Here is a 72,089-nt window from a genome sequence, read left to right as displayed (position 1 = left end):
AGTGCTCTACTCGCTGTGCCACTTGACCAGCTATGTATAGCTTGGTATGGAATGACTGGTTGGATGGTCATTTATAGCTTAGTTTAGAATGGCTGGCTGGGTACTCATTTATAGCTTGGTATGGAATGGCTGGCTGGGTGATCATTTATAGCTTAGTATAGAATGGCTGGCTGGGTAGTCATTTATAGCTTGGTATGGAATGGCTGGCTGGGTAGACATGTATAGCTTGGTATGGAATGGCTGGCTGGGTGGACATGTATAGCTTGGTATGGAATGGCTGGCTGGGTAGACATGTATAGCTTGGTATGGAATGGCTGGCTGGGTGGTCATTTATAGCTTAGTATAAAATGGCTGGCTGGGTAGTCATGTATAGCATGGTACAGAATGGCTGGCTGGGTAGTCATTCATAGTTTGGAATAGAATGGCTGGTTGGGTAGTCATGTATAGCTTGGTATGGAATAGCTGGTTATTATTTTGGCTGGGTGGTTATTTATAGCTTGGTATGGAATGGCTGGCTGGGTAGTCATTTATAGCTTGGTATGGAATGGCTGGCTGGGTAGACATGTATAGCTTGGTATGGAATGGCTGGCTGGGTGGTCATTTATAGCTTAGTATAAAATGGCTGGCTGGGTAGTCATGTATAGCATGGTACAGAATGGCTGGCTGGGTAGTCATTCATAGTCTGGAATAGAATGGCTGGTTGGGTAGTCATGTATAGCTTGGTATGGAATGGCTGGTTATTATTTTGGCTGGGTGGTTATTTATAGCTTGGTATGGAATGGCTGGCTGGGTAGTCATTTAAAGCTTGTTATGGAATGGCTGGCTGGATGGTCATTTATAGTTTGGTGTAGAATGGCTGACTGGATAGTCATGTATGGCTTGGTATGGAATGGCTGGCTGGGTAGTCATTTTTAGCTTGATATGGAATGGCTGGCTGGGTGGTCATTTATAGCTTGGTATAGAATGGCTGTTTGGGTAGTCATTTATAGCTTGGCATGGAATGGCTGGCTGGGTAGTCATTTAAAGTTTGTTATGGAATCGCTGGCTGGGTGGTCATTTATAGTTTGGTATAGAATGGCTGGCTAGGTGGTCATATATAGCTTGGTATAGAATGGCTGTTTGGGTAGTCATTTATAGCTTGGTATGGAACGGATGGCTGGGTAGTCATTTATTGCTTGGTACAAAATCGTTGGCTGGAAAGTCATTTATAGCTTAGTGTAGAATGGCTGGCTGGAGATTCATTTATAGCTTGGTATAGAATGGCTGGCAGGGTAGTCATTTATAGCTTGGTATAGAATGGGTGGCTGGATAGTCATTTATAGCTTGGCATAGAATGGCTGGCTGGGTAGTTATTTATAGCTCAGTATAGAATGGCTGTGTGGGTAGTCATTTATAGCTTGGTATGGAATGGTTGGCTGGGTAGTCATTTATAGCTTGGTATAGAATGGCTGGCTGGGTAGTCAGGTATAGCTTGGTATGGAATGGCTGGCTGGTAGTCATTTATAGCTTTGTATGAATGGCTTGCTGGGTAGTAATTTATAGCTTGGCATGGAATGGCTGTTTGGCTAGTCATGTATAGCATGGTATGGAATGGATGGCTGGGTGGTCATTTATAGCTTGGTATGGAATGGCTGGATGTGTGGTCATTTACAGCTTGGTATAGAATGGATGGCCTGGTGGTCATTTATAGCTTGTTATGGAATGGCTGGCTGGGTGGTCATTTATAGCTTGGTATAGAATGGCTGGCTGGGTAGTCCTTTATAGCTTAGTATGGAATGGCTGGGTAGTAATTTATAACTTGGTATAGAATGGCTGGCTGGGTAGTAATTTATAGCTTGGTATAGGATGACTGGCTGGGTAGTCAATCATAGATTGGTATGGAATGGGTGGATGGGTGGTCATTTATAGCTTGGTATAGAATGGCTGGCTGGATAGTCATTTATAGCTTGGTATGGAATGGCTGGTCATATATTTGGTTGGGTGGTTATTTATAGCTTGGTATGGAATGGCTGGCTTGGTAGTCATTTGTAGCTTAGTATGGAATGGCTGGCTGGGCGGTCATATATAGCTTGGTATAGAATGGCTGGTTGGGTAGTCTTCATAGCTTGGTATGAAATGGCTGACTGGATAGTCATTTATAGCTTGGTATGGAATGGCTGGCTGGGTGGTTATGTATTTTGCGGTGTGGTTATTTAGAGCTTGGTATGGAATGGCTAGCTGGGTAGTCATTCATAGCTTGGTATAGAATGGCTGGCAGGGTAGTCATTTATAGCTTGTTATAGAATGGCTAGCTAGGTGATCATTTATGGCTCAGCATAGAATGATGGCTGGATTGTCATTTATAGCTTGGCATAGAATGGCTGGCTGGGTAGTCATATATAGTTTGGTATAGAATGGCTGTGTGGGTAGTCACTGATAGGTTGGTATGGAATGGCTGGCTGGGTAGTCATTTATAGGTTGGTATATAATGGCTGGCTGGGTAGTCATGTATAGCTTGGTATGGAATGGCTGGCTGGGTAGTCATGTATAGCTTGGTATGGAATGGCTGGCTGGGTAGTCATGTATAGCTTGGTATGGAATGGCTGGCTGGGTAGTCATGTATAGCTTGGTATGGAATGGCTGGCTGGGTAGTCATGTATAGCTTGGTATGGAATGGCTGGCTGGGTAGTCATGTATAGCTTGGTATGGAATGGCTGTTTGGCTAGTCATGTATAGCTTGGTATGGAATGGCTGGCTGGGTGGTTATTTTTTTACCTGGGTGGTTATTTACCGCTTGGTATGGAATGACTGGCTCATCAGAATGTCAGCATCGGGACATTCTTCTGACACAGAAAAGGGTCTTCGTTCTTTACCCTGTTGCACACATGTGGGTGAATTCAATACTGGAGAAAGATGCCTGGAGCCATTCGTCGCAATACAATTGGACTGTAAAAGGCATCAATAGCAGACCTGCAGCGGTTGTTGCCAAATCTTAACCCGGATTTGAAAAGAAACTAAAGAAGAAAGACCGCACATGAAATCAGAGGTTTTCCCGGGTGCATAAGAAATATTTGGAAGGAGCAAATCGCTTCAAAGATACCTTGTTTAAACGTCTCCAGCCACACTCGGCCCATGAGAAAAGGCCCAATTACGAGAAAGCCTAACAGAAAAAAGTAATCTGCAAAACATGCCAGACTAATCAAAAACACAATGCAATTAAAACAGGAACATTTTGCAGAACACAAATCTCTCAAGATCAATGTTATTATACCATGTTAATAGAACTGGTGCGGGAACAATTCTGGCAAGCCTTAATTGTTACTGGACTAGTCATTAAAGCAAACCAGCTGGTGGTCAAAGATGGAAAACCGTGAAATGACAAAAAAGTTGAAATAAATGATAACAATTACTTAGACCTGCATATTCCGAGCAAAGGGCAGTTTCTGACTTCTAGTTCTTGTAACCACATTCTCATTCCACTACGTACTGAGCCCCCTTAGGAGTGGCTCTGGGGGAAAGTGGCGGTAAAGTGGTTTTAGAGGAATTACCACTTTAACCCGCACCACTGCATTCAGTGTTTGGTGGTTTAGTTGAGGAGGAACCCTCAGTATACTGTTGGAGGTCTTTCTCCTCTTTACTAGCAAAGACTTGGAGGAATTATCAATGACCGGATGTGATAATTCCCCAAATGCCACCTGTACTCCAATAATGGGGATCAACACTGCTATTACCCCCATTCATAAACTGGCGATCTGTACTCCAAGAATGGGGATCAACACTGCTATTACCCCCATTCATAAACTGGCGATTTGTACTCCAAGAATGGGGATCAACACTGCTATTACCCCCATTCATAAACTGGCGATCTGTACTCCAAGAATGGGGATCAACACTGCTATTACCCCCATTCATAAACTGGCGATCTGTACTCCAAGAATGGAGATCAACACGCTATTACCCCCATTCATAAACTGGCGATTTGTACTCCAAGAATGGGAATCAACACTGCTATTACCCCCATTCATAAACTGGCGATCTGTACTCCAAGAATGGGGATCAACACTGCTATTACCCCCATTCGATCAACACTGCTATTACCCCCATTCATAAACTGGCGCTAAATCCACAAGACCGAGTGGAAGGAACAGTGACCTAGTTTGGCAGTATTTCGCCTGGAAATACCGCCAAAATCAAAATGACGCCCAATATTTTAAATTTTTAACCTTACTTGGCTTTTCGTTTTTGAGGAGGGTGCTGCAGCAAGACTGTACATTTTTTCACAGACGCCCCAATTGGAGAAGACAGGGACAGGTTGTCCAAGGAACGGTGACCAATACTCATAGAAGGAAGTGACAGGAAACAGAAAGTGTGGGTTTTTCGGGTGAAGTTAGAGGTGGAGGTGGCAGATGATCAAGAGACCAGCAGGGGGAGGGAGGGCGCAGCTTATTGTGGAGTAGGTTCATGGAGCAGGTGAGGTATTGGCTTTGGAGTGGAGGTGCTTCGGCAGTGTAAGTGTGCGTGCTCGTGTGTGTCGAGTGAGCAAAGAGGTGAGTGTAATGAGAGAGGGTGAATTGAATGGTACTAGGCATAAAGAGGGTTTTTGAGTAGTAGTGCGAGGGTGAGAATGCTAGTGAGAGGAGAGTGATAGAGGAGTGTCGTAGTGTAGAGGGGAAGAGATTACACTGTAGAGTGGGGGCAAGATCAGTGGGGGAAATATGTTGAAGGGACATCAGAAAGGAGTTAGGAGTGAGCAGCAAGGAGTTAGAGTAGAAAGGGAGCGGTGATAGTGGACCTGCGAGGACAGCCTGAACCCAACCAGAGTACACACACATGTCCTTTAGAACACTGACAGTTAGACAGCTGGCTGCATCACGAGTATGGCAGTAACCCTTAAATGCGGCGGTAACGCTATTTAAGGATCTGCCAAATCACAGGTTTGGTAGCATTTACCCCCAGCTCTGAACTGCTGGTAAATGTGCCGGGAATGTGCTGATTTTCGGTGCAATTACCATGCGGTAATACCCTATTGGATCCAATGGGGAATGGGCAATTCCCCTATGGGCCCAATGGGCAAGGTGAATTACTGCTCCGCCAAACCCATGATCCGGCGCTAATAGCGCTGGGGGATTTGGCAGTAACGCTATTAGCCCTGGCAGTATCCTGGCCGTAATCCCGCCGGGATACCGCCCAACTCGTGATGAGGCCCAGCGCCTCAAAATAACATCTGTAGCACAGGACAGTTTTTGATGGTAGTGGTCAACATTCGCTAGCACTAACTAGGGGTTACGGAGGCCTGAGTTAAGGAGGAGGGTCAAATATAGAGGAGAGAGAGCGGGGATCGGCTTTAGGCACAAAAAGAAGACATGAAAACCCTTGCACAGTCTAGACTTAGAGGGATTGTTTGTGCCATCCTTGACAAAGGTTTGCAGTCTCACGTCCTACAACAAAGCTGTTAGTATTTAAGAAACAAGCTACCTATCCTAGCTTTTCCTATCATCAACTAACTCTGAAACTCTGTCAACCAGCCAGGCTAACAATCTGAATTTCGAATCAGAAAATAGACTCCGATATAAACATTTGTATATATTTTGTGAGTGGCCTTTATAAGAAACAGAGAATGCATGCACAGTTCTCACGATTGCTGCATTGGACTTCCCCCAACTCATGAGGACAGTTTCCATTTTTACTGGTTTTATTGTGGGTACTTTCGCTACCAGGCATCGAAAAATTGTTTAGGAGGGTGCAGTGGCAACTTGTACACAACAGCGTCCTATATGTGAATACACAAGACCGGGATGGAGGGAAGCTAATGTGATAGAGCAAAAAACATGATGGAGGGCGATGCGGTGGAGTTGGACCCGTCTGTAGTATTGGCATGCTCACAGCAGTATTTTCCAATAATCATTGCAGATGTCAAACTGAGGAATATATTAAATGCTCATTTTGTTAAGCCCCGGTGTCATTCCAAAGTTAGAGTATGCAAAAGAGAAGCTCTCCAAAAGCAGATCTCCAAATGAACCAAGAAACCTTCCATAAAACTGCCTTTAAAAAGCAGGGCATCTGTAGGGCCTTTTGACAAGGTCATAACCGCTCATACCACCTGCTCCAGAAGAAACCGTAAAACAGCCAATCATCTACAAAGGTTATGTTATGTTAAAGGTACTTATATAGCCACCTTCAACAACGGAATTGGTCCCCAGGCGCTCTGGTGGATCTGTAAACAAGAAGGAGGGCAGGGAAGGGTTAGTCTGGTGCAGGGGGAGTAGGAGAGTGGGAGAAGTGATGTGCTGTTGGCGGCTTCAGTTCAGTATACACTGTCAGGGTAATTCATAGAATTTCGCAGAAAAGTGTCGCAAGCGGCTGGCGCAGAGTGTCCGCGTGCGATTGTCTGCGCCAGGTACGTGCGCTAAAACCGATTTCCGCGCACAGCGTATTCATGGATTTTATGCTCCCAAACCAGCCGTGGCGCAGAGAATCGCAACAACCCTGCAGCAGCGCCAGTAACGCCCCGAAGAACGCCCTCGCGCAAGGAAAAGCCATCAAAATCGCTAAATCATCGCAAAGGGCGGCGCTAACACTGGACCAGTTCACCGGGCTGGCAAACAGCAAACGCCAAGCGGGGAACGTGTATTTCAGGGGTGCGCGGGAAGTTCCACACGCGATTGGCCCAGTGCGAGCAAGGTATGTGAATTTCAGGGGTGCGCGGGAAGTTCCACACGCGATTTCAGCAGGGTACGTGTATTTCAGGGGTTCGCGTGAAGTTTCTCACGCGATCGGGCCTGGGGGAGCGTGCTACGTGTATTACAGGGGTTCGCGTGAAGTTTTACACGCGATCGGGCCTGGTGGAGCGGGCTACGTGTATTACAGGGGTTCGCGTGAACTTTCTCACGTGATCGGGCCTGGGGGAGCGGGCTACGTGTATTACAGGGGTTCGCGTGAACTTTCTCACGCGATCGGGCCTGGGGGAGCGGGCTACGTGTATTTCAGGGGTTCGCGTGAACTTTCTCACGCGATCGGGCCTGGGGGAGCGGGCTTCGTGCATTACAGGGGTTCGTGTGAACTTTCTCACGCGATCGGGCCTGGGTGAGCGGGCTACGTGTATTTCAGGGGTTCGCGTGAACTTTCTCACGCGATCGGGCCTGGGGGGAGCGGGCTACGTGTATTTCAGGGGTTTGCGTGAAGTTTCTCACGCAATCGGGCCTGGGGGAGCGTGCTACGTGTATTACAGGGGTTCGCGTGAAGTTGCACACACGATTGTCCCAGTGCGAGCAGGGTACGTGTATTTCAGGGGTTCGCGTGAACTTTCTCACGCGATAGTCCCAGTGCGAGCAGGGTACGTGTATTTCAGGGGTGCGCGGGAAGTTCCACACGCGATACCAGCAGGGAATGTGTATTTCAGGGGTTCTGGGGAGTACTACACAAGAATTGGCCGTGTGGGTCCTCCCAGGTGTACGCTCCACAACCTCCACGGCCCCTGCCCATGTCCCGCAGGCAGCCCATTCACCATGGGCATACCCCCCAGCCAACCCACATGTCACCTTGCACTACTGATCAACAATGCATGTCTCCCACCACCCCCACCCCCCAGCAGTGCAGGGTCACCCTCCACCAGGCCCCCACTCATGTCTCCCACCACCTCCACCCCCCGGCAGTGCAGGGTCACCCTCCACCAGGCCCCCACTCATGTCTCCCACCACCCCCAACCCCCGGCATTGCAGGGGCAGCCTCCACCAGGCCCCCACTCATGTCCCCCTGCACCCCCACCCCCCAGCATCCAGGGTCACCCTCCACCAGGCCCCCACTCGTGTCTCCCACCACCCCCACCCCCCTGCCACCATGGGCAGCCCCCACCAGGCCCCCACTCATGTCTCCCACCACCCCCACCCCCCGGCAGTGCAGGGTCACCCTCCACCAGGCCCCCACTCATGTCTCCCACCACTCCCACCCCCAGCCACCATGGGCAGCCTCCACCAGGCCCCCACTCATGTCTCCCACCACCCCCACCCCCCGGCAGTGCAGGGGCAGCCTCCACCAGGCCCCCACTCATGTCCCGCTGCACCCCCACCCCCCAGCATCCAGGGTCACCCTCCACCAGGCCCCCACTCATGTCTCCCACCACCCCCACCCCCCTGCCACCATGGGCAGCCCCCACCAGGCCCCCACTCATGTCTCCCACCACCCCCACCCCCCGGCAGTGCAGGGTCACCCTCCACCAGGCCCCCACTCATGTCTCCCACCACCCCCACCCCCCGGCAGTGCAGGGGCAGCCTCCACCAGGCCCCCACTCATGTCTCCCACCACCCCCACCCCCCGGCAGTGCAGGGGCAGCCTCCACCAGGCCCCCACTCATGTCTCCCACCACCCCCACCCCCCGGCAGTGCAGGGGCAGCCTCCACCAGGCCCCCACTCATGTCCCCCTGCACCCCCGCCCCCCAGCATCCAGGGTCACCCTCCACCAGGCCCCCACTCATGTCTCCCACCACCCCCACCCCCCTGCCACCATGGGCAGCCCCCACCAGGCCCCCACTCATGTCTCCCACCACCCCCACCCCCCGGCAGTGCAGGGTCACCCTCCACCAGGCCCCCACTCATGTCTCCCACCACCCCCACCCCCCGGCAGTGCAGGGGCAGCCTCCACCAGGCCCCCACTCATGTCCCCCTGCACCCCCATCCCCCAGCATCCAGGGTCACCCTCCACCAGGCCCCCACTCATGTCTCCCACCACCCCCACCCCCCTGCCACCATGGGCAGCCCCCACCAGGCCCCCACTCATGTCTACCACCACACCCACCCCCCGGCAGTGCAGGGTCACCCTCCACCAGGCCCCCACTCATGTCTCCCACCACCCCCACCCCCCTGCCACCATGGGCAGCCCCCACCAGGCCCCCACTCATGTCTCCCACCACCCCCACCCCCCGGCAGTGCAGGGTCACCCTCCACCAGGCCCCCACTCATGTCTCCCACCACCCCCACCCCCCAGCCACCATGGGCAGCCTCCACCAGGCCCCCACTCATGTCTCCCACCACCCCCACCCCCCGGCAGTGCAGGGTCACCCTCCACCAGGCCCCCACTCATGTCTCCCACCCCCCCACCCCCCGGCAGTGCAGGGGCAGCCTCCACCAGGCCCCCACTCATGTCCCCCTGCACCCCCACCCCCCAGCATCCAGGGTCACCCTCCACCAGGCCCCCACTCATGTCTCCCACCACCCCCCTGCCACCATGGGCAGCCCCCACCAGGCCCCCACTCATGTCTCCCACCACCCCCACCCCCCGGCAATGCAGGGTCACCCTCCACCAGGCCCCCACTCATGTCTCCCACCACCCCCACCCCCCAGCCACCATGGGCAAACCCCACCAGGCCCCCACTCATGTCTCCCACCACCCCCACCCCCCGGCAGTGCAGGGTCACCCTTCACCAGGCCCCCACTCATGTCCCCCTGCACCCCCACCCCCCAGCATCCAGGGTCACCCTCCACCAGGCCCCCACTCATGTCTCCCACCACCCCCACCCCCCGGCAGTGCAGGGTCACCCTCCACCAGGCCCCCACTCATGTCTCCCACCACCCCCACCCCCCGGCAGTGCAGGGGCAGCCTCCACCAGGCCCCCACTCATGTCTCCCACCACCCCCACCCCCCAGCCACCATGGGCAGCCCCCACCAGACCCCCACTCATGTCTCCCACCACCCCCACCTCCCGGCAGTGCATGGTCACCCTCCACCAGGCCCCCACTCATGTCTCCCACCACCCCCACCCCCCGGCAGTGCAGGGTCACCCTCCACCAGGCCCCCACTCATGTCTCCCACCAACCCCACCCCCTGGCAGTGCAGGGTCACCCTCCACCAGGCCCCCACTCATGTCTCCCACCAGCCCCACCCCCCAGCCACCATGGGCAGCCCCCACCAGGCCCCCACTCATGTCTCCCACCACCCCCACTCCCCTGCCACCATGGACAGCCCCCACCAGGTCCTCACAATCCCCAATCATGTGCGTAATGGTCAGCCTCCACAGCCAAAAAGCCCTACCAAGTAACCCATTCACCCACATGGAAATGGAAATCACATGTTACACCCCCAATGTTCATGAAGCTAATGAACCCATGTCCGTCACACACAATTTTTGCAATTGAATGGGAAAACACACAACATGACATGCATGAAACCAATGAGATGATACCACACAGTGAACTATGCAAACAAAATTGTATTGAAAAAAATAAAGAATGGTAAAGAAAGAAAACAAACTACAATGTGAATGTGAAAAAATAAGCTGCATGTCCGTATTAAAACACAAAACTGGAAATCCAAATCCTAAAAAATTTTGACAAAGTCAAATGTAAAAAAATCTCCATGCAATAAAGAACTATGTACAAAAATACCAAGGGTCCATGAGCCCAACTGAACAAAGGAAACCTACTAAAAACCTACCTAAATATCAACTATATACAAAAAGTGGAGCAGTGTCCGTCGACTCCAAATCATAATAAGAACGAAAGGAAACCTAAAACTAAAGAACTATATACAAAGGCTGCGGGCAAGTCCAGCGGCTCACTCTGTGGTGTCCCGGGCCAGGGCATCATCGAACTCCTGTTCGATGTCCCGGAGGCGGTCCAGTTCCATGGCCCCAAGGGTCCGCAGGGACGACGCTGTGTCCTCCTCCAACCCCCTGCGGATTGCCTCGAGGCACTCGACCCGCCTCAGGGCCCTCCGCATGGAGTTCTCCGCCCTGACCATTGTGAGCCGCGCCTCTTCCGCCCGCCGCCGCTCCGCACCTATGGCATGGCCCAACCGCTGCCACACGGAAGACACTCTCTGTCCTGGGTCCCCCTGCCCTCCGGCCGATGCCTGCCCCTCCGATGTCGAAAGCCCCGAGCCTTCATGTCTCCCACCATGTTGCTGCTGCTGCTGCTCTGCCCGTGCACTGCCTCCTGCTGCCTGCACATCCTCCGCCGGCTGGGGTGCACTTGTTGATGTGGCCACCCCTGCTGGACCTCCGACTCCCGACTGTGGCAGGGATGCCTCCTCCACCAGCCTGGCCGCACCGTCAGAGGCAGCTCCACAGGGCACCCAGGTGACTGATGGGTGGGAAGATGGCACAGAGGACGACTGGCGCATAGGGGGTCCAGTTGAGGAGGGGGTCGGAGCAAGCCCCATCAGACAGCGGAATCCGGCCTGGGTGACCTGTCCCAGCAGGCTGACGTGGTCAACGAGCCATTCGAGATGACGTGCAGTCTCTCCATGAAAAGACTGCAGGTCACCTCGCATGGCCCGTTGACGCAACGCCACACCAGCCAGGACAGGCTCAATCCGGACCTGGATGGCCACGTCCGCAGGCAGAGGAAGGCCAGTTGACGTCAGCTCATCCCCTGCCTGAAAACGGGTCTGGACGTAGGCATCCCTGCTGGTGCAAGATGATGCAGGGACAGGATCGGGGACAGGATTGCACACAGGCACCTCCGTGGCCGCCTGTGCTGCCTCCTGTCCCTGGTCCTGCACTGCACCACTAGCACCAGTGGGATCCCCACCTCCAGACCCTGTCTCTGGTGCTTGCGCGGCCCCCTCCTCCACCAAACCCCCCACCAACCTGGATGACTCCGTGCCATCTTCCCCTGTTGGGCCCTGTGGGGTCCCAGCTGCCCCTTCTGCTGCCGAGGAGTCCAACTGCAACCTCCGCCTCTTGGACCTCCCCCCGGCAGCTGCGGCCTGGGACGCGGCACCGGACTCCTCACTCCCCGACGAGATGACAACACGGGAGGGGAGCCGGGCCTTGCGTCTCCGGCTGGCGGTCGGATCCCCGCCGCTGTGCTCCACAGCACCTTCTCCGCCCTCTTCATCAGTTGACGCTGCAGACAGGGAGAAACAAAACACAGGCATCGGGGCACTGTACAATGGACACATACACGCATGACAGTTGCACATGAGTGGCATTGGCAAACCTCAGACATGTCATCACAATCCCCAACACACATGTCATTGTAACTGGCACACATGAGCCATACCACAGCCATATCGCAACTGCCACCACCATCCCTACACATACAACAGCATCAGCAGCCAAAGGGGAGCCAGACATCACATGCAACACAGGAAGTGCACCACACATGTACACACACCACCACACTTGCATGCATGTCTACACCTCTGCCAAGTGTCGCACTGTTCAGACGGGCATCCATGTCACATCTGCCAATCAGGCTTCCACATACCGCTGTCACATGCATCCATGTTGCATCACTGTTGCACCCTTGTCAAATACACACACATGCACATGTACACAGTGCTCATACATGCAGCCGAAAACAACATACATGCCTGACATCACGGACATGTCTACTTACATACACATTCATCCAAACATGTGTGCACGCACAACTGCATTTGCCATGCAAGCCCACACACACAAGCACCATCCATGTCTCACACATTACAGCCCTCGCATGTATCAGCCCCACGGCCCTGTACACCCCCACCCATACTCGACCCCGTACAAACAGATGTGCAACCGGCACAATGGCGAATGATCACCACACGCACTGCTCACAACCAGGATGCATGTACACTTACCGCTCGACTCCAGACGGGTCTGCTTCTCTAGGACCTGGACGTGGAGCGCTGGGGATATGCGTTCCAGGACCCCCATCTGTTCTTCCGACAAGTGGCCCCGACGCCCCTTGGCATCCGCTGCCTTCAAGAGGCGCCGGGCCTTGTTCAGGGTCCTGACCTGAAGTCCTCCCAGCGCTTCCTGACATGTTGTAAGTCCCGGACTGCCACCCCCTCCGCGTTGATGGCAGTCACGATGTCAGTCCAGATCCGAGTCCGTCCTTGCTTGTCGGTGCGGGAACTTCCAAAGAGGGCATCATACTGCCCCAGGACTTGCTCCACCAGGACACCAACTTCGGTGGCACTGAAGCTGGTGCCCCTCTGCCTCTCTGGCCGGGGGTTGTCAGTGGTCACAGATGGTGTTTGCCCCGACATGACAACCCCAGAGGCAGGAGTGGGTGGGCAACTGGGTCCTGGGGCTGGGCTGTGGAGCGATGGAATTCCAGTCGGGAGTCTTCGGTTCCAGCAGGGGTGGTCACAGCAACAGCACCCCTGGCTGATGTGCAGGCAGCAAATGGCAGTGCACGTGGGCAGCAGGCAGTCAGGCAGCAGCAGATGGCAGGTGGGAGCGTGCTCAGGGCTCTGGGGGGCAGTAGTTCGGCCTTCTGGGCAGGAGCGTGGTCTTCCGTGTGCTTACGCGTGGCCAGCTTGGTACGGAGTGATTTGGCATGTGAAAATCCTGCACGTCAGCGTGAAAACCGAGCAAAGGCCCTTAGCGCGTAAGCGCGTCAGCACGCATACGCGATTCTATTGGACCAAAGGCCCTCAGCGCGTAAGCGCGTCTGTGACGTGACCCGCACGGGTGTTTCCCACACAGCACGTGATGACAGAGCACACGTGGAAAGACTGCACGTCAGAGTCTCATCGCGTGTGATTGGTGGAAATGGCCGTACACGCATAAGTCACAAAGCGTGTAATTGGTGGAAATGGCCCTAGCGCGTACACGCCGCGTAAGTGACGTTGGACGTGTGGGCCTGTATAAAAGGTACGCGTAGAACACCATTTCCTTGTACGTGCTTTTCGTGGAGAGCGAGTGGGTGAATTCTGTACTTCTTGTCGGTTCACACGCGATTTACTTCACGGCGTTTCAAGTTCGTATTCCCTGTTACCTCTGACAGATTTTTCTCTTTTTTCTCTTTTACTGGTTTACCTGGGCCTGTTCCCTCAAACAGTGTTCCCTTCTACTGTTGTCCTGTCTCCTCAGACAGCGTACAAATCTTCTTTTGGCGGGGGTGTTGCCAACCAAACGTGCTCCTTTTTCACGCTCTTTTACCTGGCAGACGGTGAGTCACGCACGTATCTAACATCTGTGCTTGCCCCGTGTGTAGCCTACCCCTTCAGAGGTCATTCTAGGCTCCGTGTGACACGCATACGTTCATTCTTGTGTTACTGGGTGCCACAGCGTAGTGCAGGTTTTTCTTTCTGCACACGTGGTCTAGGAGGGGTTGCGTGCACGTCATCTCCCTTTTTTGGGGCTCCTGTGCGTAGCGTGACCCCTCATCTTTCCCCAGGGGTTACAATCAGCCTTGCAAGAGCACTAGGGTACAATTACCATCTGGTACCCAACCCCTTTGACCCCCAATTGCCCACTCCCATACGTACATTAACATCAGTGCCATGGCTGGGAGGCGAGGATTCCGTAAGGGTGGCAAAGGTGGAAGAGCCACAAGTGGTGGCCGTGGTGGATCCGGTAGGGGACGTGGTCGTTACTTGCAGGGTGAGCCTGTTGGAGGACCAGTCAAGGGCACCCATAATCCCCCCCCCTCCCGTTGAGGCTGATGTGGCTGACACCATCCATGCTCAGCCCTTGTTGGACCAGCCCATTGTGGCACCAGACCTGGCTGACTCCATGGCTGACTTCCAGGTCAGCAGGCCTATGACACGTGCGCTGGTGCACGTTGATGTCACCATGCCACGTGCATCTGGGGCAGCAAGGTCATCTGCTGCACCAAGTAGGCAGGGCGGAGAGGCTGCAGGGGCAGCTGCGGCTCCATCCACCCCAGCCCTCACACACCCAGCCCGGACAGTGTCGGTCCTAGTCCATGCTGCTGATATTCCCCCTGACACCATCACACTAGAGCCAATGCCTGCACCAACTCCCATGCTGAGTGTGCAATCCCACACTCCTGATACAGAGTCCACCAGGGCTCCTGCCCCTAGTGTCCAGAGTGGCGCAGGACACTCAGGATCACCACCACCTTCCAAGCGGAAGAGGAAGAGTGCTCGTCCGGGACAGGCTGATGCCCCAGACACGGCTACACAGTCCGGCCCGTCCAGGAAGCCCAGCTTCACGGATGACGAACTGAATGCACTTGTCGAGTATGTGTCCACACATGACAACGAGATGGTCATTGTTGCAGGATCCAAGACCACACCTGCACAACGCCAGGCACACTGGCAGACCGTTGCGGACATCGTAAGTGCCCTTGGAATCGTGAGGCGCACAGCCAATGATTGCTATAAGCGCTGGAATGACCTAAAGCGCAGGGCAAAGAGTAAGCTGGCCTCAAGTCATGCCGCAACTCTAGTGACTGGAGGTGGGTCTCCAGTAGTAGACATGGAACTCACTCCACATGAGTCAGTCGCTGGGACCTACGTCACGGAGGAACAGATCCAAGGCGTGGGAGATCTGCCTGATTACGAGGCATTGTCCGGTGAGTGCACATGCATGTGTGTGTCATCCATGTGCATGGTGTGTGTGAGGGCTTCTGTTTGTGTGCCAGGTGAGAGTGTGTGCGCCTGAGTCGTATGGGTCAGCCATGTGCTTCATGCAATACATCCTGCGCAGCTGCATTTGGCCATAGCTGTATCCCTTCTCCCAACAGTAGACATGTAGCCCAACTGCACGCCAGTTGCCCTTGAAGTATCACCTTGCCACAACATTGTTGCAAAATTTAGCACTGTTCATTTAATCAGATATTTTCCATTCCACCACTTTTACTAGGCATGTCGCAGTCCTCTAGTCACATGTCTGACATGGCTATGGTAAAGTGGAGTGACTTTGTTACCTGGATATCATTTGTTCAAACATGTCCCTGTGCAATTGCACCATTTCGGACTGGCAGCTCCAGGTGAAGAATCTGACCTGTTTGAATTAGAAAAGCTATTACATGCGGGAACTGGACAGTATGAATAGGTGCTGCCCTCCTCTCCATCTTCACTCAATAGCAATGGTACATGCCATCTGTGTGATGGCATGTGTGTTTCACCTGCCAATCACAGGCCAATGTGTGATGCCACTGCCAGGCAGCATGCAGAAAATGTGTTCATCTTCAATCTTGGTGTCATCAGTGTGTGCCATTTGCCTGCCCTTCATACGCAGTGAGGGTGCATGCATGGGAGGGTTTTAGTCATGTGGGACATGTGTCAAACAAGTACTGGTTCTCTTGCTTCTCAGCCCTCATTGTGTGCCATGGTGCTAATGCCTGTTTCCATTTCTTTGTTTTTATGTCTTTGCAGGGGAAGACGCACCTGATACTGCTGGGGTTGTGGAGATGGTGCAGACCCAGGTGGGGCCCGAGGGCCGACCAACCACCAGTGAGGGACGTGGTGTGGTGGTGGGTGAGAACCCACAAGTTGCGCAGGTCCTGCTCTCAAGGGATGTCTCTGGCTGCACCTCCCGCGAGCTGTACTCAGGTGTTGATTCGGATGAGACCTACGTGCCGTCGCAGGTGAGTGTTCCAGGGAGGGATTCTGTTCTGTCTCACCCACCTGCACCAGGGTCAGAACCCTCAATGGGGATGTCAGTGTTGGCAGCTACGCCTTTGGTGGTTACGGATGCAGGGTCACACTCCGTGACATCTGATCCTGTTCCTGGGCCAGCAGATCAGAGGGGGAATGCAGTCCTGCAGCCTCAGGCAGTGCCGGCACAGCAAGGCGCAGTTCGCCTTGCCCCAGACAGGTGTGGTGCCCGCCGACGTGGTGGCCGTACGCCACCTGGCAATACTGCATGGGAGCAATCCATTTACGGTATGGCAACCCAACAGGCAGCATCATCCGAGATGATGGCTCAGGCCATGGATAGGGTGGCCACTTCCATTATCCCCCCTGAAAGGCTGATGGAGCGACTAGAGCAGGCAACCGACACCATCTGCCAGTCACACAGGGAGGACATGTTGGGGTCCAACAGGGACAGGCGGGCGGCACTGGCGACTCTGCAGGAGGCCATCTCCATTGAGTCCCAGGGCCACAGGGAAGCCCTGAGGCAGGAGCTCCTTCACCTCAGGACGACTCTTGTTGAGCTTGAGGCTTCTACACACCAAAGTACAGAACAGCAGCTGGAGCGTCTCACCCGTACGCTCTCAGCTGAGATGCAGGCAACGAGGGCGGAGGTCCGGGCATCCCGTGAGTTGTTGCATGGGGACCTCTGCACACTCATCCTCCAGAACCAGACCTACCACACATGCATGCTTGCAGCCATGGAGGAGCAGACTAGGGCCTTGCGTGGGCTGCCTCCCATAGTGCAACCACCTCCGGATGCAGCTGCACAGGGTGATAATAGCGACAGCAGTGATACTCCCACAATAGGGTAGCCGTGTGGGCCATGAGCCCATGGAGGTGTTTTTTTTCCCCAGGATCCACGCAGGTGGGTTCTGGTGTGCATCCTGTCCTCGGACCTCTTGGGTGGCCTCACCAACCCCCCTGGGCCTTTCAATGGCCATTTTTGATTTTTTTTTTTATTTTTTAATTTTTTTTTTATTTTTATTTCTTTTATTCCCAATTTTTTTGGGACGATTTGTTGGCTTCCGTGGTTCCTGTCGGCATACGCTGCATTGTGGCTGGGCACATGCAGGCTTGTAATGTATTTGGTTCCGATGCTTGGGTTTGAGTCAAAAGCCCCTCCTGCTTCCCGTTTCCATGGGCTTGCAAAGGGTGTGCCCAAGTGACAGTGAATTACACAGTGACGTTGGACTCCCATGAGCTGTGTGGGCAGTCTGTAGTCAATACTGTGTATACATTCCTAGTGCATATTGCTGTTGTGTTGTACACTGCATGTTGCATTGATGTGTAACTCATCTTCTGTGTCTACCTCCCAATTTGCAGGTCCCTTCCTCATGTCTACACAAGGACCTCTAGTCTGGAGATGTGGTCTATGTTGGCAGCAGTGCAGCTACAACTCTACAGGCGCCAACACTGCACAGTTGGTAGTGGTGGGAGTGCAGGCATTTCCAGGTGGTGAGACTACTAATATTATACATTAGTGATGTCATGTTAATGGTAGTACGTGCTCAAGTTTGTTGTTGGTCCGGCATTACTGTGAGCATTTCAGGTGTTGCAAGTTTCTAATAGGGACACTGTACATTGTGACACTAGTGTCATGTTGTGGGGATTACTTTGTTTACCTGCAAATAGCATGACATGGCACGGTGTGTCGTGTGGCGGTGCTGGGGTTGGGTTGGCTGACATGGCACTGTCCTCTTGTTGCATTTTGCAAGTGGGTATTCATTTCAGCTGCTTGAATGTGTAACTTCACAAAACTGCATTGGTGGTGTCAGTGTGGGTAGGGATGCACACATTGTGACACTTCCAGGTGAACAATCTCAGGCTGATATGGTTTTCACGGTTCTTTCTCCAGACATTCAGGATCAGTGTCAGGTTGAGTCATCATTGATTGTCAGATGGAATGTGCTAGGGCAGTGTGCACTCCACAGGGGTGTGATTTCTATGTGAAGTAATTAGCCACTAGCTGTGTACGGGCTGCCTCCCCCGTGCCCTTTCACCTCCCATGCGCAGCGGCTGTGCATGTGGTTGGGGATGGGGGGGCACCACCATGTCCACGGCCAGGCCCCGGCGTGTTGCAACGTTGTGCAGGACACATGCTGCCACTATGATCCTGCACACTACTGGGGGAGCGTACAACAGCTGCCCGCCAGAACGGTCAAGGGAGCGAAAGCGTGACTTCAGCACTCCGAATGTGCGCTCCACTATGCCCCGGGTTGTAATGTGGGCTGCGTTACATCTTACCTGGGGTGGCGTGGTGGGGTTCCGAATTGGCGTCATCATGTGGGGGCTGAGAGGGTAGGCACTGTCCCCTGTGGAGGTGGTGATTGGTATCATTGGTGGGGTTGTGACCTTGCTCAGTATCTGACATGCATGCATGTGCAGTGGCATTCATACTCACCAAGCAGCCATGTATCGCCATGCCGGCCAGCTTCTAGGTCCCGGCTTAGGGTGGACATTCGGTAAATGAAGCTGTCGTGGGTTGACCCAGAATAGTTGGCATATACTGAGGTGATGATTCCCTTGGCATTACATACTACCTGCACGTTGATGGAATGCCAGTGCTTGCGGTTCCTATAGATGTGCTCAGATGCCCTGGGGGGACGTAGAGCCACATGGGTGCAGTCAATGGCACCTAGCACTTTGGGGAATCGTGCCACAGCGTAGAAATCCAGGGCGGCAGCATGCCTTTCTGCAGGGGTGCTGGGCAGGTATATGTGCCTGCGGACTGATGGGCGTGCAGTGATGATGTTCAAGACCTGGGTTAGGCAGCGTGACTGGGTGGCCTGTGATACACCACCCACAATGGCACTTGTCCACTGAAATGATCCAGTGGCTACGAAGTGCAGTACATTGAGGACCTTCTCCAGGGGGCTGAGTGCTTGGGAGCACAGGGTGGGTGATGTGAGGTCGTCCTCCCACTCACTCACCAGGTCCAGTATGATGTGTGGTGGAAACCTGTACCTCCCATGCACCTGGTCATCAGGCATCCCGAAAAAGCTGGTTCTGGGTGTGAATATTCTGGCCCTGACTATCCTCCTCCTCCTCTTTTGGTAGGCCACGCCCACTGCTGCTAGGAACGGTATGTTCATCCTGGGTCTGAGCTAGTTATTTTGTTAGCGCGCAAATTAATGCGTTGCGCGTGTTGTAGGTGAGCGTGTGACCCGCGCACCCCTGAAATCCAGTGCCCAGTCCAATAGCGTGTGGAAATTGCCGCGCACACCGGGATACAGGTGCGCTGACGTACTTGCGTGTGTAAGTGTCCGCGCACACCCGATATACACGTACATAGGCCAATCGCGTGTACGCGCACTTCTGTCCAATTACACGCGATGAGACTCTGACGTGCTGTCCAATTACACGCGATGAGACTCTGACGTGCAGTCTTTCCACGTGTGCTCTGTCATCACGTGCTGTGTGGGAAACACCCGTGCGGGTCACGTCACAGACGCGCTTACGCACTGAGGGCCTTTGGTCCAATGGATTCGCGTATGCGTGCTGACGCGCTTACGCGCTAAGGGCCTTTCCTCGGTTTTCTCGCTGACGTGCAGGATTTTCACGTGCCAAATCACTCCGTACCAAGCTGGCCACGCGTAAGCACACGGAAGACCACGCTCCTGCCCAGAAGGCCGAACTACTGCCCCCCAGAGCCCCGAGCACGCTCCCACCTGCCATCTGCTGCTGCCTGACTGCCTGCTGCCCATGTGCACTGTCATTTGCTGCCTGCACATCAGCCAGGGGTGCTGTTGCTGTGACCACCCCTGCTGGAACCGAAGTCTCCCGACTGGAATTCCATCGCTCCACAGCCCAGCCACAGGACCCAGTTGCCCACCCACTCCTGCCTCTGGGGTTGTCATGTCGGGCATACACCATCTGTGACCACTGACAACCCCCAGCCAGAGAGGCAGAGGGGCACCAGCTTCAGTGCCACCGAAGTTGGTGTCCTGGTGGAGCAAGTCCTGGGGCAGTATGATGCCCTCTTTGGAAGTTCCCGCGCCGACAAGGAAGGACGGACTCGGATCTGGACTGACATTGTGACTGCCATCAACGCGGAGGGGGTGGCAGTCCGGGACTTACAACATGTCAGGAAGCGCTGGGAGGACTCCAGGTCCAGGACCCTGAACAAGGCCCGGCGCCTCTTGAAGGCAGCGGATGCCAAGGGGCGCCGGGGCCACTTGTCGGAAGAACAGATGGGGGTCCTGGAACGCATATCCCCAGCGCTCCACGTCCAGGTCCTAGAGAAGCAGACCCGTCTGGAGTCGAGCGGTGAGTGTACATGCATCCTGGTTGTGAGCAGTGCGTGTGGTGATCATTCGCCATTGTGCCGGTTGCACATCTGTTTGTATGGGGTGGAGTATGGGTGGGGGTGTACAGGGCCGTGGGGCTGACACATGCGAGGGCTGTAATGTGTGAGGCATGGATGGTGCTTGTGTGTGTGGGATTGCATGGCAAATGCAGTTGTGCGTGCACACATGTTTGGATGAATGTGTATGTAAGTAGACATGTCCGTGATGTCAGGCATGTATGTTGTTTTCGGCTGCATGTATGAGCACTGTGTACATGTGCATGTGTGTGTATTTGTCAAGGGTGATGCAACATGGATGCATGTGACAGCGGTATGTGGAAGCCTGATTGGCAGATGTGACATGGATGCCCGTCTGAACAGTGCCACACTTGGCAGAGGTGTAGACATGCATGCAAGTGTGGTGGTGTGTGTACATGTGTGGTGCACTTCCTGTGTTGCATGTGATGTCTGGCTCCCCTTTGGCTGCTGATGCTGTTGTATGTGTAGGGATGGTGGTGGCAGTTGCGAAATGGCTGTGGTATGGCTCATGTGTGCCAGTTGCAATGACATGTGTGTTGGGGATTGTGATGACATGTCTGAGGTTTGCCAATGCCACTCATGTGCAACTGTCATGCGTGTATGTGTCCATTGTACAGTGCCCTGATGCCTGTGTTTTGTTACTCCCTGTCTGCAGCGTCAACTGATGAAGTGGGCAGAGAAGGTGCTGTGGAGCACAGCGGCGGGGATCCGACCGCCAGCCGGAGACGCAAGGCCCGGCTCCCCTCCCGTGTTGTCATCTCGTCGGGGAGTGAGGAGTCCGGTGCCGCGTCCCAGGCCGCAGCTGCCGGGGGGAGGCCCAAGAGGCAGAGGTTGCAGTTGGACTCCTCGGCAGCAGAAGGGGCAGCTGGGACCCCACAGAGCCCAACAGGGGAAGATGGCACGGAGTCATCCAGGTTGGTGGGGGGTTTGGTGGAGGAGGGGGCCGCGCAAGCACCAGAGACGGGGTCTGGAGGTGGGGATCCCACTGGTGCTAGTGGTGCAGTGCAGGACCAGGGACAGGAGGCAGCACAGGCGGCCGCGGAGGTGCCTGTGTGCAATCCTGTCCCCGATCCTGTCCCTGCATCATCTTGCACCAGCAGGGATGCCTACGTCCAGACCCGTTTTCAGGCAGGGGATGAGCTGACGTCAACTGGCCTTCCTCTGCCTGCGGACGTGGCCATCCAGGTCCGGGTTGAGCCTGTCCTGGCTGGTGTGGCGTTGCGTCAACGGGCAATGCGAGGTGACCTGCAGTCTTTTCATGGAGAGACTGCACGTCATCTCGAATGTCTCGTTGACCACGTCAGCCTGCTGGGACAGGTCACCCAGGCCGGATTCCTCCGTCTGATGGGGCTTGCTCCGACCCCCTCCTCAACTGGACCCCCTACGCGCCAGTCGTCCTCTGTGCCATCTTCCCACCCATCAGTCACCTGGGTGCCCTGTGGAGCTGCCTCTGACGGTGCGGCCAGGCTGGTGGAGGAGGCATCCCTGCCACAGTCGGGAGTCGGAGGTCCAGCAGGGGTGGCCACATCAACAAGTGCACCCCAGCCGGCGGAGGATGTGCAGGCAGCAGGAGGCAGTGCACGGGCAGAGGCAGAGCAGCAGCAACATGGTGGGAGACATGAAGGCTCGGGGCTTTCGACATCGGAGGGGCAGGCATCGCCCGGAGGGCAGGGGGACCCTGGACAGAGAGTGTCTTCCGTGTGGCAGCGGTTGGGCCACGCCATAGGTGCGGAGCGGCGGCGGGCGGAAGAGGCGCGGCTCACAATGGTCAGGGCGGAGAACTCCAGGCGGAGGGCCCTGAGGCGGGCCGAGTGCCTCGAGGCAATCCGCAGGGGGTTGGAGGAGGACACAGCGTCGTCCCTGCGGACCCTCGGGGCCATGGAACTGGACCGCCTCCGGGACATCGAACAGGAGTTCGATGATGCCCTGGCCCGGGACACCACGGAGTGAGCCGCTGGATTTGCCCGCCGCCTTTGTATATAGTTCTTTAGTTTTAGGTTTCCTTTCTTTCTAATTATGATTTGGAGTCGACGGACACTGCTCCACTTTTTGTATATAGTTGATTTTTAGGTAGGTTTTTTAGTAGGTTTCCTTTGTTCAGTTGGGCTCATGGACCCTTTGTAGTTTTTTATACGGCCATGCATGTTTTTTTTTCTCATTCACATTGTAGTTAGTTTTCTTTCTTTAGCATTCTTAATTTTTTTAAATACAATTTTGTTAGCATACTTCACTGTGTGGTATCATCTCATTGGTTTCATGCATGTCATGTTGTGTGTTTTCCCATTCTATTGCAACCATTGTGTGTGACGGACATGGGTTCATTAGCTTCATGAACATTGGGGGTGTAACATGTGATTTCCATTTCCATGTGGGTGAATGGGTTACTTGGTAGGGCTTTTTGGATGTGGAGGCTGTCCATTACGCACATGATTGGGGATTGTGAGCACCTGGTGGAGGCTGCCCCTGCACTGCTGGGGGGTGGGGGTGGTGGGAGACATGAGTGGGGGCCTGCTGGAGGCTGCCCCTGGTGGCTGGGGGGTGGGGTGGTGGTAGACATGAGTGGGGGCCTGGTGGAGGCTGCCCATGGTGGCAGGGGGGTGGGGGTGGTGGTAGACATGAGTGGGGGCCTGGTGGAGGCTGCCCCTGCACTGCTGAGGGGTGGGGGTGGTGGGAGACATGAGTGGGTGCCTGGTGGAGGCTGCCCCTGCACTGCTGGGGGGTGTGGGTGGTGGTAGACATGAGTGGGGGCCTGGTGGAGGCTGCCCATGGTGGCAGGGGGGTGGGGGTGGTGGGAGACATGAGTGGGGGCCTGGTGGAGGTTCCCCATGGTGGCAGGGGGGTGGGGGTGGTGGTAGACATAAGTGGGGGCCTGGTGGAGGCTGCCCCTGCACTGCTGGGGGGTGGGGGTGGTGGGAGACATGAGTGGGGGCCTGGTGGAGGCTGCCCATGGTGGCAGGGGGGTGGGGTGGTGGTAGACATGAGTGGGGGCCTGGTGGAGGCTGCCCCTGCACTGCTGGGGGGTGGGGGTGGTGGGAGACATGAGTGGGTGCCTGGTGGAGGCTGCCCCTGCACTGCTGGGGGGTGGGGGTGGTGGGAGACATGAGTGGGGGCCTGCTGGAGGCTGCCCCTGCACTGCTGGGGGGTGGGGGTGGTGGGAGACATGAGTGGGGGCCTGCTGGAGGCTGCCCATGGTGGCAGGGGGGTGGGGGTGGTGGTAGACATGAGTGGGGGCCTGGTGGAGGGTGACCCTGGATGCTGGGGGGTGGGGGTGCAGGGGGACATGAGTGGTGGCCTGGTGGAGGATGCCCATGGTGGCAGGGGGGTGGGGGTGGTGGGAGACATGGGTGGGGGCCTGGTGGAGGCTGCCCCTGGTGGCTGGGGGGTGGGGGTGGTGGGAGACATGAGTGGGGGCCTGCTGGAAGCTGCCCCTGGTGGCTGGGGGGTGGGGGTGGTGGGACACATGAGTGGGGGCCTGGTGGAGGCTGCCCATGGTGGCAGGGGTGTGGGGGTGGTGGGAGACATGACTGGGGGCCTGGTGGAGGCTGCCCCTGCACTGCTGGGGGTTGGGGGTGGTGGGAGACATGAGTGGGTGCCTGGTGGAGGCTGCCCCTGCACTGCTGGGGGGTGGGGGTGGTGGTAGACATGAGTGAGGGCCTGGTGGAGGCTGCCCATGGTGGCAGGGGGGTGGGGGTGGTGGGAGACATGAGTGGGGGCCTGGTGGAGGCTGCCCATGGTGGCAGGGGGGTGGGGGTGGTGGTAGACATGAGTGGGGGCCTGGTGGAGGCTGCCCCTGCACTGCTGGGGGGTGGGGGTGGTGGGAGACATGAGTGGGTGCCTGGTGGAGGCTGCCCCTGCACTGCTGGGGGGTGAGGGTGGTGGTAGACATGAGTGGGAGCCTGGTGGACGCTGCCCATGGTGGCAGGGGGGTGGGGGTGGTGGTAGACATGAGTGGGGGCCTGGTGGAGGCTGCCCCTGCACTGCTGGGGGGTGGGGGTGGTGGGAGACATGAGTGGGGGCCTGGTGGAGGCTGCCCATGGTGGCAGGGGGGTGGGGGTGGTGGGAGACATGAGTGGGGGCCTGGTGGAGGGTGCCCCTGCACTGCTGGGGGGTGGGGGTGGTGGGAGACATGCATTGTTGATCAGTAGTGCAAGGTGACATGTGGGTTGGCTGGGGGCATGCCCATGGTGGATGGGCTGCCTGCGGGACATGAGCAGGTGTGCAGGGTAGTCCCCCGTGGTGTGGGCTGCCTGCAGGGGCCGTGGAGGTTGTGGAGCGTACACCTGGGAGGACCCACAAGGCCAATTCACGTGTAGTACTCCCCAGAACCCCTGAAATACACATTCCCTGCTGGTATCGCGTGTGCAACTTACCACGCACCCCTGAAATACACGTACCCTGCTTGCACTGGGCCAATCGCGTGTGGCACTTCCCGCGCACCCCTGAAATACACGTACCCTGATGGGATCGCGTGTGGAACTTCCCGCGCACCCATGTAATACACGTACCCTGCTCGCACTGGCCCATTCGCGTGTGGAACTTCCCGCGCACCCCTGAAATGCACGTACCCTGCAGAATTTGCGTGTGGAACTTCCCGCGCACCCCTGAAATACACGTACCCTGCTGAAATCGCGTGTGGAGTTTCCTGCGCACCCCTGAAATACACATACCTTGCTGAAATCACGTGTGGAACTTCCCGCGCACCCCTGAAATACACGTACCCTTTTTGCACTGGGCCAATAGCGTGTGGAACTTCCCGCGCACCCCTGAAATACACGTACCCTGCTCGCACTGGGCCAATCGCGTGTGGAACTTCCCGCGCACCCCTGAAATACACGTACCCTGCTCGCACTGGGACTATCGCGTGTGTAACTTCCCGCGCACCCCTGAAATACACGTACCCTGCTGAAATTGCGTGTGGAACTTCCCGCGCACCCCGGTATACACGCACACATATTTTTTGTCAGCGGGTCCGTGTTTGTGGGTACCCCTTTGCACGTCATTTGTCCTGGAGGGCCACAGTATAGGACATTCATCATGGCAGTATATAGGTGCTATTTGTTGGCGCACCTTTTGGCGCACATTTCTTACAGCCGCAGAGACGCTACCGCCTGCTTTCTTGTGGCGGTCGTGTTTGTGCCTGTGCGCTGGTTTGAGCTTGCGCTTTTTTGCCCTATTCTATTCCATGAATACGTGTTGTAGGCGAGCGTGTGGGCGTTCCGCGCACTTGTGCCCTGTACTTCCCCCGTGACGCCCACGTTTTGGCAAGTTGTTCCCCATTCCGAGTGTTACGCCCGTGTTCCGCCTACTTTTGTTGCGTGCGCCGCGCTATGTGCGATTTTCGCTCTGGCCTGTGCGATTTTCGCTGTGACCTGGCGCACGCTGTTAGATGGCCTGTGCGCCAACGTGCGCCGCGCACTTTTTTATCGCACATCCGCTGGTTTTCTCGCGCACGGACTTCCATGAATCGATGTGCGCTGCTTTTCGTGCGATTTTCGCACTTGCACTGCGATTTTCGCTATTCCACTGCGATTCGCACGTTTTTGCCCACTTGCGCCGCGCTAATTATTCCATGAATCGGCCTGAGTGTGTTGAACTTTGGTGCAAGTATCGGATCGGACGAGACCTCGTGTGCTGTAGGTGCTGTTTATGTGTTGTTGATGCTGTGTGGTAAAGTGTGTGCTGATGGCAGGGTGAGAGATGGTTGTGTGCTAGCCCACACTACCTGTAAAATGAGGGCGCGTCTCTTGAGAAAGAAGTCCTAATCGGCAGAAACCTGTTGCCACTCACAGGTTGATAGTGGCTACACGTTCTAAGTAAAGAATATTCGGGAGCATTAAGAGAGCCCTTCCTATTTTTGTCTGCATTTCGACTGCTTAAAATGCTTTACAGAGTTTACAAAAGCTGATAAGCATTTGATCTGATAGATGGTAAGGGCATGAACTATGATCTTTGGGAATAGGCAGAAATGAGTGAAATGGAACCTATTTCTAGAGTCTGATGAATCGCTCTTCCGCTTTATAAAGGCCGCACATCAAAAAGACACATTTATTTCAGACATTTTGTATGCAACCCTTAAAAGTGAAAATGGCAAATTAGGGGGGGGGGGCCTCGCCCCGCCCCAATCCAACTCAGGAAGCTGCCCCTCCCCAGACACACTGACCCATATACACAAACATGCATACACACTCACGTTTAACCACTCTCCCTTCCCCGCTATAGACCACAAACATAACCCCTTTCCCTCTGCAGACACTCACGCTCTTACACAACAAAAACACTTGCCCTGGGGAACCGGCATCTCTCCTCTTTTAGCCAGGCCGCGCCTGTCAGTCCCTGCACGCACTCGTGTGCATCGCTGGGCCTGACAGTACGATTCGGAAAGACCACTCAGAGTGGTCTTCGAGCAGTCTTTCTAAATCGATTTGTTTTCCTTCGTTTTAAAAAAAACGAAAAATGCACTCCATTCGTAGAAATACGGCTTCATGGTCACTATAGTGGACATTACAGTCATATGGGATTTTCAAGCAGTCAGTGGTGCTTAGAAGACTCGAGCTCAAGCTGTAAAGGAGACTCAAACGAGGAACCTTTCAGTGTGTGGTGCTTGATGTACAGATCCCAGAGTACTTGGAGCCCAGCTTCACGTGGACGCATGGACACAGAGAACTCGTACTCTTGGTATAATGGATCTCCAACCTCGCAGTATTGCACCTGGGCATAGACCGAAAATGAAGAGGTTTGACAATGTGACACTGAAGCCTTCTAGCGTAAAATACACGGGCACACTAGGAGGGCTGAGAGGTCTCTGAGGAAGTATCTGGCAGCCGTATTAGCCTGGCACAGAGTAATAAAGTGATATTCTCAGCTCTACCCATTCACACAGATTTCAAAGCTGCCCACAATTTGCAATGCCCAGTGTCTAAGCAATCACAAGAAGCATGAACTGGAGATGACGGTTCAGTGCACAATTCACCCATGCTAAGTTTCAAGGTCAGCAGAAAAAGCTCAGCCAGTCTAGAATGGGCAACTGAAAATGGAGCCAAACTCTTTTCAACAACCTCTATAGACTGTGGGCACTCCAGGAATCTAATTGCCACTTTGCAAGAGTTGCTTCGCTGATGTAGAACTGGCTGTATCCTCACCACAAAACTAGTGCGCTGCAATAGATCCTTACTACCCCACAATGAAATTAGAAACAAAATCCAACCTCTTCAGAGATTGCAGAACCCAACTCCTTATGTAGGAAACTCACTAAATGTAGAACATATAACCAGTGCACAGTCTTGCTGAGGCTAACATTAATAGTCCTTAATAGCTTTGGCACCCAAAATGTGCCTTGGAAACCCTCATTCCAACACCTCTTCATCTAATCACCACATCAGCTAAAGGGATGGCGTGAATACGAAGGACGGGTCGGGGGCCCACCCCAACACATTTGTCTCCAAAGAGATTTTCATAGTCTCAGTACCTGGCAGCCTAGAGAACCAGGTCGACATGATTGGAGGGGAAACGGGTGTGAGCGTGGGACCCACACCCACAATACTGATCAAGCCCTCCAAGAAGACCTTCATAGTCACAGTACCAGGCAGACTAATATACCAGGTGGACAGAACTGGCAAAGGAATAAGTGTGAGTTTGGGACCCGCATCCATAATACCAATCAAGTCATTCAAGAAGACCTTTATAGTCACAGTACCTGGCAGGCTAATATACCAGGTGGACAGAACTGAGAAAGGAATAAGTGTGAGTTTGGGACCCACAATCCTAATCCAAGCCTCCAAGAAGATCTTCATAGTAACAGAATCTGACAGGCTAGTAAAACAGCTGAACAGAATCCTAAGAGCAACAAGTGTGTGTCTGGGACCAGCACCCACAGAGATAATCAAGGCCTCCAAGGAGATCCTCATAGTCGCATTGCCTGGCAGGATAGTATACCAGGTTAGCTGTGACTCACGAAAGCCTAAAGAAGATGAGAAAACAACGTTAAAGAATACTGAAAAGGACAAGTCAGTAAACCGCAGTCACATGAAGATGAAAAGCCAAACAATCTTCATAGTCAGAGCACCTGGCATGATAATTAGGTTAGCTGTGAGAATAAGGAGAAAGACAAGGTAAGGAAAACAGTACCCTGTGAGGACATTGTGCTAACACTAGCTATCCTAGTCGACACACCTGGGAGAAGAGTAAACCTGGTTGACTGGGGAAGAGACTGGAAAGAAACTAGGAGAAGGTAAACTCTGTGGACCTTTTAGAGAGCCAAGAGCAAGGAAACCCCTCTTGGCAGTGTGGGAATCAGACAACCTTCTGGGACAAGGTTGTACATCGTTTTGGAAGTTGGTTTGCACCATTTTGGAACTTAACTTTATGAACAATAGAAGAACTTTTGAACCCCATGAGCACTCCCTTGCACGTTAGTTTGAGTTGTTAGTGTGAAGATCGGAAATAGGGTTTTGACACAACGGTGGACTTGTTTTACTTTGACATCCTGACAAACCCATTAGAGTAGCTTTTTGAGGCAGGGAACTCCCTCCCCTTAGTTTTAGGAACAGGAACAGGAAGTCATTTCCCCAACCCTCATTTCATTAATAAAAGTCTATAACCACCAACATGTTTCCACTGTGTCGATCTTTTACTTCCCCTTCATGTGGCAAAATCTTCCAAGATCATTGCACCAACACCAGTGACGCAGGAATTGCAATTATCTTTAAAGACAACCTCAGAGTAGGGGGAGGGGAGGGTAATGAATCCACAGCAATAGGTAACTCTGAATCTCCGCTGTTGAATTGCATACTATCCCCATCCTTTTTTTCTGCGTCATTCTGTTATATAAAAACCACATTACAAACCCCAAATTTCCATCAAGCCGTCTTGGACTTTTGAACCTACATGTTCCTCTCCTTTCTCACCAAATAATTGATGAAGTTTTAATTTATGCGTTAGAAATAATGACCTATTAGAGACTAAATCCTTCCTAACTTGCCTCTCTGAACTTGGATTACCCCAGCCGTTTCGAGAGTTTACCGATCCTGCTGGACATACGCTGGATTGAATATTCAGCCACTACTCTTCCGTCACTGTCTCCCCCCCAATTCCTGTGATAAGGTCGGACCACTATGAAATACCACTCCACCTCTTATTAACAGAGAAACTTACCTTCCACAATCATACCACATACTCAATCACTTGAAAGAAAGGGTTCCAAGTCCAACTAATTCCATAACCCCTCATTATACCCAAAACAATAACCATTCAACGTCTCTTTAAAGCCCTATATCAGTTCTTCACAACGTCTAAAACCGCTTAAGCATAACCTTGAACACAATCGCTACACACAAGACCATAGAAGTTAGCGAAACTAAGTAACCATGACAAATTGTATACTACCGATCTGATGGAAGTTAAGAAAAACATGAGAAAACGCGACAGAAAATAGCACTGTCCTCAAGCCAAAGGCACATTACCTGCATTATGCATTACATTATGTACACAAACCTGTTCCAATAAACAAACCACCTAAGTCAACAAAGACTATTATGCTAAACGCCTATATCAGCATCAAACAACTTCAAATGACTTATCAATGCGCTGAAATTAACTCTGGTGAACAAATTCAACTCCTAATCACACTGAATCATCGTTACAGCTATGCAACAACCTGGTATATTTTCTCCACAAAAACCAACAACTCATGAAAATATAACATCACAATCGCCCCAGAGTGAGTCGGATGCTATCATCCCCGCCACAGAAATCTCCCCTCATGCCTAGGGACAGACAGCCTTCACCCATTGTACACCAAGATTCCTTCACTAACCTACGTAAACACTGCAACCAAACATTTCCTCACCTAGAACAACACAATTCGGCAGGCTCCTCTTCCAGAATGATCTCTACACAGTATTCAACACAGCTTCCTGACTTGGAGGAGAAAGTTATTGCCTTCTGCGCCAGGCTTCTTGAATTTGGAGATGGTACTGCAGTTATCATCCAAGACAGAGACACTTCTCCCTTTTTCCCAAACTTTCACAATACAAAAAAGTGAAAATCTCTTGGATGTTAAAAATGTGCTCCATGAAGTGGTAGTGCTATAAGAGCTAAATGGATTTTCAGTAGGAAATACATCGCCAGCATTCTGACATCGTTTCCACTTAGAAATTCTCTCATCCTTAGTAACCCTAACTCAAGCCATGTTTTAGCCAATTCTTCAGCCAGGCAACTTGTGGATGTAGGGACTGTGACAATTATTCATAACACCCCAAGGTTTTAATGTGTGCTAGCTGCCTTCTATGACATCAATACCACACATCGACAGCAATTCAAAGCCTACACTGGCTCCTCATCCTATAAAGAACTAATTTCAAAGCACTATACACCATCCACACATACCAAACAGATTCTGGGATCTGGGATCCACAAAAGATTACTAGCTCCTCCTAAATTGTGCTTCACAAGGAAAGTAGATTGTGTCTTCTCAGTCCGGGTCAGTCATTTTTGTATCTCTCTTCGTGCACCTATACGTGAATTGGAACGCTCGCCTTTCCTTTAGGAAGGAACTTAAAACCTGGCTGTTCCCTTCTACTGATTAACTTCTGATCCACCATTTTCTAGTCTCGTATTGCCAAGATACCTTGAGAAAAACGATACTCTTTAGAGAACTAAATAAAAAATACATAAATATTCGAGCACTCCCTGAATGCAGCAGAGCCGAGTATTACTACCTTGAGACTTTGCTCCAATGCTGAAAAAGCATTATGTGGAAACGATGAGTTTAAGGATCAGGTGGCAGAACAGGAAGGTTTTCTTATGACTGTGTGACTGGTGTATTTAGATTAAACCTGGAGGAGTGCCCACTGGTGGGTTCTGGGCCTTACCGCTGAGGACACTGTAGACACACTTTGCACCTAAGCAGGGGCACCACCGTTGGATATGCTGGGACCACAGGGTGATTTAGAAGGCCATGCAATACAGGGAGTGTGAAGGCTTTCAACCAATAGTGCAAATTCTAATGCAAAAGCAGGAGACACTGATGACGAAACAGCGAAATAAGAAATGTAACTACACAACTCCTATCCTAAGAGAGCTGCACTGTGTGAGGGGTCGGAAATGTGAGGCAGACCACTTTGTGAAGGTTTTTCATAAGATGCCATTTTATTAACTCAAAAGGTTTGGTTTGATAAATGACACACTATCCCTACCCTGACGAGAATTTCCCTGCCAAAAATAAACTAAAGGAAAAACTCAACAAGGTGATATATGGCAATTCAGACATCACAGAATTAACAGTTATGTTCAAAACCTGGTAACTGTTTCTCCTTGTAGCATTTCGGTAAACAGTGCAAAAGAATAAGGAAACCTGTCTTTTAACAAAGTTCCAATAAAGTTCCTCTAGCTCTAGTAAGTCTCTCACTTGGACTTCACCAACAGTTCAAAATATTCAGCAAGTCTTATCTCTCCACTTGTAGCCAAGCGTTCCAGACAATTGCTGCTCAAAACATAAGTATATGTCCACAGCTCATCAGTGTCAACAAAAATGCTACTATCAAGATGATTCTGCAACATTTCACAAAACAATTGCATCAGCAATATTGATTTGTCAGGATAATCCAACAACAACTCACAATGTACTTTTGGTGACCTTGTCACTTCTTCAACGTTTTAGCCACACCACAGTACTTTAATACTTTTCACCTGGCCCGCTCACCTGTCAGGTCTACAACTACAATGTCTCTTGCCCTGGTGTACTCGCCTGCCAGGACTAATGAGACTACTAACACTACTACAAGTACTTCTGTGGCACAGTTCTACTTCACACAACTTATAATGTCTCTTGACATTCGACAACATCAAGTTTGACTACTTCTTCTGGGAAAACATGAGACACATTGGTGTGGTCTATTCAACACTTGTGATTGCCACATGCAATGCAGGTTATGCTCCTCTCCTCCTGAATATCTTCTGTCAGAAGGGCAGCTTTCCTGCCACTCTTGTTTCCCCACTCCTGCATTAACCAAGTGCTGATAATGGATTTCTCCCACTCTTGCTCTTCTTTGGCTTATGCAATGCTTGTTTAGGTCAGTTCCCCTATTGCTTCTTTCTCCCTCTGACAATAGGGTCTACAAACAATGAGCTTCTTAATTGCCCTCTCCTGGTTTTGGCAATGTCGGTTCTTTTTAACTTGCTTTGCTATTGCCCTCTTTGGTTGTTGGCAATTATTCGGACCTCCAAAAACACAATGTCACTTTTGCTGGCCTGTTTGCCAACTTTTAATGTTGATACTTTCTCCACCCCGTATCAGCTTGGCATTTAAAATGCATTTTATTGTGCTTTACATCAGTTTCATATTGAAAATACTTTTGGTTCTGCAACTTTACTCTTTTTACATCAGTTTGGTAATCAAAGTACCAGCGAGTGATCATGGACTGTTCCGGGGTAACAATATGCTAGTGAACTCACCGGGTTTGGCCTGCGCATTTGCTTGCTTCGCTGGCTTCTTCTGCTTCTTTTGCTTCTGGCAAACTGTTTCTTTCTGTTTTTTACGTGTCCCGCACCATTCAGAAAAAGAGCGTTCCTCTCTCCGAAGTCTCTCTTGTGCTCGCCTGCCACCAAAGCCCACCTTAGTGTGTAAAAGGCGTCTGAACTTTACACTTCCCGCTGTTTGACCTCTGCAGTTACAGTCTTCAGTGGGAAAGCTTTTAAAAATAACATTTCCTGCTGCGATATCTTTGCAATCAAGGTCTCTGATGGTAGAAACTCTCTCAGAACTGGCAACCTTTCGACAAACTACAGCAGCTCGGCGTCTCTTCTCTCCTTCAGCTGCGACTGCAATGTGGAGCTACTGCAATCACTCCACCTCCCACTACTGCTCTCTATGGCCTGCACCTGAGGGGGCCTTTTATGCCTCCCAGTCTCCCTCAGGTGTGGGTTGTTAACACCATTAGGCTGCAACTTGCAGTCTCGTGCCTCTGCTTCCCTCTTCTTCGTCCCAGTACTTTGGGCATCGTGGGACTTGAAGTCCCCAGTGTTCCTGTTTCTTCTTTTAAAGGGAATATTATTATCAACTTCTTTTCTATCCTATATCTTTTAAAAGAGTATCATAAGGATTAAATGATTGGTTTATCTTTACTAGGGAGTTAAGGTTTTCAGAATCCGAGATGTTAATATTTGAAGACTCACATTTAAGCTTCCATTGTCGATCACGGGAGCTTTCACCTCCATAAATGTAACTGGTTTTACGAGGGGGATTCTTACTCCCGATAAGTGATTATGACAGTTTCTGCCACCATCAGGATAGTTAGCTTTGGGAAGGAACAGCTCCCCTTGACAGCAAGCCATTACAGATTTTGATATCACTGATATTTCCTCTTCTGAGGCAGGCCAATACCGCGTCCCTCCCAATGGAGTCCTCCCGTTCCCTTGGGGACTTCTCTTTCCAGGTGATCCTCCCCGCTAACACCACCCGCAGGGTAGGGATCAGGTAGTGGCTGCCTTCCCCTGCCCACCTGGGAGGAGACTGTAGGTAGGGTTTTTGTGAGGACTCTGCAGGATGATTCATCAGAAATGTCTGTATTAACTGTAAGGCAGCCACTGCGCACACCTCCCTACATTGCTGCAAAATGCTGAAGCTCAGATGAGTCGCGCTAGGCTCAGGAGGAAACTGGCGCACAAAAGAAAAAACTAGGAAATAGGCCTCATTTAATTATGACCCTGGTTACTGGACAACCATCCCAATGGCAATCCATACCATGACAAGAACATACTGTCCAGTCAATAACTAAGTGCCTAGAAGGCTCCTTCTGTTTCTACATCAGATAACATGCCCGTGGCCGAAACATCCCATACCAAAAATTGTAAACCCCACATACCTCATATTTTTTCTTCAACAACATGTACAGTGTCCCGTTGCTTCCGAACTAGGTTTGTGCTTATTAAACCCCAAATGCAATGTGCGGCAATCTCCTGAAATGAGAGATGGGGTGATGTAGGGGGTGTTCAAACAGACAACTGTGCTATTCAGAGATATTTGCATCTCTGTATTTCCTGAAATGTCCCAGAAACGATACACAGTGAGAGGATCTATTAGAAGTCAAAAAAGAGTCAGTGGCATTGGGGTTGCAGGCTTCCCTTGAAGTTAATCAGCAAGACAAGATGCAGCTATGCAGGCCTTCCGGGTGAGTGGTCGAGATGAGGGGTGTGTGCTTTACTGTAGTTGTCTTACAGCTCTATGAACCAGGAAGCAGGCCTTCTCTTGCTATGCACTCACCTACTGGAACACCATCCCAGTGGCAATCCAGGCCATGCCAAGGCTCTTGCAGTTCATGAAGGAACTGGAGACCTTAGACTTCAGTCAATACCTGGGTGCCAACTAGGCTCTTCACCTTCCCACATATCACACCCCTCCCCCAAGACAGGAACATCCTGTGCCACATATTGTAGCCCCCACCCTCGCCTTACCTTATATGACACCCACGACGACATGCTGAGGGTTCTGTTGCTTCCTAGCTATGTTTGCACTATAAAAACCCCAAATACAGATACAATTTGCTCTGGGCTATTCAAATAAGGGAGGACAGGGGTATAGTTCTACACTGCTGTAGCTAGGGGATCTCCTGGGAGTGGGTTTGGTTTTGAGGGAGCACAATATGTATATGACTCAATCATTTGTTTCCCTGCATGCAAAGGCTCCTCTCACCTCTCTTCATTCCTAAGCCCCCAGCCCAGAGGCGTTGTGAACGAATAGAGGCTCTAACATAGTGAGAGAATCTTTTTTTTATTGGCGATACTTTTTTGGTTGGGATATGCACAACATGTACTTGATAAAGACATCACTATGTTTCCTTTTGGTGGAGAATGACCCGAAGGAATCTTTGCTCTCGTTCCAATAAACAGATCTAGATTATGAAACAATTATAGGAAGAGGAGAGAAGAGCAAAGGGGGCACGCACACATAAGTACAGTGTGCAGTGGTCAAAAGCGCAGGACCCTGGTGTTTAATCACTGTGATGCCAAAATCACCATTCCAGTGGCACTATAGGGAAGAAAATAAATGCCTGTATTGAAAAGGTTTGCCAAGATGCCCCTTTACCGCCATGATAGGTCAGCTGTGAAATGTTCTCGAATGCTTCTCTTGGTACATTCTCAGGAAAAGGAAGAGTCGTTCAGGTTTTCTAGGACCTATTGCAGAAGCAGCAGCAGGGAAAGAGACAGACAAAGAGTATGCGAGAACGGGAGGGTGACAGGGAAAGGAAGCAAGCCAAAAAGTGGAAAAAAGAGAGAGGAACGGAATCAAGGAGAATTTGTGAGAGTTGAGAGAGGGGTTTGAAAATGAGGGCAATAAGGTATGTATGGCAAAGAGGAAGAAAGGGAGAGACTGGTGAGGGTAGATACTGAATATATATAGATGTGAGAGGTGGGTTAGACTGTGTTGGTTTGAGGGTCTATGGTAGAAAAGGTAGAGGGCGTGGATGAGAGAGCAGGAGAGGTGGGTTCAGTTCAGCCCTACGGCTAAGAGGTGTGCATGAGTCACATTGACTCACGGAAAATAGGCAAATATGCCTAAAAAATGCAAATAGGGAGTAAAAACACGCCCAGCAAAAAAAAGAAGGAAATGGGCACAAAGGCATGACCCCTGCTTTCACCCACACAGATATATGGATATATGTGGACCAGCAGCACATATTGTGCCACAGGAAGAAACCACAATTACTTCTGCCTGGTCTGAATAGGTAAAAAGTTGTCTTTTATTGTACATGAACAAGTAGGTGCAAAGATATATTTATTGCAAAAACATTTCTGTTTTACAGTTAAAACATATGTATACTCTCTCATAAACTACTCTCATTACTCCCTATCTGTTGATACTTTTAATGGCTTATAGCAGGGCTGCATCCTCGCTCTGCTACTTTTAAACTTTTATATAGCAGATATTAACAACATATTGGACATGTATAGTTCATTTCAAGTAAAACTGGGCAAATTGGATCTGCATTGACACACGTTTGCTATTGATAACATTTACGTTAAGGGACGTAAGTCTAAGATAATTATTTTTTCTAACAAGAGCTTTCCTGAAACGATCCACTGGATAATCGGAGACAAAGTTAGAAAGAGGCTCTTCCCTTAAAAATCTGGGGTTTTCAATCCAGCAATGTTCTGCAATTCGATCAATTATGGGGCGTATTAGAGCGAGGATGCTTCCCTTGTTAGCCAAACTTGAAACTTTACTCAACACATTGTAAAGTCTCTATTTTATCTGCTTTGACATTTTATTCATCTAAAATTGTCCCAGCGTTAACTTAAGGTCTCAAATTGGTTCTCATGGATGTGGGTTCCCGTTTAAATTCTTTGGAAGGAATTATGTGGAAATAAGTTCTTGGTTTGGCTCTTTCTATTCCCCATTACGTATTGCGGCACGAGCTGCGGCTCATATCTCTTGAATATCTGGTAACCTGGGAGAAGCTGTGTCTTTGTGCTAAGATGTGGGATCCACCTCCAAACAGCTTATTTGAAGATTTAAAAAGAAAATCTGAAATAAGAACTCAGTCCTATCTATATCCAAATTCAGTTATCCTCTTGTTCATTAGTTGTCTGAGATGGATGCAGAAGTGACTGAATTGATCAACAATCCTCTAAAAGTGAACAAGAGTCTGTATGAAAGAGATTGACGCCTAACACATGAAATATTGAGGTATTATTCTCAATACTGTGAATATCCAAAATGTATGAGGAAAAGGACACCTGTATCGAAATACATTTTTTTAATTGATTGTGCATTTCAGTTTACATTTAAAAATGTTCACAGTATTAAATCAATAAAATCTTCAAGCACTATAACAATAAGATATGAAACAAAATTCAGTAAGAAAATCACTCATATATTTCATATATGGTTGGTTATTTTCTTTGATTTATAACAAACTATTCAGATAGAACAGCCAGATTGGCTGACAAACTCAGGAATGCCGAACCCCACAAGATACTTTGGAATGATGAGGATGATGCATGTTACAACAACCTAAAACAAACCTTGTGTCAGACACCATCCTAAAAGTAGTAGACTTTTTAAAATAATTTGTGTTACAAACTGATGCCTCTCTCAAAGGGTTAGGAGCAATTTTATCATAAATATCTGATGGATTAGAACACCCCATCCTGTTAACTAGTTGTAACCTCTTCCCACGTGAGAAGAACTACTCTGTGTTGGAATTAGAGGCCCTTGCCATCAAATGGTCAATTGTCCATCTAAGATACTACCTTCTAGGGAGAAAGTTCACACTTGTTACCGACCACTCACCTTTGGTATAGATAAGTCAACGGAAGGACTCTAACCCTCGAGTCATGTGATGGATCTTACACCTGCAACCCTACTGTTTCACTGTGGAACACCAAAAAGGTAAAGAGCAGGAGAATTTCCTTTCCTGGTTATCCTGTGAAACAGATGTGTCTACATTACATAGGGGAAGGGTATGTGAGAAACCAGAGGGTGTCTCATCCGCTAGTCCCCGGTGACCTCTCTCTCTCTCTCAGGTGGCCAGGGCACGGCCATTGCCTTTGGATCCAGACCCTGGGGGTGGACCAGTGTGGGAGGATCACCTGGGCGAGGGGTCTTCGGGGAGTGGGTGTGAGACAGCCAATGGTGAGACACAGTATTCCCCCCTTTTTTGTTCATCTACCCCATCCTATCATGTAGGATTTTCCAAAGTCCCAACTCCCCCCTTTTTACACAAACACTGGGCTGAGGAAGAGGGTGACTGAGAGTAACCAGACTAACTCTCTTACATTGTACTGGACATGTCCCATTAATTGGTTCAGGCAAAGTCAGGCACTTTACACTAAGTGCATACACCTCATACCAGTTAGCTCTCCTCACACAAATAAAAGGCAACCCCTAAAGACACACTCTGAGCAAGGTGGAACATGAGTATGAGGAAAACATCTGGGACAAAGGCACACCTACTGGAGATGAGCAACAGACCAAGGGACGAGAGCAGCGGGCAAAAAAAGATTGCATTGTGTTTTACGGATGCCAGCGACCCTTGGTTGAACTGCAAAGTTGGAGAGACGAGGCCAAGCCTTTGGTACTAACCTTGACTCGTGAAATTAAAAATAGCAAAACAAGAAAGAATCACACACAGCCAGTGAGTTGGCAAGCGACCTGAGAGACAGGTGTGTGTTAAAGCGGATGAATTGGCAACATTAAATCACAAATTAAAGCTGCATGCGTGTGGATGAGACGCAAAAAAAAGGCGTGAATGAACTTTGAAGTAAAAGGAAGCTGGTAGATCAGCGATACCAAGTAACACAGTGGTCCCACAAATGGAAACAGCCCGTTCGAATGTCTGTGTGAATGGTACATTGTTTGAAGCTGTTAAGCGAACAAACAGCAAAGTGAATTAAGCAAGAGTTAATGTGAACATTGAGTCAAAGTGGTTGTGCAGTGGTCTGTAAAGAGAGCCACGCACATTCGAAAGTCTTTGATATCTGAAAGGGGTCCAAGCCTTATTGAGAGAGGCCCGAAATACAAAAAGCTTGGGGAAGGGAGCCTGGGCAAGTTTGTGTTGAACTGTGATGTGAGAGGTCTGAGTCCGACAGAGGGGGACCTATGTGAACTGTGTGCTGTAACGTCTGAGCCCGGCAGAGGGATACCTTTGTGAACTTAATGCTGGGAATGCTATTTTGAAAGTCAAGAAAGAGACTTTAATGTGGAAGGCCAGGTGGGCCTCAATCCACGATTTCGAAGTGCTTAGAGTGTTAGAAACCGAGGCAGAGTGTGTCATCTTGCCTATAAGGACAGCCTTAATCTGTGAGGCTTAATGTGAGGAGAGCTGGTTCAGAGTTCTCCTCCTGCGCTTGCCCTTTATTCGACAAGATGAGTTGCTCTTCATTTAGTATTTCCATGCTGCTTTCTACCACTATATGTTTAGGCATATCTTCTTGCTGGTCTTGTGTGGCAGTGTTACTTTCATCGCCTTCCTCTCCATTTTCTATGATTGAAATCTCCCTTTCGACAGCAGCAGGAGAGTATCTCTTCTCTATATGCAGACTGTTCATCTTCATACCCCACATCAGTCAAGGAATGCAATTCCAATGGGGAACTTAGTGTATCTAGGCAGTTGATTCTCTATATACAAGGTCTTTCCCCCTTGTAGATTTCTTTGCATAGTTCCAATATCCTTTTGAGAAGGTACCATAAATCATCTCGCGGCATCTCAATCATTAGCCCCCTAGACTTCGCTGTATTATCCATAAATTCAGAGCAGTCCCGTGATGAGGTTATAGTAGAGGAGCCCACCAAGGTCTCCTGTTCTTTAGCAGTCGCTGGATCTCACACACCAAATGTATTCTGGTCATACACACCAATTAAATTGTCAGACAAGCAAGCAGGAATCACTGTAAGCTTTGAGTCAGTTGGCTCTGTTCCCGTCAATTCTCCAGCCGCCCATTGCAGACTATAACAAAGTATAAGCAGCAAATTGCTGTTATCAATAATAGGAGAGCTTTGCTGCACACCCGCTGGTAGACAAGAGGGAGTTAGCCTTCCTCACCTCACCCTGCACTGACAATGATGTATATAATATGTTGTGTCTTGCCCCTTCGGTTGGGATTGTCACCTACTATAAGCACCAATTGCTTTGAAGGGAGTTTAGGCGGAGGCTGCATACTGGGAGGGAGCATTGTCCCACGCGAGCAAAAGCCTCTAATGTTGTGTTATTTCCCATACTTCCTGGGCTGCTTCCATGGGTTCTGCCAGGGTTTGATCCGAAAGGACCTCTCTCTCCATTATGTCCCTTGTTTTACTTCTCGTCGCGTATCTTCCTACACGAGTATGCATGGGCTTTATTTACAGTTAGTAACAAGAAAGTAGCTTCCGAGATTTTAAGCCGCAGCTTCAGTCACACACAAATTGCAATTGGGGAGACAGTGATTATAAGTAAACAAGCCAGACTCTTTTTTTTCCAAGTTTGCAGGCTTTTTTTTTCTTAGACGTACCACTAGGATTACTGTCGAAGTTGCAATGAAGTTGAAGGTCGGCCACACCGAAACCAGATCACTTTTAAAAATAAATAATAAATCCTTTTACTCTGAACGTTTAAATTAAAGAGTAAAACATTCCAACTTCAAAATCTTATGTAGAGCACTGGGTGAGTTGGGAGGGGGAGATGGAGTGAGTAAGCAGGCACAATAAGAGAGCAAGAGAGGGAGGAAGAGGAGAAACGGAGGGAGGGGTAGGGAGAGCTAAACAGACCAAAAGGACAAAATACAAAGAAATGGTGAAAAAAGGAGGGATACGCGTTGTGGCAAGATCCTGCAATAACTGAGCTTTGACCACGCAACATGTACTTCTTCTGAACTTGTATAAGACAGGCCTCAACATTTGCACTTGCCACTGGTGAGTGACAAGTAACTCTTGGCTAGTAAGAAATACTGTTGTGTGTGCATGTGGTGAATGCATGGGTATAGTGACAATTTAGTGACAAGCAGCTTGCAACTTGAAATGTTTACCCTTGGATAAAGTACCCTGAGAAGCAAGAACACTTGTGTCTTCTGAAAGGTCTTTCCCTGATGCAGTAGCAACTCACTTATCAGAATATTTAAGGCCTTTTCCTGCTATGCACCATGCATCTGAAACAAGTTACCAACTCAGATAAGACTGGCTCCACCATCCTAAACTTCAGGAAGGACTTTCGAATGCTACTCTTCAAAGAACATCTGACCTTTACTGGCCACTCCACTGAACCCTATTGTCACCATATGAGGTATCCCACTTTTCCATCTCCTGAAATCCATGCACCCTAGTTACAACCCCGTCTGTCGACTTCCAATGGAGCGGAGGTCTGGGACATGAAATTCATCTTTTCAGTAGCAACAATCTATTGATAAATGGGAAAGCAAAAAGCAGCATTGTCCAAATGCCAGATCGAGTAAGAAAATGCCACCCACCAAGAAGGTTGCATGCTAACAGCATTCTGTGAGGTCTGAGGGTCAGGTACACGGTCTAAACCAACTTCCCAATAAAAGAGAAAACACATTTATGAAAACCACTTTCCTGCACGGGTTTCTGGTGCCCCTGGAGCCTGAGTCCCAAAAGTGGGATTGAGAAGTGAGGGCAAGATCTTGGACAGCCAGTAATCTTCTCAGCATCAAAAGCATGGGTGACACACCCTGCTTGCTCATCGGATCCAAATACTGAGCACATTTAAGGATGAGTCTAACTTGTTCCCAAACTCCAGGTCTTTGCTCATGCTAGTTCCTGGTTTCTCAACAAGCCCTTTCATGTTAGTCCATATACAGCCCCAAATCTAGCATCCCCCCCACTTAGAGCTATCTTTCTGTGGCCTTGGCGTAGGATGCCTGACCCTTGAGTCTGCCTCGCCATCACTCCCATGCACCCATCTTTATTCTGTCCTGGCTGTTCCAGCCTGGAATACTTCCCTTCAGCCAGGCCATGATGCTTTTCACAACTTGGAACTTACCACAGCATGGTTCTTCTGCATCAGGACTGTGTCTCATGATCTAGGTCACGTGACCCCTGCCCCTCCTACCTGTCAATCACGGCTCATCTGTTGATACCTTCTTTTCTTGCCCTTATTTAAGCAGCCTTCCAGCCTTTTCTTTTGCAGGTGGTCATCTGGTGCAAGTGGATCCAGGTGATCTGACCTCTTCCCCCACTCATCTGCTTAGCCCAACCCCTTCCTTTCTTAACTGTTAGATTAAAGGGCGTCTGTCGCCCAGGAGTCCAAACCAAAGGGCAGACAAGGAAAAGGGCAATTCATGTTTGAACCTTTTAGGGCTAAGGGCCAGTTACTCTGCTCCTCATACCACAAGTAGCCATCACCATGTGACTCTTCCCACCATAACCCATTGCGCACAGCCAGATGCCCAAAGCAGCCCCGGAAAAGGCTACCCTAGCAAACCTCGTCAATATCCCCTGTACACCCTTGCAGCATATGCCTACTATTCACATCCACCATGTAATGATGGTAATGCCCACTCAGAAGTCGCACACTCTGCCAACATAGCCAACCTCATAACCAGCAATGATCTCTATGGCCTTTACATTACTGAAATGTGGATTCCATTGTCCTCCCTCTACATCTTTGATGTTGTCCTACTGCACTGCTACAGTATCCAAAATACTGACCACATGGGAACAACTGGAGGGGGGGCAGAGTCACCCATAAGATCAACTGACCCTGCACAGTAATCCTGACCCCTGCACAGAGCTTCTTCAAACCCTGTGATGTATATTCCCCATCTTAAACGACTATTACACACCTCCTTCTTTAATTACAGACCACCCTAGGGGAGTGGTAACTTTATCAAGGAACTCTCCAACCTCTTCTCAGTAACAGTCTCCTACTATAATAACATCCTCCTCTGAGACTTCCAATGTCTTTGAGTCCCATCCAGCAAAACACCTACATGACTATTCTCCCTGATCAATACTATGGACAATAAACAGATCGTAGTTTGCTCCGTGTATGTCAAAGGCTGCATACTCCATGTCTTCACCTCCTTCATGCTCCTCTTTTGCTCGCATCCTCTCCTGCACAACTGAACTGCCCATTCTACAATCCCCCTTCCAAAGCAGCCGCACAAAGGCCATTCTAAATGCCCTGTGATTGAGCAATTCTTCTTCAATAACTTCGCGTTAGAGACACTAGAGGCAACCTTTGCAGCGTTCTACCCCGAATGACATGCTTTAGCCCTCCTGCTGTAAACATGTAACTTTCACCAAAGAACTAGGGGATGCCCACATGCCCCTAAATCTAGGGACACCCGAGTGAAGCCGTCTGCATCCTGGTGTGTGCACCCTGGTACACAGCCGAGCTCGATTTCAATAAACTTTCCATCAGATCCCTTGAAAAGCGGTGGTGCAACGACCACAGCCCAGTGGCTAGCTCATGCCTCAAAACTCTGCACATCCAACGCAGATCCATGATCTTCAAGGCCGAGCCGGCTTTCTACACCTCCACCATTGAGGCAGCCTCAAACACAGGAGTAAAGTGGTATTCCAAGTAGTCAAGCTCTGTGCAAAGTCTACAACTGTCCCGAAGGTGCTGGCTTCACAAGAGAAATGTAACAGAATCAATACCTTCTTCATTAACAAAATTGATAAGATCCGAGGTCTCATCTATGCCTCAATATGATGGAACCCCGCTATCCCCCGCCTCCGAACTCTGCCACACAGAACAGACCTCACCCTCCTTTCACCTTTGGATTTCTAAGACACACTCACATTCATTGCACTGACAACTTCTTCCCAGCCTCCCTTGTTAAACAACTCACTAGCCCAGCCCTCAACACACTCCTCAGTTTTGTAAATGCCTCCCTCAATGAAGGTGCATTCCCAGATGTGTGGAAGGCAGGTCTCACACGACCCTTCCCAAATATTCCTTGCTTGACAGAGTGGACCAAGAAAACTACAGACCCAACACAAGTCTCCTGTTTATGGGAAAGCTTATCAAGAAAGTGGTTGCGAGCCCTCTGTTTGCCAAATTTCAATTAACTTGGTCTCTTGTGCAATAAATAGTCAGGCCGCTGCCCCAAATGCATCACCGAGACTGCAAACATTCAAGTGGTGGACAAAGAGCTGAAAATCCATGACACAGGGGACTCGTGCCTCCTAGTACTCTTATACCACTCAACTGTTCCTTTGACACAGTCGACCATCTAACACTCTTCAGCCTCCTCCGTGGCAGGATGGTGTAATGAATCTAATGGAGTCATCACAGATTCCCTGGTAGTAACCTCCACCCATGTGGACAGGGGATGGCAGCCCATACCTGATCCTGACCATGGGGTGGCTTTATGAGGGAGGATCACATGGGAGGAGACAACCACCAGTGAGATGTCATGACTTCATTGGACAAGACGCGGTATTTCACCCTTTAATTCCTAAGACCCTTTTCCATGAGGAAGGCCCCCCTAATACCAAAGACCCCCATGGCATACGGATAATTGCTTGTTCCCCCTTGTTCATATTTTAAAAAAAGATAACACAACATCTTTTTCTTCCAAAGTACCTTTTGGTAAAATCAGTAAGAAGAACGGTTCAATAACTCCTATGGACTTCAAATCCCAGAATTCCCCAGGTACTGGGACAAGGAGGATGCAGGAGTGTGAACGAAATACCAAGAGGCTGAAACCTAAGGTGCAGTCTAGTTGTTTTGCAAAAGCAAACTTGTTCAGAGAAAGAAGGAGGAGCAGATGATCAGCAAATGTAGGGGGGGGGGATGCTTGGCTTCTTCCTTCTGCCTTCCTACCACGCCAGAGGGGCTCTCATGGAAGGAGACTTACCACGATGCAGATCCTGCTGCTCACAATGTTCAGTGAACTGTGCCACCTGAAACATCGCCTCGGTTCAAAAGCGTTTCCATCCCAAGTCATTCCTTTTTTCATCGTGATCCCGTCACCAAGTGGCAGCACGGTTTCGCACTGCAGCGCAATGTGTTCCACTCCTCCTACAAACAGCCGCTGCTCTACTGAAGCTGCTTGTACACACACTACATGACCAGCGGAATTCCACAATCCACACAGTGTGTGATGCTCCTCCACCACACAGCCAGAAGCTCAAAGCTCTTTGCCTTCCTTCGGGTTTACCATCTCACAGCTGCCTTGGTCCTGTGTGCTCAGCAGAGGTCCTCTCTATGGTCCGGACTTTTTCTTGCTAGTCAGGGGATCTGCGCCTCGCCAAACCTTTGCCCCCACTGTAGTGAGGCACATACACAGCTGAAACAGGTTCAACTCATTACTGATCACAAGTATGGCAGTAGGGGACCGTGCGCAAGGCCTGCCAGAGAGGCACCTGGGAATTAAAACTGACCATATAGGTCAGACCATATCCTTCGTCTAAATTCCAGCTTTTAAGTATCCCACAATGCATGCTGCACATGGCACAACAATATGCAGTTTACGGGCAGCAGGAAGGGCCGCAGCTACTGCACAGGGTGCAAGACTGCTTGGCAAAAAAAAACAAAATGTATTCCTCATTCCTGAACATTTCAGAAGGCAGAATCCAGCAAATACTGCCTGAGGCAGTTTCACAGCAGGAGGAGCAAGCTCACGTCTGCAAAGCAGCTTTGATGAGGAACTAAAGTGAAGAGTAAACAGATGGAAAAGAGAGGGGATCCGCCATGATGTGGGTGCAGGATCAGCTCGGGTTGAGGAGGCCCTTTGATAGGTGAGTGACCCTGTGCCTCTCAATGATCTAAGGTTTTTAATGCACTGCTTCGCCGAGTTCTAGAAAGCTCTAGAAGTGCAGCATCAATCTCCATAACTCCCGGAAGATGTCATCTCGCGAGTGTGCGTTCAGGCTCATCAGGGGGCACATGCATATTGTGGTCTCTGTCCTTTCAGTGGATTAGTACCGTGCAATGTGGGAAAAGTCGGGTTTTATTCCGTGATATCCAACATCACAGTACCATGAAAGTTACAGTACCATGAAAGTTCAGTACTGCATATTCTGGTTCCAGGACATTCAGGCGCCTAGCAACATGAATTCGGAGGGGGCCAGTGACGAAAAGTGCATATGCCAGATAGAGGTCGAAAAGAAAAACTGGTACAGTGTATTCTGATGACGTACTGCAATGTAGCGCAGATTCCAATGTTGAGCCTTCCAGTAGATGAGTGTATTGTGGTGGATGTAAAGCTGAAGACTGCAGATTCTGGTTCCCAGTCTTCCAACAGCCATTAACAGTACACTGTGGGGTGTAAGTATTGACCAGTGCAGATTCTGGTTCCAGGTCCTGCAGGAGTCCTGAAATGAATTATCATGCCATCTGCAGACCAAAAACACATTTCCCGAGACAGATGCCTAGTTATCCCAGAATTCAATCTGCCTCCCTCCAGTAGACATATCAAACATGACTACTTATCCCAGAATTCAATCTGCCTCCCTCCAGAAGACATATCAAACATGACTACTTATGACATAACTCAACTGGCAAGGAGGGGAGGAAGGTGAACCACAGAAGAAACCGTGATCTTTTAAGTCACATATTAGCCCATACACCCTCCTATTGGCTGGGGCAGTGTTCTTAAGAGTATGATTGATATGATATGGCATTTATAATGCGCCTATACACAAGCATTTCAAGGCACTAAAAGGGTACACACGAGGTGGCAGACCAAACTTGTTCAGAGTAGGGAGGCGGAGAAGAAGACCAGCAACTGTGGGGGGGAATGCTTGGCTTCCCCCTTCTGCCTTCCTACCATGCCACAGGGCCTCTCATGGAAGGAGACACACTGAACAACCAATCAAAACCGGTGCACCTTTTGCTCCAATTCCAGAGCTTTATTAGACATGGAAGAAGACACACTTAACCACCAATCAAAACTGGTGCACCTTTTGCTCGAATGCCAGAGCTTTATTAGACATGGAAGGACAGGGGAGCCGACTTATACATTTCCCAGGGGATGCCCAAATATAGGAAGTGACATCACCGGCAGTTATGACCGCATTTGCACATAGTCACCAACTTGGTGAAAGGGGGAGTGGGTGGATACATTGGCTAGCATGTACTGCATATACTAAAGTCAAGCAAGAAGGAGGTTTAACTGACCACAAAAGTGATGGGTGGAAGGTTTCAAATTAATCTAAACCACTGGCAATTGCTCTGGGAAACGTTCCACACCACCATTTTTTAGCCCGTCTGCGCCATTGCAAAAGGGGACCAGCCATGTGCAAATCAGTCAGCAGCTGCCGCCACCGAAGGTAGCAGCCCAGCCCGAACTGCTCGGCCAGGTCCCCTCTGCACAGAAAACCAAGCAACCCCAGACATGTTTCGGCCTTGTTGGACCTCCTCAGTGAGGTGCAGCCTGGTTCCCTGTGGCGCAGCGAGCAAGGGACCCACGTCTGGGCATACCCTCTCTCACAAGGAGAAACAAACTGACCACAAAAGTGATGGGTGGAAGGTTTCAAATTAATCTAAACCACTGGCAATTGCTCTGGTCAACGTTCCACACCACCGTTTTTTAGCCCGTCTGCGCCATTGCAAAAGGGGACCAGACGTGCAAATCAGTCAGCAGCTGCCGCCACCGAAGGTAGCAGCCCAGCCCGAACTGCTCGGCCAGGTCCCCTCTGCACAGAAAACCAAGCAACCCCAGACATGTTTCGGCCTTGTTAGACCTCCTCAGTGAGGTGCAGCCTGGTTCCCTGTGGCGCAGCGAGCAAGGGACCCACGTCTGGGCATACCCTCTCTCACAACGAGAAACAAACTGACCACAAAAGTGATGGGTGGAAGGTTTCAAATTAATCTAAACCACTGGCAATTGCTCTGGGCAACGTTCCACACCACCGTTTTTTAGCCTGTCTGCGCCATTGCAAAAGGGGACCAGCCATGTGCAAATCAGTCAGCAGCTGCCGCCACCGAAGGTAGCAGCCCAGCCCGAACTGTTCGGCCAGGTCTCCTCTGCACAGAAAACTAAGCAACCCCAGACATGTTTCGGCCTTGTTGGACCTCCTCAGCGAGGTGCAGCCTGGTTCCCTGTGGCGCAGCGAGCAAGGGACCCACGTCTGGGCATACCCTCTCTCACAAGGAGAAACAAACTGACCACAAAAGTGATGGGTGGAAGGTTTCAAATTAATCTAAACCACTGGCAATTGCTCTGGGCAACGTTCCACACCACCGTTTTTTAGCCCGTCTGCGCCATTGCAAAAGGGGACCAGCCATGTGCAAATTAGTCAGCAGCTGCCGCCACCGAAGGTAGCAGCCCAGCCCGAACTGCTCGGCCAGGTCCCCTCTGCACAGAAAACCAAGAAACCCCAGACATGTTTCGGCCTTGTTGGACCTCCTCAGTGGAGGTCCCAAAGGGTTTTTCCCCTTTTGTAATGGCTTGGCAGGAGAAGAACGATGGTCTGGAGGGTTGCCCAGAGCAATGCCAGAGGTCAAGATTTATTCTAAACCTTCCAGGCATCAACTCTTTTGTTTTGCTATTGTCACCCTGAGTGGGAAGGGTATGCCCAGACGTGGGTCCCTTGCCTGCTGGGCCTAGAGACCCAAGCTACTCCTCACTGATGACGCCCAACAAGGCTGAAACATGTCTGGGGATGCTTGTGGTCTCGTGCAAAAAGGATGTGACCTAGCAGTTCGGGCTGGACTACCCCTTTGGGGGTGGGACCAAGACTGATTTGCTTATTGTTTTGCCCCTTTTGTAATGGCTTGGCAGGAGAAGGACGATGGTCTGGAGGGTTGCCCAGAGCAATGCCAGAGGTCAAGATTTATTCTAAACCTTCCAGCCATCAACTCTTTTGTTTTGCTATTGTCACCCCGAGTGGGAAGGGTATGCCCAGACGTGGGTCCCTTGCCTGCTGGGCCAAGAGACCCAAGCTACTCCTCACTGATGACGCCCAACAAGGCTGAAACATGTCTGGGGATGCTTGTGGTCTCGTGCAAAAGGGATGTGACCTAGCAGTTCGGGCTGGATTACCCCTTTGGGGGTGGGACCAAGACTGATTTGCATATGGTTTTTCCCCTTTTGTAATGGCTTGGCAGGAGAAGAACGATGGTCTGGAGGGTTTCCCAGAGCAATGCCAGAGGTCAAGATTTATTCTAAACCTTCCAGCCATCAACTCTTTTGTTTTGCAGAAGGAGGTTTAAGCCTTCCAGTTGCATTCCAGTAAGCCATCACTGCCCCTACTCCCCCCCTCTATAATCATCCAGGTTGTAGTAGCCCTCAAAAGGCAGAGCAACACAACTAGGATGGGAGAACGAGATGTTTGCTAAACAGAAGGTGCAGCTGCAAGGTCGAGTACCACCACCAACACCAAAAAGAAGTTCCCAATTCAAGGGAAAACAAGTAAAGAAGTTTCAACATCCCTCGACAGGCAGCTCTGGCATTGCCAGTTGGGGTACACTGCATGTAAGTGTAATGCTTTTGGGACTCCAAAAATTAGCCGATTTCTTTAAAACAGAACCCTATTTCTAACTGAGTGCTTGTTTAATACTTGATTAAGCTTATGCAATCCATTCTTACCCCACAACTTTCATGTTACCTTGAGTCAAACTCTCTAGGCAGGCTTTAGACTTCTTAGATGAATGGAATCTGTGATGATTTCTGTTCTTGATGTCATGGCCATGCTCCAGTACTGCAGTGAGGTCAGAGTTCTCATTTTACTTGGCCTCTCCACGGCTTTCGATACGACCAACCATGCCATCCTGTTTTGACTGTGAAGATGTGGTATGCGCTCCCACCTCTACTTCGAGAGCTGTCTGACCACCTCCATTTTCTTAAGGCCTTAAATGTTTAAATCTCTCGGTTAGGGGATCTTCGGCAGTCCAGCTCCTCAGCACCCAGATGTCATCGAGCCTTGGTTTCAGGCTTTATAAAGCAAAATACAATACAATCCAATAATACAGTATCATCTCAAAGCTCTCTAATGAAGTTAGGTAAGGATATTAGTACCAGAGGAAAATAAGCAAGATAGCTAAACGGATCAATGCACCACCTATAGATAGGTGTGTGCATAAAGGTTTTTCTATGTGAAGGAGTGGACCTGAAAACTAATGTATATTTACCATCTGCATTTTTGCATAGGGTAAAAAAATTGCTTTCCCTCACCCGGATGAAGATGATTGTATTAATAAACCAGGGGAAAGAACTTCAAGTTGCAAGTTACTAGCGAGGCACAAAAAGCCACTCGCCCCCACACATACCCACACACCATTTCTTACTCAGCACTAGCAAATTACCATTAGATAATAGCTAGTGTGAAGTGCGAATTTTGAGGCCCAAATAAACTCATAGTTAAAGGATGCTTCTTGGTTGATGGTTGTTCTAATGTTTATACAGTGCTCTCATACGCCAAAGAGGTCACCTAGCGCTGTCCACTACAGTCACACTGATGGAGATTTAAAACACTGTACCCTACTCTAAAATGACTACTTCTAAGGGCAGTGTGGACATCTGTAGACTCTCATAAAGCTATTAAGAGGGTTGTTCACCCATTTCTTAAGGTGTCTCTAAAAACTGGTATGGCCTGTACTGAAGTCCCCTGTCAGGACCCTGCTGCATGTGTGAGGGTACCTCAAGGGGTTGGGTCCCACCACCCACTTCATGATGGAGGTCCTGGAGCAGTGTAGGGAGGGTCCCCTCCGCAACACAAGAAGTGGGCGGCATGGGACGGCTTCATATTATCATAGAGTGATGATAATAGTAGCTGGACTATCAGTGAGATGTAATGGAATAGAATAGAAATGCCTGCAATATTAGAGTACCTGAGCATTTCATGACAACACAGCCAATGATGGAACTCTGCTACTTGGTCATAATTTGGAGACAGCTGGCAAATGGAGCAAGTACCAGAGGGCCTGGCAAATGCCTCTCCAGTGTCTACACAAAAGAAATAAAAACTGTTGGCTTTGTCAAGGTTTGCTTCTCCTGCAGTCAACCCACACATGCTTACTTCTTATGCATAAACCCAGCTACAATTGCACTCTATAGATTCAGGATCATAAAAGTATATCAATAATCCGACATTTTAAACGATTTTTAAAAATGGAGGCACAGATGCAAAGCAAGAGGGTGCACAGAAGTAGAAGTATACCCAACCCAACCCAAAACGATTTTTAGAAATTGAGGGACAGATGCAAACAAGAGCCTCTTGCTTTGCATCTGTCCCTCAATTTCTAAAAATCGTTTTTTACTTGGCTTTTACCCGGGCTGCCAGAGAGAGACACAGTATGGATGGAACAAAGGGCCATCCATACTGCGTCTCTTCTCTACGGGCCGTGGGGGAGGGGGCTCAGCCTGACTTCATACTGCCGGAAGGTGCCCAGGCCCCAGAGCACCCGCATACTCGGCGCCCTTGTGGAAGGAGACACACTGAACAACCAATCAAAACCGATGCACCTTTTACTCAAATGCCACAGCTTTATTATTCTATTTTCGTTTACAATAGCTGCCTGGAAAGCAAACACAAGCAAAGCTCTGACCCCGAATTAACAACAAATGAAACTGAGCTCACAAATGCCAACTTGCGCAACAATGCCTGCTTAGTTTAAATTAAAACCTAGCAGCGAAATCAGAAACAAATACCTAAAGAGAGCGCTGGTCTAGGACTGGGAAGGACTTGAAAACATTACAATCCTTGAATATGGAAAGAAGGGATTTTAAAAGAACGCTGTTTGCCAGTGAGGAATTGTGTACAGATTGCCTTACACGTTCAATTATATTAGGAGGTCCAATAAAATGTTTAGAGATCTATTGACCCTCCCCCTGAACTGAAAAGAATCGAAATAAGTGTTGTACCTCCTTTGTCTTGACTTGATGGCCTGTTAAATTCTCGCTACTAATGTGTTGGTCTATGACATGCATGCTCCCAAGCTAGGTTCGATCTATCAGAATTTATAAACATTCCTCCACCTTTTGTCCCCATCCCTGTAATCCAAATCGGGAATGTAAGAGAAAAGATGTGAAATCTTTACCAAGTCTTGGGAGGATAGCTCAGGGGCAACGTGCTTTCCTTGGAAGCAAGAGATGGAGCAACACAGGTTCGATCCCGGTATGCGCTTAGAAAACTCTGGGTATTTAAAGCGTTATAAATATCGTAAGGAAACACCATTTACCCCTCTCCTGTTTTCTTGGTTTCCCCCAATTGCGCGCCTGTAAGCGGAGCACAGTGGGCTTCTTGCACTTGATTATCTCCAGTGCACTCTGTCATGTCACCATCCCTTTCCTCATATCATTTGTTCAATGCACCAGGGTGCACAGAGCCCAAAACGTTTTAACTATCCAGCCGCCCTTGGCTTGGCCGCTTCCGTTTCGCCAGTATGTACTGGTTTAACTTGAAATATTTCAAAGTCGGTAGCTGGGGTGTACAACAAATTCGTCAAATACCCTCAAGAGAGGGGGCATCTCTCCTAGTTCCTGATTTGGGTGAAACTAACGAGAGAAACTCCAGTTTTTCACCCGCTCAATGAAATGAAGCGCAGGAAGAAAGATGGATGCCCATTGGAAGGTAAGTGGCGAATCAGCTTGTGAAGCTACTTTTCCTAACGTTCGCAGCAAGAAAGGAGCTGCTTGTTCCATCTGCCTTTTAGCAGGACCGCTTGCGCCTCCAACGAGAAGCAGAACAGTAGCTCTGTCCTTGGGATGGGCAGGAGGCCAACACTAATCTTTCTAGGACGCTTTTGAGCCAAGACAATCATTGCAGCAAAATCACATCCAGTGGCATCCAAGTGTTAGTCAAAAAGGATGGGAAAATAGGGGGTGGGGTGGACTTGCTTTACTCTTACAGGGGCACTAGCCAGCCACAGGTTCATGGCATGCACTCTAGTTAGCCAAAGTTAGGAAGCCAAATATTCCTGAATGTGTCATTCTGGTCACCTGCATGTATACCTGGATTTGTTCCAAGACCTTAATAGATGCTTTTACTTTTTGCCGGTTAGCGGAGCCAAATGAGAATCTAAAGGGCTCTTCAGACAAGCATTGACAAAGCCAACAGTTTTGGCTTTTGTGTAGGCATGAGAAAGATATTTTACAGGACCTTGCCATAAGAAGGTAACAGCTGCCAAAAGGTGGATTTTTTTTGGACATTTTATTTTATTGTTCATTTGTAATGCACCTCTACACGTGTGTGTCTCAACACGCAACAAGGAAAGGGGTGGGAGGGAGTGGGGAACGATCCTACTAGGTCTTGTACCTTCGGATCGTGCAAGTGCAGGTATTTATAACACACTTAATAAACAAGGTCGATTTTAAGCACAGATACGGGATTCAAACCACTGTTGCTCAGTGTGGTCTTGCTTCTACGACCTGCGCATTGCCACTGAGCTATCCTCCCATATTACTCAGAAATATTGTTGCAGTGCCTAGCACATGCCCATCTAATGCCTACACAAGAACCCAAACTGTTGACTTTGCCAATACTAGTTTTGACAGGAATTCAGTGCAACTAACAAATGTACACATATTGCTTATAAATGAAGTGACTGAATGAATACTTGGTGACGACATGTTTATTACAAGAGAAGCTGGTTCACAGCCACTACCTTTCAGAAGACTGATTGGAAATAATAGTAACATTCCCTTAAAACCAACAGGTATCTCAAAGAGGAGTGTTTTGGGCGGTGGGGAGGGGGCAGGTAGTGGATGGGACTGGTCATAGAGATTAGAATGGGCATGGACAGTCAATGGATGGGTAAAAAGCCAAACAGCCCCCGCAGGCTGTGTCCCTCCTCCAATCCCATCTTCAATTCCCAAGCCAATAGTTTTGGCTTTCAGACAGGGATGCTTGTCTTTACTTCTTCTGCGTTCACTTCGCCATGCATTCACTTTGTCAGATTTACCTCTTCATACCTTCACTGCTTCTGTCTTTCATTTCTTCTAACATTCACTTAATCAGCACAAGTGGGAGACCCCCGTACCACCCCTTCTTTTCCAACCCATGTTCTTCTCCTTCAATCCTTGACAATGTGAAGATGAAGACAAAGTAAAGGTAAGAAGTAAATGCATGATGAAGTAAATGTCTGATGATGTGAATGTAAAAGCGGTAAGTGCAGAGAATGTTTTCCAGGCGACGCAAAGGAGAAGACTGCAGATGTGCTTAAGGAGCCACCTAATGGCCAAAACTAAAAAACAGGAGTAATCTAGTGTCACAAAATGGGGGCTGTTGAGGTCAACCTTTGGATTAATTCACGCAGTCATAAAAAAACGGCATAATTGCTTCAGAATTTTTCATGTTTAACTAACTGCAGTTACTAAAACAGGGAGAGAGCAAACATTGACAAATCAACAAAACGGTTACAATTACTATGTTTAAAGCAAGTGGTAGTCACAGCAGTCACATACCTGGCTATGAGAGTGGCCTGTGTTTTGAGTGGTTTCCAGTGTCTTGGTTAATTTTGTCCAGGGACTGCTTAGTTTCAAAGTTCAATAGTACAAAAGCAGTCACCCGTTTCCATAGTAGCCTTCAATGGCTTGGTTCCCTGTGAGAATTGTGTGACAATACTGAATGCTTATTTTGTTCACCACTGAAATATTGGGCGACAGAGAGATCCAGCGCAGGGGTTATCACTGCCTTGATGCTCCTGCCATCTAGTTAAGGTGCAGGTGCCTTATAGGAATTCCCACAGATATATTTAGATGTAGTGCACATGAGTTTAGGGAACAGAATCCACTGGCGAGGATCTACGTTTAAGAACTCAGTACCATGGGCACCCCTCTCTTGTTCCTAGGTTAGCACTGCAATTGTGCTTGTAGCATTTAAAATGAGGAAGAACTGTGAGGAGAAAAGTTGGAGGCACACACTGACCTCAAAAAGAAAATCCCCTTCGTTCAGAATCATGGGTAAACTAAAAGTCTTTGGGCACAGCATGGTTCCATTGCACAACTTTAAAAAAGTAGAAAGAGGCAGCGAGACCTCCCTGACTCACTGCTTCTTGCAAGCCTGCACTAATGGTATTGTAGAGAAGGAGCTAAGTACCCCCACCTCAATCACCTCGGCCATCTTGCCTATATGTTGGGAGCCAGAGTGTGAGACACGTGTGGTACCAGTTTGATACGAAGGAGAATCCTGGAGGCAAAGTTTCCATTGAGAAAACCATACCTGCATACAAGACAGTACGATGGCCATTTGAATGAAATCCAGGAAGAAACAGTACCAATGAATGATGAAGATGAGTAGTGACATCATACAAAGTCGAACTGACGCCCATGGAAGAGATGTAGAGACTAAAGAATGCATATATTCTGTAAGGCATCAAGAAAGTGTCGAAGATAAGTGACATCTTGTGATCAAGATGAAGAAACTTATGCTACAGAACTGGTGAAGATGTCAAGTTATTTTACACGTGTCCAGATGCAAAGAAACGCAAGCAGACGAAGTATTCTTGAGGCTAGCTAAGTAGTGAATAGATTGCGGCATGCATCAACATATATATATATATATATTGAAGTGAGTAAAGAATGGATGTTTCCACTATGTGTTATAGCAGAGCTGAGCTAAAAAAGGAAGGCCTTGTTTCCAGTGTGTCACAGTTGGGAAACAAGTGAATTACAAAGTGAATCTCAGAAAGAGAAAGGCGAGACTGGATGACCTAAGAAGCCAAGAAATTATCAGGCTGGAGTGAGCAGATATTGGATACAAATCGTGGGAAAGAACAGAGTTCCAGTTCAGGAGGCATGAACAAAACAAGGAAGACGTCAGAGGTCTATTAAAAATTGTGTTTTTAATACATGAGAGGCTCGATTTTGTGGTCTTCAGTCACGTGGAGGGATGAAGTTGGATGAACATGTTGGTCACACCTACGCATGAGGGAAGAGCGTGCTATCACTCCCCTGAATACTCTAGAGCAAAGAACACTCCCAAGGCCAAGTTCAAGGCCCTAATTGACAGCAGACCACTAAGGTGATGATGGATGAATATGCTAATTGGTGGGAAGCTATGGTTGGTGACTAGCTCACCAGCACTTGGAAGTCCAGCCTGCGTGCTGCTAAACGTAGGTGGAAAAGTACTGACGGAGGTTAGAGTGCCAACCAATGGTAGAGGACCGCATGATTATGGGTCCCATAGTTTGTGTAGCCAATGAGATGTATATTTAGTGACGTTCATGATGATCTGTTTTAGGGGAGGGCTTAGTTGCCCCACCTGATGTTAAGAAACCTATCAAATTTCTTCACTGCCTTAGACGAGTGTGGATGGTATAATTAGATATTCCATTAGACCCTATCACTTTCTTCAATAGGTTTTTGTAGTTTGCCACATAGGTTGATGTTAGTAATACATAGGTTGACGTCACCTATGACGATTTTTTGCTATAAAGGAATGCTTTTTTTCAAGATGCATTGAGAGATCTTACGCTGAGATGTCCGTTGATGTCCGTTGTACTTTCAGTGCATTAAAAAGGACTATTTTTTCAATGAGCCTCTGACGTCTTCTTTGTTCTCTTCAAGCTTCTGAACAGGAGGTTCATTCCTTCATAAGATTGTAACTCATTTCTGTTCTTCTCAGCCGAATACAACCTTGACTTCTTGGCTCGTTCAACCTCGCCTTTCTGAAATTCACCTGTAATTCATTTGTTTTCTAACTGCGCCATACGTGGAAAAAATGGCCTTTCTCCTTTAGCTCAGCTCTGCTTATAGTTCTTAATGGGACAATCCATTCTTTTCTCATTCCTATGCATCCATACATTGGCGGCTGCCGCAATCTATTTTACTATAAAGCTAGCCTCATGGAAACTTTGTCTGCTTGTGTTTCTTTGCATCTGTACACGTGTGAATCGACTTCAATAATTTCATCGTCTCTTCAGCATAAACCTCTTCATCTTGAGCCCAAGATGTTGCTTATCTTTAATACTTTCTTGATGCCTTATAGATTATCCGCATTCTCTCATCTCTGCATCTCTTCTATGTACGTCAGCTCGACTCCCGCATGATGTTACCAATCTGCTTCATCAGTCAGGCGTCCGGCTTCCTCTGGGAATTTGGTTAGACAGCCATCATACTGTCTTGGAGACGGGTATGATTTTCTCAACAGGAACCTTGCCTCCAGGATTTCCTTTGGCATCTGTCATTTGAATTGTTCTGCAAAGGTCACATACTCTGGTTTCCAACATTTAGGCATTCTGGGCAAAGTGGTTGAGGTGGGGGTACTTAGCTCCTCCTCTACATGAGGAGAGGCCACGATAAAGAGTACACCATAGGTTACCTGCATTTGTAAGAACGGAACAGAAGGAATCGCACCTAGAGCCCTATTTTGGGGGTGACGTAGGAGACAAACTTGTTTAAAGACAGTTTGAAGAGGTCGGTTCACATCCCATGGGGAAATTTTGAGAGGATATGACAGTCTTCCAGAGAAGACTGAGATATATGTGTCCGGTCAAGTATGTCTGTTTGTCTGTTCGTTTTATGTGAATTGTATATGTCGAAAAAACAATAGAGGAATTCATAGATGCGAAAAAGAAAACACGAGAAGTGTGATTTAATTATTTATTTGTTGGTATTGAACTGATGGTGATTAGTGAAAACATAGATTAAAGTGAAAAACGTGAAATAGAGGGTTGCTGCACACTCATATTGTGTTATTTTTCTGAAAAGTAGTTTAGAATTTTGCAAAGTGTAAAGGTGAGTAGTGACAGTCAATAGTGACGTGTCAAAATGGAGGATATTACTCGGCTTGTACACCTCTGTAAGCAGTTACCAAAGCATGCACCCAAGCTTAGACAGTACAGTGCAGAGTGAGTTAAGGGTACCACAGACAAAATGTTCACTATCAAAGTTTTGCAGCATATGACGACATATTTGCATGCTGCATATATGGGAAAAAAGTTAGAGAAATGATTAGCGAGCTTAGAGCTCTGGAAAATGTACCAGGAGGAGAGAGAAGAGCCACCTCCTGTAGATTGGATTCTTAATGTATGCACAGAGGGGGTGAGGAGCCTTCCGCTCCACCCGCCACGCCTGAAGCAGGCAGCGATAGCAAGAAAGATGACAGGTTGTACCCATTGAGGGAGCTTAAGGCATCAGCAGGGTTTAATAACCCTGCATATGAGTCGCCTGCGCAAAGCAGCGATGAGGGTCCAGAGAAAAATACTGAGAGAGATGTAATCTCTAAAGTCCCAAGGGACAAGGAGAGACACGATAAAGACAGAAGTGAACAACCAAGTACATCCTTAGATATAGGACGAGAAATAAAGAGATTGAAAGGTGAGAAAGAGAGAACTGATGAGTTAGCGCTCATACAGAACGAATGGATGGGTGGTCAGATTTTGCTCAAACTTGATGGTAAAAGCATTGAGGACGTAAGGCAAAGGGAAGATCGAGATGAGCAAGATAAAAAGGATAAAGAAAGAGAGGAAAGGTTGAAAGACGATAGGACAAAAAGAAAGGATAGACAGAGATGGGAACAGTTATATCAAGAGGAGCAACTGAGAAAGCAGGAAAGAGCAGAGGAACAAAGAAAATATGACTACAGACAAAGGGTAATCAGAGAACGAGAACGAGTAGAAAGGAATAGAATGGAGGAAGAAGAACAGATATTAAAGGATAGTTCCGGGACTTTTTTTTTATTGTTCCTATGGTTCGGCCATGTGTTTTTAAGCATAAATCGGTAGATCGTAGAAAACTTTCCTATGGACCTTACCCGACTTTTCGTCCATTAACGCACTCGAAAACAGCCGCCATTTTATGATAATCCTATCATTTCCCCCCATCGCCCTGGCTCACCTGCTTTTGCGGCACTAAATCAAATCCCCCGCCCCTGAAACAGACTTGATCAAAACATTCATATTCCCCGCCTCTATCTGTGACGTGACTGTGCTGCGTAGGCAAACGCGCCCAGGCGTCTTCTACGCGACTCCACACAGAACCAGGAAATCAACACAGATGAGCTCACACAACACAGCGCGCCACAATTGGGAATATGAAACTGTACTTTTAAATTAAACCGCAAGATTGTACATTTGGTAAAGTACATTTATTTGACATCAAATGTTTTGAGAATATTCAGCGATTTGCATTTTTATTTGCTCACGTTCCAAAAAGTTTGTTTCGAGGCACACGATGTTCCTTTGCTGTACACAGGGTCTTAGATCATCTCACAATACAGCGCCACAATTCGGAATATGAAACTGTGGTTTAAAAGCAAACGGCAAGATTGTACATTTGGCAAAGTACATTTATTTGACATCAAATGTTTTGAGGATATTCAGCGATTTGCATTTTTATTTGCTCTCGATCCAAAATAGTTCGTCTTGAGGCAAGCGATGTTCGTGTGCAGTACACAGGGTGTTGGTTTACGATAAAATAAGCTCTTCGGTCGCACTGATAATCGCATGGCTGTTCCAACAACGAGGCACTAGGCCACCACAACGGTCTGTATGTTGCATCTAGCCGTTAGTACCGCGTAAGGGCATACTTGTACTTGGCGATCGTCCCATAAAATGGTCAGGGTGGTAACGTTGTTCACGCGGAGAAGCAACTGGCGGTTGAAAAACCCATCCGCCGGTGTCTGGTACTCGTGACACAGACAATAATGGATGATGTACCTGTTTGAAAAACATAAAAAATGAAATTAGTCTCACCATCAGATCTTTATTAAAATTATTCATTTTATATATTAGGTCGGGAAATTATTTCATAGCTAGGACAGTGCAACTGGGTATTATACGTCAAGGGGGGGCTGTAGGATACTGAGACAGTCCCCCAGTGCAGGGGTTGACAGGGAGGCAGTGCAGGTGGAGAGTGGAAGGGCCCAGGACCGAGGTCGCAGACAGTGGACCAGTTGTAGCAGGGGAGAGGGAGAGAGAAAGCAGAAGCAAAGAGGAAGGTTTTGAGGTGCTTCCGTAAAAGGAGATGGTTCTCCTCAAGATAGTGCGCGGTACAAAACAATATGCCACATAGAACGAACAAGTACAACTTAACCCGTCTTTAAAGCTACTGTATAGTAATTAAATTGCGGTATAAACTCATCTAAAGAGTTACTTACATTATATTTGCATTTTCCATTGTGTCTTTGCGTAGGGCAGCCCCGAAATACCACTCCTTCTATGCCGACGTTATTTCTTCTAATGAACGAACATGAAATGGCTTTAGTTTCTGAAATTATATTCATTATCGTTTCTTACGTTATTGCCCCACACCCCCAAAAAGAAGTCTTTTGGGATGGTCCCGGCCTGTCAAGGTCAAATAACAATAGAACCTTATACTGAGTCGTGGGCCATTCCGGCACCCGAGCAAAAAATCAAAGCAGCTGACCTTCACTTTGAACGAGCACACATTCCTAGTTAGCTACATTCAGTGTAAGGCCATCTCACAGGACTTGAAATTTACACTCCATCTTTGCATTTTGTCTGCGTGCTTTGCAGCCCCAGAGAACCATAAATACGGAGACATTCTATATTTTTTGAAAAATTATTTATAATACTGTTTGGTTTAATTTAATGCGCAAATGAACAAGGTTGGATAGACACATTGCATGTACACTGAGCAATCACTTTTATTTACACATTACATAGATACACATATTCAATGGGCCTGCGACATGAGGAGACTCGAGAGAACAGACAATCAAATTACAATCATTTAAACCGTGATGTGTATTTCTCAATGAGCTCTTCTTTAGGTGGACATGGAACAGAGGCAATGTTGGGTGGCAATGCAGTTGTCCCCGGCACAGGTTCGTTCACAACTCCATTTATGTGCCTATCTAGGACGTCAACAATAAGTCTCTCAATAAACTCATATTGCATATCCTCAAACACTGGTTTGATCACCCATTGTTTACTTTTTAGTGAAGGCCTTATTGTAGCGAAGCGTCCCTAAAGTTCCGGTCGTCCTACTTTGTTGACGGCCAACATTATGGTTATGTGCCAAGACCGCTAGAAGAGTCCGATTTATCATGCCCTCCATGCCAAAATGCAATCGTTTTGGCCTGTACTTTAGGCACATATTGTGGAACACCTCCAAATCTCCTGTGTGGCAGAATTCCGTGAGTCCCCTCAAATCTCTTGTTATAGTTTTATCAAATACAATCTTTTCAATGGCTTTGTGAGTGGGTGATGAAGGAATCAACCACTTCTTCTTCCGTGCCTCCTCTGTGGACAAATGGCCATGTTCACAATTGTGGAAATGTTGGTTTGTGTTCCAACGGTGAACGTTGGTACAGTGTAGCATTACTGACCGCCATTTTTCCAGTAGAATTTCCAACGACCCTCCACATGTTTTTGAGCTCCACCAAAGATGGTTGCTGATTGACTTGGACCACTGTGAAATACCTTGCATTTCTTTTTTTTTACCTGCAGCCGACATTTTTTTATTGATTGTTTTTGCAAGATGCCAAACGTCAAATTGGTGATTTATATTTTTGTACTCTTCTCTCATTGTCTTGGCAATTGAAACGTGTCTGTCCGTGGCTATCAGGTCGATCACCATTCCCCGCGATTGTAGTTCTTGCAATGATGCTACAAAGCCAACTTTCTCCATGGCCACTGAGGATGTACTTTGTGACACCTGCACGACCACCGAACTCACAATTGTCTTACTTTCCATGTCCTGAAAGTGGTAGGTGCAGTACTTGGCTGAAAATCCTGGGCTGTCGCACTGTCCATCACCGGCTAGCCTGAACCGTTTGCCCGCGAATGTACTATCAATAGACATTTTTTCCATTCTCCAAGCTTCGCTAATGGCTGGAAATAGATAATCGGTTTGGTATTTGTAGAACTGAGTTTTCGCAATGAAATGGATTCCCACAAACTGAAAGGAAGACTCTAACTTTTTAAAACTTGAACCACTAAAAAGTGCAGCCGCTGCACAAAGTAGATTGCCTGCTGGCAGTTGCCCCAGCATGGGTTGTGCAGACCATGAGAAAGGATGATATTTTGTACAGGTGGCATGTATTTTAAGGTTAGTGCCTCGAATTGCACGAGTCACATTAATCAATGGCTCCCCACATACTTCCCCACCTACCGAATGCCCACATTTCAACCGAATAATAATATCAATCAAACAACTATCGAATACAATGAATTTGGCCTCTTTCCTTATACTGTCAATCTGCATCCCAGCTGGTTCAGCCTGCAACGTTGAGGACATGTCACTCACATGAAAGGTAGAATCTCTGATATCGTCTTCCGCTATGTTCAGTGATATTGATGGTGTTTCATTGTAATCCACTTCATTCTCTTCCATTGCAACATCTGTTCCTTCTCCGGCGATGGGTGAATAAGACAATTTCTTCAACTTTCTCGCGGTCTTAGCTTTTGTGGGTGTGGATTCTGTGAATTGATCTCCGACTGCATCCGAACTACCAGGAGGACATTCACTATAAATGGCTGGTGGTGGTATAGCTCCGTTGTCAATCACTTCATATTCTTCCCATTGGCACGATGCATCTCCAGTCTCAAGTCCCTGCCAAAAGGTTTGACAAGCAACATCTCTCGTTCGCTTCACTGTCTGTGTAGATCTAGTTCGTACACCCACTCGCAACTAGAGGACAGATTGGAAAAGGGATGTTCAGTTTAAACACAACTTACAGTATTGAACTATTAACAGTGAAAAACAACATAATATAGTGACCAGGACACTAACCTTCTTTTGCTTTCTTTTCTTTGAAACTTTCTTGCCTCGAACTTCAACATCAGGACGCTGTTGCTCCGACTCGTGTGTGCATGTCTCCACTTCCTCTTGCGCTGCAACGACTATATTTTCATGATAAGCACATCCATCACGCACTGACGCTCCATCGACTCCCTGAAACATAGAACTTTCATTAGTATGTATAATAATATCGAAAACACAAAATGTACTTGGGGACCAATACCCACGTACATCTCAATAGCAAAACACAAATGAACGCTTTGTGTAGAACATTCAAACGACAATTATTCACGCATTGTTGATCTAGTTAGATGGAACTGTCAAGATCCATACCTCGGGCTCCTCATAGACTTCCATTGATGATATTATTGAAGATGATGCTTCAGTGACTCCCTGAAACACAGTAATTGCATTAGTATGGTTTTCTATTTTGATAAAAAGAACAGAAACTTTGTGCAGGCGTCAACGGCTCATCTAAATAGACCTGCACAAATGATCAGTTGTCTAAAATAAATAATGGATATGTAAATATGATTCGATCTGCTCGATCGTTGGAAGTGTCACCACCCAGAGATCTGCATCAACTACTAGGGGTGATGTTCTTGTAGAAGAAGGTCCGTCATCTCCCTGAAACATAGTACTTGCGTTAATAAAGAAGGAAGTATAGCGGATGTAATCACGTCATATGATTTCGCTTGATCGAACTGTCAGTATCCATACCTCGAAATGCATAAGAACATCAAGGGACGATGTAACTGCGGTGCACACTTCTGCAAGCTGTTGCGCCGACCCGTAACTGCATGCTCCCCCTTCTTCTTGGACTAATGCTCCATCGACTCCCTGAAACATAGGACTTTCATTAGTAATGAACACAATATTGAAAAAAGAAGGCACATAGGAGGGCGACGACAGACGGACATATCAATGGCTAAAAACGAAAGAAACATTGTGTGTAACAATCACGCTACAAGAATGCAAGATCTGGTGATCTCCATCGATGGAACTGTCCGGAAACGTACCTCGAGCATCTGAGTGACATCAACGGTAGTCGTCAATACGTTGGACTCCTCAGCATCTCCCTGAAAGACAGTACTTGCATTATTTTGGATAACAATAATTATAACTGAAAACAAAGACTAGAGGACGAGTACAAGGGTGTACCATTAGGTAAAATAATTACACGATAAATTAAAACTATTGATTTACATGCCTAAAACAAGTCAGTGGCAGAATAGCCAAGTAAGATTACCCGATAGGCGCTTGAAGTGGCTGATGACTGCAATAACGACACGGATGGAGAATCTTCCGCCTTCATATTGAGTGGATACATAAATGGGGAAATTATTGTTAGCTAATGCTACACACTACCGCAAGGCCGAGAGATAAATACGTAAACTTGACTCACCAGTGGAGGGATGTGGACGAATAGAGTGGGAATAGCGGTTGAGAGCAATTTTCGCCTCGCTCGCGGTGTGTTCTTCTTTATTAGCAATGATGTGGAGTACATGTCAGAGGTAAAGTGCCTGCTGCAGATGCGGTATCGATCACCCCTCTTGTCCGCAAAGACTTCTATGACTCTACTTTCAAGCTCAGACGGTGGATATCCGCAATATCGGACCCATTCTCTTATCTGATCTATTGTCTTAGGGAAAACATGCATTATAGTACCTTCAGATTTATTATGGGTCTTCGAAGGGCAACCGCCAATGGAACAGGCAGGCATTGTGGAAAGTTCTGAAAAGTAAAGATCAACAATTCTCTATGAATACCAATGTAAACTCAGAACATGTGACTAGTTCCTTGCATGTACTGTCTTGAACGAAAAGAAATTGGACGCAAAATGATTATGGTACATGGCCTTACCTTGACGAACAAACAGTTAGATGCAGGGATCAGAGTAGTTTCTTGTCGTAGAACAGGGAGCAGTTGACAGGTTGCAAACTGAGGAGTTTCCTCGAAGTGGTCACGGAAGTTCACAGAGACGAAGAGCAGATAACCAGCACCTTCACGGGTTGACTAGCAAAGCGCAAAGAAGTGCTCATTAGAAATATGAAGTGGGTTATAAAGGATTCGAAACTGGGGTGTGTTTGTGAATGAATGACGTGTATATGTCGTGGCATTATGCGGTTTGCAGGGGGCGTCCAGCGTGAGGGGGGTGCTTGGCAGGAGACACGGGGTCTGGAGGTAGACATGGGAACAACAACCCATGCTCTATAGACCACTTTGAATTGTACATGGTCTTTGGCACCTCTTGGCCTTTATCGCTCCCTGACAGCTCCACTTGCCAGCGCAAGTACCCCGGTGCGAACTGCCTTTGATAGGGCGGGGGGTGGATTGGGGCGGTGGTCGTGCAGACAAGACACAGGAAGACTCGTGAATGGAGACACACTTATGTGGATTGCAGGGGGGCGTCCAGCGTGAGGGGGGATGCTTGGCAGGAGACACGGGGTCTGGAGGTAGACATGGGAACAACAACCCATGCTCTATAGACCACTTTGAAGTGTACATGGTCTTTGGCACCTCTTGGCCTTTATCGCTCCCTGACAGCTCCACTTGCCAGCGCAAGTACCCCGGTGCGAACTGACTCGTTTGCCGCAGGGCCTCACCAAGGAGAGGCATCTAACTGCATGTAAGAGGCAGGCTGCAGGATCTAGTACATGGAAGGCAGGGGGTGAGTTTATAAATACCTCACCCTCCCAGGAGAATATATGGGTGCAGTTCACCCTGGAGACCCTGGATGCCTAGGCAGTTAGTCAGCAGCAGGCTGGCCTGTGGTGGCAAGGCGGCACGGGCCAGAGGGGGTCATCTCTGTACCCGGTGCCCAAAAGGATGATTTATTGGGCGGCCTGCGTGAGGGAGGATGCTGGCCGGAGACATGTGGTGTGACAAGACAAGGCACAGGAAGACTATTCAATGGAGACACACTAGATTCATTTAAAAAATCAAAACAACCATTGTTAAAATATATGTTGGGTTTTATTTTAGATCTTAATTTCAATTGAACATAAATAATAAACATTACACATTGTAAAGTTCCGGTTGCAGCACATGCAGGGAAAATCTGCGGTATTGTCCACTGTCGCTGGGGAAATGTTGTCTAATGGCAAGTACCGCACAGGCAGGTATTACTCTCCGAACGCGGTGTCCGAGCCTCCCGTGAAGCCACCAAGTGAAGCAACGATAGGCCACCAGCCTGTACCACCTGTGAAAATGAAAGATGCAAACTGTATTAAAATGACAAAACTTTCTTATCACTGTCGATTCAGGTAAAAAATGTCATTCTGCTTTGAAAAAAATTCTATCTAGAAAATGCACAATATGGAACCAATTTACATGCATTTGAATGATATGTTGATGTAATTTTATATGTGGGAGACGACCATGACATAGTAGTGGCATCACTGACATCACAACCAGAGTATACTTACTCGTTACTCGGATTACGCGGACGAACAGTGCCGCGAAGTTCGTGCATAAGCACCATCATCATCCTCAACACGGTCCGTGAGAGGCAGGCTTCCCTGAACTCTGGCAGCTCGGTGATGCATTGCGGACTTGGCTCGCCTTCCGAAATGTAGGCCAAGCACCCGGAATTTTCACGGCAGCAGCAGTTCTCCTCCTCAGTTGGCATTAGCTCGCACCGATTGCACGTGCACCAGGTGGAGACGCCGTCCATGCGACATGGTCCAGGCTCTTCATCCGTTGACTGGTCCTCCCAACTGCCGTCCGAATCCCCATCGTTTTCGCGTGCTTGCCTTTCCAGTAGTTCTTCCTCGGTGTACTCGGGCTCGTACATATACGGCATTATTGTAGCCATTGTGTGGTAAAGAAAGTAAAATCATTTACAGAGATGGTACAGGTGTTCACAAGGCCTAGAAGCGGCGAAGGTAGCTGACCAGAGCACAGAAACGAGTCACAGAATACTCAAAGTAACACAGAGAGAGGAATGGAATCGGAAATCTGCTGCTGTGTGTTGTGAAACGGTGTGTTTATACTTATAGAGGAAAGAGGCGTCCTGCCATTTCCATGGCGACACTTCATTAGCTGAGGCACAGCGATTGTTGACACGAAACGTGCTTTGGCGTTGGGAAATGGGCGGTACGCGTCTGCTGATGTCAGGCTCAGGGGCGGGGAATTTGATTTAGTGCCGCAAAAGCAGGTGAGCCAGGGCGATGGGGGGAAATGATAGGATTATCATAAAATGGCGGCTGTTTTCGAGTGCGTTAATGGACGAAAAGTCGGGTAAGGTCCATGGGAAAGTTTTCTACGATCTACCGATTTATGCTTAAAAACACATGGCCGAACCATAGGAACAATAAAAAAAAAGTCCCGGAACTATCCTTTAAGGGATAAAAGAATGCAAAGACGTAGAGATGAGGAAATACGAAGGGCAAATGAGAGAAGGGATATGAAGAGAAAAGAAGAAGAAAGGATAAGAGAGGAAGCAAGAAAGTGAAGAGAATTTGATGATGAGTTAGAACAAAAGAGAAGACAGAGAGCACGCAATATTTATTGTATGGAAAAGGAGGTAATGGATCCTAATCCAGTAGTGTCATGGGAAGACATAGAAGAGTTCTTCCCAGCACATGAGCCAATAGCAGGTCCGTCTAGAGCAAATCTGGAGGATTAGTTTGACTCAAGAAGCATTAGGGATGCTATCGATAAAGTCTATCATGATATGAGGACTAAGAAGGTGCAGCAAGGAAAGGGTAAAAATGATCGACTCGAGAGTATGCAGTTGTACGGCACAGAGGGAGTCTCATGTAGTTTTAAGCTAAAGGAGCTGTCTTTAGATCGACTGACTCTGAATAGAGACAAAGAGGAGAAGAGTCACACAAGTTGGGGACAGGATATGTCAGATGAGGACAGAGCAACCTTCCGTGGGGAAGAGGAAGGTGATGCATGGTGCCCTGAAGGGTGTTTTTCAGTGGATAATGAAGTTAAAATGGTTGGATTTACATGTACCCAAATCTCGGGCGTCAGAATCATTGACACGGCTAAATCAACCTAAAGAGCGATCCCATGGTCAGAGGGGGTACTCGCCACCATATGTGAGCAGGTTAAGGTCGCTGCCACATAGAAGGCAGAGCGGAACCATTGTCCCTGTTATGGATAGACAGACGATGCGTGACAAATGAGAGTTTGGGGTTTCACAGTTTCCTTTGTTAGAAAAGGGAGGAGCGAGGTCACATTATATACCTTGGCCACAGATGGATAAGGAAAATTTAAGGTGCAAACTCCCGAGTTTAACTTCTGGTGCTGGGAAATGGATACATGAATTAGAGAAAATGACTGGAGGAAACACGTTAGCCATAGGGAACATTAAAGGTCTCCTGATTGCTATCCTTGGGGAGAGGGCTGATGATATTTGGTCAAGAGCAGGGTATTCTGGTGTTACCACGATAAACAATGCTCACGATGGAGCACTGTTTAATAACTGTAGGGCGGCAGTCTGCAGTGGCATCGCTAGGGAGGAAACGGGGGGGCCAGGACCCCCTGTGAAACCATGTGCCCCTCCTTGTGCCCCCCCTACCTAAAATGAGCAGTGACCATGTTCTCCCTCTACTTTTGTCTGTGCCCCCCTACTTTTGTCTTTGGCCCCCTCTGTGCCCCTCCTAAATTTGATTCCTGGCGAAGCCACTGGCGGTCTGGAAAGCACTTAGAGTACTGTATCCAGACACGTCAGACATGGGAGCTATCATGGTAAAAAAGATGCAGGAAGGGGAGGATCCGCTTGTTAACATTCAAAATTTCCAAGAGCAGTGGGCCTTGGAGACACGGGAATTTTGGGGAAAATCTATACCTGTATTTTATCATATATTGTGCCAGGAGCTGCCAGAGTCAGTACAGAAGCAGCTCAAGAAATTGGTGGGCATAGAAGGGAAGCCATGGTCAGAAATACAGCTGACCCATTGCGCATTATTGCAGGCTTTTGCAAGAGAAGAATCGAAAGAAAGATGATGTTAGGAAAGGCGAAGAGGCAAAATGAGTGCAGACAAAACTATCCAAGTATGCTACTGAAGGGGCAATGTTGACTAGTGGAGACGGGCCAGGTTCACAGCAAATCGCAAACATCCCGCAGTGAACCAAAATAATAGTGGATTTGCACCATGGGGAAGGGGAGGCTTTCGAGGTAGGAGCTTCCAGAATAATCAGGGAGGCTTTCAGAATAATCAGGGAAACTTTGAGAACAATCAAAGTGAGTTTCAGAGCAGCAAGAATGATAATTAAGGTACGCATGAGGGGCAAATTAGAAGACTTCTGCCTATATGCTAGACATGTGGTATGACAGGGCATTTTACTCGCACATGAAGAAGTATAGGGTTTGTGCAGAATGGGCAATTCTCAAGAGGGGGGACTATAAACCCGCCTGCATATTTGCAGCAGAATGGAGATGAGTTTGCTCAGAATCAAACAGTGCATCAGACACAAGCACCGAGAATGCAACACGACTTTCAAACACAGCAGGCAACGATGAATCTGCCACAAGGGCAGTCACTGCAGTCACCTATGCAGATACAACAGAGCACAAACACAGGACAATTAATGACTCCTAGAATAGAGGGTATCACTGTTGATGGGGGGAATCCTTTCACAGGTACAGGATGAGAATGTACCCACAATAGGGCAGCTCACTGGGAGACTTGATGTGTTCAATACTATCTATAATGCCTAATCTTCAAGAGGTACTGAGGGTTAACGTTTATATAGGAGGCAAATCCTTTTTGTTTTTAGTAGACATGGGTCCAACACACTCATGTATACGAGAGGGGAAATTTTCGATGTCTGGAAATGCCATGAATACTCACGGGTTTGCAGGAGCTACAAGTAGAGTTCCTTTTACTGATGAATTACCAGTCTCTATAGGAGAGTGTGACATGTCTGTGCCATTATTGTATTTGAGGCAGACACCTGTCAATATATTAGGTCGAGATTTAATGACTAAGTTGAATATGACAATTTCGTTCACTGATGAAGGCATAGTGTGTTCAACACCCGGAATGCATTATTTGAACGTAAGTGAATTTATTATGGCATTTTCAGGAGAAGTGGTCATGCGAGGATTACTTTCAGAACCAGAAGTTTTTCATTATGGGGTACGCAGTCTGTTAACATGGCTGCCAGGCTTAGTGGGCAGGACTATGAGAATACCTGATGAATTTTTGTTTAGACCAAAGATACCTATGGATGAAGAGGAAGGACGAATCTTTCCTTTAGAATTACAAGCAGCCATAGTGCGAGGAGACATGGCTTTGCTTGATGGGAATGATTATGATGGCAGACAATGGTGCACAGTGATTGCCATTGGGGAGGGTTACAGATTCACTGATGAGGATATGTTTGGAGATCATCCAGCAGATGACAAAGTAATATTTGAGATGAGTATCACTTATTGGGTGAGAGAGATTAAACGTGAGGTTCCTCCAAAAATGATGTTAGCACGCAAGTGTCCCGAATATTTTGATGATGACATGGCAAAATTGCCAGTCTCGTTATGGACAAAAGGCCCCTATGACGTAGGCCTATTGAAGGGGGCTGGAGAAGTGAAGATTAAATTGAAACCAGGAGCAATTTTACCTCAAGCACAACAGTATCCTATGTCTCGAGAGGCAGATGAAAGTATTTTTAAGATGATATCTGCTATGATGGAACAGGGCATCTTAGTGATGTCAGAGTCACTGTGTAATACTGAAATTTATCTGATTAAAAAGGGAAAGGGGGTTGTGGCATTTAATTCAAGACATTCGCCCGATTAACCAGATTTTAGAGGCCGAGTTCCCTCTAGTTCCGAATCCAGTGACAATCTTATGTAATATACCTGTTAAATCACAATATTTTACTGTGATTGACTTGATAAATGTGTTTTTCTCAATCCCATTGCATATGGACTCGCAAGATCTGACGTAATTTACGTTCAGACAAACTCGCCTGAAAAGCATGCATTTACCCCAAGGGTATTGTGAGTCTGCATCGATTTTCAACAGAGTCCTACAGATGGACTAAAACAATATTGATTTAGAAAGTGTTGTGTTGCAGTACAGGAAGAGTGCAGATTTGACTAAATCCAGCTAATGATTATTCTTGCAGAAAAAGGATATAAAGTAGACAAGGAGAAATTGAAGTACTGTCAAGAGGAATTGCTGTACATAGGCCAGTTAATTTCCTGTGAAGGAAAGAAAGTTACTCCTGAGAGGTCTGAGGCTCTTTTGAAAACAGCAAAACCACTCACGATAAAGCACATACAGAGAATTCTGGGACTATGTAACTATGTGAGAGCATGGGTCTTTGATTACAGTTCATACATAAGGCCCTTGTTGCAAGCTCTAAAGAAAGCACAGGTGAATAATGAAAAAATTGTTTGGACTGAAGAAATGGAGGAAGTGTTTGATGAGTTGAAAAAGGCAATTTGCACTGCACCAGTTTTAGGGATTGCCAATTATGCTGAGGAATTCTTTTTATTTTTGCATATGAATGGCACTGTTATAACAATTGTACTCACGCAGAAAACCATGTTGGGGTACAAGCCCCATGCATGTTACAGTGGGATTCTAGACCCGTAATGAGAGGTAATTTTCCATGTGAACAGACTTAGGCTGCTGCCGCGTTCGACATTGAGAAGGCTGCTAGAATAGTGATGGGATGTTCCATGATGTTATTTGTTGAGCATACATTATTTGCCATTTTGGAGAAACATAAAGGCATGTTGACTTCTCAAAGGGCTTCTGCCTATGAGGTAGTCATATTGAATCTGGCGATTAAAATAGTCTGATGCAGAATAGTGAATCCTGCCATGTTTGTAGCAGGACCACCGGCAGAGGACGAGCACGCACATGATTGCTCGAACTATGAGGAATTCTATGAGGAGATCCCTAGAGTGAAGGAAAATGCGTTGGTAGCTGGGGAGATTCTCTTTATTGATGGTTCTTCAAGAATCAATCAAAATGACAGTCAGAGATGTATGGGTGCCGCTGTGGTGAAGCACACGGCCAATGGGGAGTTTGACGTATTGATAAGTGCACGACTACCATCTCACTTTTCAGCACAGGCTGCAGAATTAGTGGCACTGATTATTGCGCTCGAGAGACACGCAGACCAGGAAGTAACCATGTACAGTGACTCTGCCTATGTGACATCAATGGTGCATGCAGGGCTAGCACATTGGAAAATGAAGGGCTACCTCTGAGCAGATGGGACTCCAGTGCACACGCAGCCTTATTGGACAGGCTTATTAGAGCACTACAACTCCCAGTGGCCATCGCAGTCATTAAGTACGCAGCGCACACTAAAAGGGCAGACTTTATCTCACGTGGAAATCAAAAAGCAGATGAGGAAGCAAAGCGAATTTCATGTTCAGAAGTTATTATGTCATTTGTTACGCCTGATGTGAATGAAAGCATGGTAGTGATGATGAGTGTGTCTGAGTGTTATAATAATCTG

The sequence above is a fragment of the Ambystoma mexicanum genome, chromosome 4q, assembly GCF_040938575.1.
Source record: "Ambystoma mexicanum isolate Mex_15411 chromosome 4q, UKY_AmexF1_1, whole genome shotgun sequence".
Taxonomy (NCBI): domain Eukaryota; kingdom Metazoa; phylum Chordata; class Amphibia; order Caudata; family Ambystomatidae; genus Ambystoma; species Ambystoma mexicanum.
This window is presented reverse-complemented; position numbering follows the sequence as displayed.